This window comes from Parus major, chromosome 12, assembly GCF_001522545.3.
Source record: "Parus major isolate Abel chromosome 12, Parus_major1.1, whole genome shotgun sequence".
In the NCBI taxonomy this organism is placed as follows: domain Eukaryota; kingdom Metazoa; phylum Chordata; class Aves; order Passeriformes; family Paridae; genus Parus; species Parus major.
This window is the reverse complement of record NC_031781.1, coordinates 17,699,104-17,771,192: the sequence shown is the minus strand read 5'-3', so window position 1 is coordinate 17,771,192 and position 72,089 is coordinate 17,699,104. Positions and strand designations below refer to the sequence as shown.

The following is a 72,089-nucleotide window of genomic DNA, read 5'->3' as shown; positions in this document are numbered from 1 at the left end:
TATCTCAGGCATTGTCTGAAGGAGTCAGGAGGAGCAGCAGGTGTGTTTTGCCAATCCCAACTGTAACTTGTTACCTGATTCCCTGAATGTTCTCCCTCAAGACACACCCAGCATTTCAAACCCACCAGAGTCTGGTGGCAGGCTCAGAAGATTCCCAATCCTCCTCTAAATGCCATTTAAGACACATGAAATACTCAGGACAAAAGAACAGATTGGCCAGATTTTCTGTGGAGGAAATGAATTTGCTTGTGTTTGCCAGCACATATCCCATCAGCAGAGCTCGTTAATAAAGATGCTGTAATTTTCTGAATAGGTAGATATGCCAAAATGGGAATGTATTTGAATATCAAGAACCAGAATTTGATATGGACTGAAAGAAAAAAAAATAGGATAAGATTCTGGGAACCTGTTTTGGTCATGGACAAATTAAGCGGCTAAAATAATTTATATGATGTCATCTAAATTTTTAAATTATGACCTGCTGCAACATTTTGCAGTATTTTCCTTAACTTTTGAATTTTTAGAGTGTTTAAGCTGTACCAGATGAGTTGCAGCTTGAGAAGCACCGAGCTGCTTTAGGAGCTTGGAGTTCATAGGAAAAGGTTTGAGGGAAAAACACAGATGAGAGAGAGGGTGATGCACATCCTGCTAATGGTTTATTAAACACAGATCAGAGTGATCTGATTATAAACACACCTCATCAACACTTAGCTTTGAAATGCTGAAAGTTGGATGGGTCTTGACCAGAGAGAAACTCCAGACCTGCCAGAAAATGCTCATCTATCCCTTCCTAATGAGAGTCCAGGAGAAATCCATGTGATCAAAGGATATCAAATTTAAAATGAGTTAAAGGAACTTCCACTTTTTGCAGTTTGAAGCAATCCCAGGAATTCAGGCTTTGAAGAACCTGGAGTGAAATGTTGGGACTTTTTTTTTTCCCCTAATCTGATTTTTTTTAAGGCTGGATAATTTTATGACTGCTAATAACATTTGTAACTATGCAAGCTAAGACAATAACAACGGTAATCAAATCTCATGTTTCAGGGCATAAATTGATTGCTTGGAGGGGTTATGGAGAATTTTCTGGTTTTCCCACCACTGAGTCCCTGATTTCACAACTGACTAAGTGCATTACAAGGGGGGGGTTGCTACTGCAGCCAGTCAATTGATCTAATCTGTAATAACAAATCTGACACCAAAATACAGCGAGCTGCCTGTCTGCTGTGCAAACATGAAGAGATTTAGGCTCAAATTCAGGGAAATATTTGGTTCTTATTTTCCAGTTGGTTTCCTACAGTCCCTTTGAAAGAAAGCAGCAAGATCTAGGTTGAAAACAAATGAATCCAAAAAAACCAAACAACCCCACAAGACTTAAGAGCACGAACGTAACGGTGCATCTGAAAGATCATTTAGGCAAGGGGGTTCATCCACGGGTTCAGATCCAAAGATCAGGATGGAAAACAATTCCCAGAGTGGGATGAGTCAGGTATCCTATGGCCAGCCACATATTTCCATAAGTTTCCATCAAAAAAGGAGGTCGTGGTCTCTTTTCCTTGAAAAACAGGCACAGCAGGAGATGAGAGAGCTCAGCCTGGAGATGGGGATTTAGGTTTAATTCCCAGCTGGACCAGAAAGCTCCTCATAAGTTTGTACTCTGCTTCAGGACAGACAGACTGACCCCTGGAGAGCATTTCCTCCAGCAGAAAATAATTGAAGATTCCCTGGACCCAAGCTGTGGCAAAACTGGGTCTCACTTTTGTAACAGAATTTATGGAAGGAGGGTTTGAGCTCTAGTGATGCCACCACAGAGTATTCCTGATTTTCCATAGTATCCCAGAATGGTTTGGGTTGGAAGGGACTTAGAGCTCATCCAGTCCATGGCAGGGACACCTTCCACTGTCCAAGGGAGCTCCAAGCCCAGTGTCCAGCCTTGGGCACTGCCAGGGATCCAGGGGCAGCCCCAGCTGCTCTGGGAATTCTGTGCCAGCCCTGCCCACCCTCACAGGGAAGGATGGGAGAGCAGCCCCTGCTCTGCCATGCAGAGGAACAAGGACATTTCTAAGGAAAAGTGAGTGCACCTCACAAAAACAGCTGTGAGGAAATGCATCTTCGGTCTGTGAGGACTGGCACAAAGCCCAGGAGGAGGAAGCTGCAATATTTAGAGAAATGGAATCGTGACTCACGTCAGGACAATGGCATCGATCTCATTCGTTTGTGGAAGAGATTAAAAGGGCCCAGGAATAAAGATTTCCTATTTCTGAACAAAAGCTGCTACTCACTGGACAAAACCTCAGCAAGGAGGTCCTGCAGTTGTTCTGATCCCTGCCCAGTGTGGAGGTGGGATGTGGAGAATGGAGCCTTTGCCTGGATAATCCATGAGCACTGTCGTGTTTTTCCAGTGACCTATTGCTCACCAACTGCTGAATAAAACGCTTTGTGGATATTTTTTATTTCTTCCTGTCAAGGTCAACTGACATTAATTCCACAAAAATCTCTACTGCAAAAGATCTATGCTGATAGAAGACAAAAAAAAAATAAAATCAAGGATTGTAAAGGAATGTTTTGTGCATGTTTTTCGGCTGAGAATCAAACCTGTTTGGAGAGCAATAACAACAAACATTTACAGAATTATTGCAGCTAGCCTTGAAACCGGTCACAGCTCTGAACATGAACAGCTAAATCAGAATTACCAGGCACCCCCTCCCAAACTGTGCAGACACGTGGACAGGATGATTGCCTTGGGCTTCATTTGGTTTTCATGAGAGAGGAGGAAATGGCCCTGATCTCCTAAGACAGGCACAAGCACTGGGCTTGGCTAATGCTGTCATTTGTATTCTCCCATCTTTTACGTCCATGGAGCTGATTTTATTACAGTAACCTGCATTAAAATCCACATCAAACCCCCCAAAACAACAGATGGGTGTTTGCTGAGCCCGCTGGTGCTGCCTGTGCTCCTTTACCAATTTAATGTGGCTGGTGGCTCGCAGGGTCACCTGCATCAGCAATTTCTGCCCAGACAATTTGCCTCTGAATACTACAAGCTATGATACACATTTTCCAATTACAACTCAGACTGCTTTTAAATTCCACCAGACAGACAAAGTTATAGAAGTCTAGAGGGCTCAGGAAACAACAGCATACAAATAATTCACTATTAAAGCAATTTTTTTTTTTTGGCTATGAGCAGTTATACAAAATTATTATGCAAGCAGGGAAGTGACAGCTTGACCAACAATGTGAGGCTTCTTTAAAAATATTGGTAATTCTCATGTAACAGAGCACATAAATGATTTATCCCTCTTCAGTGTCCTTCAGACAAGACATTCAGTGAGGAAAAAAAAAATAGTAATGGGAATATCAAATGGAATAATTGGGAAAACACTGTTAAAAAAACAAACCCTTCAACCTTTAATGCATATATATAAATTCATGTTATGGGAAGCCAAGAAATTTTATTAAAAATAAGAATCACTCAGTAAATACTGAAAGTGTTGTCACTAAGGCAAGATGATGAGTGTGGGTCAAAAATTATATTCTTGGACTTAAAATGCTGGGGATTATCCAAATATTAAGAATTATATTTGTAAAGGATGATAATATATAATATATATTATATTAGATATTAGATATAATATATAATATATTATATATTATATTATATATTATATATAATATATACCATATTATATATAATATATAATATATACCATATTATATATGATAATATAATAATTTCAATACACTGTGCAGGCAGTCTAGCTTTTCTTTTTCAGTATTTAAATAAAAAAGATAAATACTTCTAAAACTTTCAGATCAAACCTAAGAGTAAATGAGGTGGTGAGTTTTACCCCTTGGTCAGCTGTCTGGGAGAAGCAGGAGATTTTTCCAGAGTATCCAGAAAATGAGATGGGATGGAGCAAGGTTTAAAAGCCACGGGTTTGATCTTATCAGTTTCAGGGCTACAAAATCCACAACTAAATGAGCAAAGCATATGAAATAGGTATAAAAAGTCTCTATTGATTTTGTATTTTGTAACTTTGTTTCAAAGCAGAGAGTTTAATTAACTCTTCAGCAAAATCTTCTTACTTGTGGTAAATCATTTGTGATGGCTGTTGTGACACCAAGACCAGATATTTTTCTTTAAAACACTTTTCAGCTTGAGAAAAAAGATTGAATTGGGGATGTGGAATATGAGAAGCTCCTGTCAGTTGATCACAAAAGTTGATGCCCAGCAGTGGCAAAAGCCCAACTCAGCACAAAATCTGGGCCAAGAGGAGCCTGGAATGAGCCAAGGATGCACAAAGGTGACCTCAAAAGAAACCCATTAATCCAAGTCCTGTCAGCAAAAGGAAACTGGTTTTGAGACTTTTCTAACCCTGAGGTGGCTGCAGCTGATGCAAACTCCACATTTTGTTCCTGCTGCATAGTCTGGCTCTGGGATGGAGCAGGAAAAATCCTGTTACAACAGCCACGTCCTGCTTGAGGGCTTCCAGAAGTTCCTCAAGGAGCTAATGTGCTCCCTCAGAAACCAACAGCAAAAGCAGATCAATGTCACCCCACAAATCCATCCTTGTCTGGGTAATTCCAGCAGGGAGGGGAGGCAAAACCAGGGAAAAAACCCTGTCAAGTCCACCTGTGTTTAGATTCCTGCTAAGGTACACACTGATTTAAGGATTTAGAGCTACCATGAAGTCCAAACTGAGCTGACTTCCAGCTCCTTGAAGTGAATCTGGCTCTGACATTTTCCATCAGGTGGAATTTCATCCTGGATCCTTTTCTAAGTGTCTCTATCAACTATAACAGCTATAACAGCCCCCAGATTTTAGCTTTGGTGAATCTGCTCCCTCAGTCCTTCTGCCACCTGCCTTTTTTGCTGGGTTCACAGGAATTCCTCGGGCAGGGGCTCTGTGGAACACACTAAAGCAGTGAAATGCCCAATGGAAATGACATTTTAAAAGTGCCCTGCCTCCTTTGGGAGCTAAATTCACGTGTAACACAAACAGGTAACGATTAAAAAATGGCAGACCCAATAATCTACATTTGGCTATAAATTTCTCTGCCTGCTGACAGAACCAAGCCTTTCCAAGGTCCATGGCACAGCCCTGCAGATAATCCACACTTGAGGAGTCGCTCACATCCCTTAGAGAACCAGCAGAGAAAGAAATCCCCATGCCAACCTCCAACCCCTGGGCAGGAATGCGAGGCAGGCATCATTTTCCCAGGATGACAGTAATCACCACTGTACCAAAGGAACTTTTCTAAAAGGAATTGTTTCCAGACACAGATATTCAATTCTCTGTAAAGCTCTGAACACTCAGACAGTTGATGTTTCTCTTACCTTTGCTAAAATGAGTTTCCTTCCCTGTGCCATCTAAAATACACTGAAAGCTTTACACATTCTCTTGGTGGGGAGAGCAGATTTCTTTCAAATCATAAATAAAACAAAAAACCCTTTCAAATCTGACTTTCTTCTGACTTTTCTATCTGACTACATCTCATTCCAATCTACATAGCTGCAGCATTCATTTGTTAATTATCTCCTAATTTGTAAGGGACCGAGGGACTGTATTTTCTCCTTTTGCAATAGTCAATCATAAAATGTTATATATTTCTTGAAAATCAATTTGTTCTCCACCCTTATTGCCAAGAGATTGAACTGACTGAAAATAAAGAGAAGGAAGTTAAATAATGCAGCTGCAGCAAAAGTAAGGCCAAAACCCCCTGACACAGAGAAAGGAAATCCTTGTAAGCCACACTGTCTCTCCAAAGTTGGAGTAATCAGGGATGAAAAGACAAAATAAGACCTCAAAATAAGCAGGTCCCTCTGGTCAGAACTGTTTCACTCGTACAAATTTTAATCCCACATGAAGATGCCTTTCTGCAGGCCCAGCAGCTGAAACACAACAGGGCCCTTAGGTGGAAAATTAGAATATAAAGGCTATCAACTGCCAATTAATCTTGTGAGGTCAATGGGAAACAGTCTGAGTTGCTGTTTCCAGATGGGCAGAGGGACACATTGGAATTTAATTTCTCCTGTCACCGCTGCTCCCTGGCACAGCTCCGAGCTCTCAAAACGAAGCATTGAAACACCAGTGAGCTGGCAAAATTTGGGGGGGTTTCAGCTTCTTCTTTCAGCCAGACTGGAGATGTAAATCCACCCCAAATCCATTATTTTTCCCCACTGTGCCACCCTTGGGTGACACTTTGGCATGGCCTGAAAAGGTGACACCACGTGTCCAAAGGTGACGTGCTGATGGCACAAGCAATTCACAAGAGAATGGCTTGCTGTGTAATGTTATTTGAATTTCAATTAAATATTAGCAGTGCTGGTTGAAAAGCTCTAAACAGTTAGAAATATACTCCAGTTTCCAAGCAGGTTATGTATTTAAAGAGAAGACAGTATTGACTTACCTGAAATATAAATATTAAAATACTTTTAATATTCCACGTTAAAATGTAAAATGGGATAGGGAGTTGTGTTTATCACAACAGACAGAGAATAAAATTTCAAATATAAAATAAACAAAATCATGTCTTCAAATTAAAAAAACAAAAATTCCTAAAACATTCAAAGCAATTGCTGGAGGTGTGAATGCTGCCAGTGATTCATACACTGGGGAAGAAAAAAAAGACAAAAAAATCAGTGAGAAATACTTAAACTTCAGTGTTTTGACTCATGTTTTCTCATTAAAAGATGTTATTTGACCTTAAAACACTGAGCAAGCTGCAGCAGATTTATGGTTGTGGATCTTCAGAGAGGGTTTTGAGGGCTGTGACAAACCCAGTGCTGACAAAGCCTCTTTTAAACCTGGCCTAGATGTGGTCACAGACCACTCAGCCAAGGCTGGGTTTAAATAAATTTTATAAATTTATAAATGTTATAAATTGCTGCAATAAAGCCAAGATGACTCCTGGGCGTACCTGTGATGGTTCCTAGCATATTAATTGGCCAGTGTAACTCAAAATTAAGTAGTTTTAGATAGAAACTATGTTTTCTCTTTAAAATACGTTGTGTATTAACCCATTAGAAACTGATCATGACAACGTTAGAGGTGAAATACAATACTTCCCCTATGGTTTCATGGCAAGTATTTATTTATTCAAGAGAAATAATTATCTTTGTCCTAAGCATTAGTTCCCTTCATGACCAGGGAACCTTTGCTTATGTGTCTCCCAGAAAATCTATTTTTAGTCCACCAAAGAAAATGAGGTAATTAGGTGGAAAAGTGGGAAGCCAGAGATTTCCACTCGCTCTGTGGGGTGACTGCAAAGTCAGTGGGATAAGTTGTGCAAGGCCATGGAAAAATTACAAGTTCAGCATGCAAAAGGCAAGGGAAAGTAAAATATGGCTTAAAGTGTGATGGAGAGGATAAGGAAGCTTAAGGGTGTTTACGCTGATGAGGTTATTGGCTTGGAGTGTGACCCAAGGAGAGGATAAATGGATTGCTCCCACTCCAGGGCTCTGCCTGGGCTGGGAATGACAATCAATTACAGGGATTTAATTGGCAGCTGCCTTTTCACCTGTGCTGAGTAAGTGCTCTCACTTGTGCCTCTGGAGTTATGGATGCTAGAAAGGGCAAAGACAAGCTGGAATTAATGAAAAAAGACGTTTGAGCAAGAGAGGAGCGTGTTCTGAGTGCTGGGATAAATCAGGAGCGATGCTGGTGAGCAGGGGAGTGCCACCCCTGTGAATCTGGGATACATTGATCAGAATGAGACCCCTGCTCATTAAGGGAACAAGTCACTTCTGAACCAGGAGAAAAACACCAAACCAAATTAAAGCTGCTGGAGAGGCAGCTTTGCTTTCCAATTTGCACAGGATTTGTTTTGCTTGCAGAATAATTTATTATAATTTCTGTTGCAGTAATGACCACAAGTTCAGCATTGTGTGGGCTGTGTGCTCTCCCCTGACACAAGATCCAAAAATACAGAAATCATGCAGGGGCTGGTGCAAACAACAGCAGAGGAATGGAGAATGTTGGCAGTACAAGTGTGTGTTTTATAGACTAAAGGGTTTTTTTTTTCACCATGCTGTGATTCTGTGATGCTCATGGCACTCAGAACGTCCCACTGGCCAGGGAGGTTTGTCCTTGGGGCCCCCAGACACCTTCTGGGTGCTCCTTAAACACAGCTCAGGGTGCCCAGGGAGCAGGGGGTGCCTGGAGAGTCTGGAGAGGGAGATTGAGTCCATTATTGCCTTTGGGAAGAGCAGGGAAAGGATGCACAGCAGAAGGATAATGGATAAAAATTAACTGGTAGAGCTGAAAGGCATCAGCCCCTCGTGTGAGGGTCAGAGCTGAGCTGCTCGTTCCAGTTCCCACCAGAATTTAAGTTTCCTCCGAGGGAGGTGGGAGGAGAAGGGAATTCCCTGGGGTCTCCTCCCAGCCTGGGGGGCTACAGGAGGCCTGATGCCCCTCTGGAGCCACTCCAACCAGCTCTGCATGCAGTTACTGAGTACTTCTCAGGTTTTTCCTCCTCTGTTGTTATGGAAACAGGCTGTCCAAGGGCTGCTGAGCTCCTGAATCCTGGATGTGCAAGGAGGGCAGGTAGACAGGGAATCCCTCTGTGCAGCTTCAAAGCTGCATAAAGATGAGGATGTTATTTTGGAGATAGATTAAATAAGAACAGAGAGGCAAAAGCACCATCACAGGGGTGTTCTTAGGATGGCCATACCCATGGGAAAGCCTGCTGGAGTGAATTTCTGTATCCACCTGTAGCCATGTGCAGCATCACCCTGCTGAAGGGATGGCAGAGGTTTTGCCTGAGGGGACACCTCATTACACCCAATTTTACCTGGTGCACATTTTGTTAGGACATTCCTCATGTTTCTCCCATTCATTTCATTTTCTGAAATTTCATTTCATTCATTTCCTGAAGTTGCAGCATCAAAGACCTGAAGATGCAAACCCATGCCAGGATGACAGTGGTGATTTGGAGAAGGACACCTGAGGAAATTCAACAACTCTCAGTGCTCTAAGGCTGGAGATGATAATTCCAAGCATGTTATTTCATCTGGGATAACATGCATCCTCCAAACCTCTGCTTCCAGTTCCCTCCTTGGCAGATCAGACTGGTTTTTATGGAGCTCCAGCCCTGTGTGGAGTCAGTCTGATGTTCTGAGCCCCTGAGCCAAGGCAGTTTTCTCAGAGGGACTCAATGACTTCTTTCAGAGCTTGCAAGAGGCAGCTGGCAGACACATGGACTCGTGTGAGCAGGCCAGGAAAATGTGTCTGATTGCAAAAAAGGCAAAAGAGATGATTAATCTCTCCAAGGGCTTTCTATCCCACCTTCTCTGCAGTCCATCCATGGAGCAGCTCCTCCTCTCTGCTTCTCCCCCAGGCAGCCTTGCTTCACTTGCTGCTCCCTCCCTCTTTATTCAGCTGCACAGTTTGCCTCAGACTGTTCAAAGGCTGTAAATCAGATTGCAAGGTTTAAGCAGAGAACAAAACCATCCCAAGCCAATTCACACAGTCTCTGCAGGAGGAAAGAGGAAAGGCAAATTCCCGATGCTGTTTCCCTAATGAAGCCAGAGGGGTTTTCTGCACTTTGCTCCTCACAAGGAGCTCCTCATCTCTCTGCAAAGCTGCTGGTCAGTGCTCTGGGTAATGCCAGCCTGGAATGGCAGCCTCCAGAGGAGTATTTGTCCACTCAGGAATAGCTGCAGGAGAATGGAACTCGCTCGGGATGCTGCAAGCTGTGGTGGGTAAAACCCCAGCATTTCCAAAGCAGATCCTGAGGTATTGCTGGACGTGGGAATGAAGGAAGAGAAACGCTTGGATTGTAGGAAATTCCAGCCCCATTCCAGCCCTGGGAGAGAGTCAGGGCTTGTGGTGCCCTCTCCTGGTGCCAGAGCTCCTCCATAGCAGGGGGACACCAGCGTGGTCTGGCTGCTGGTGTTGGGCTGACAGCAGGTGCTGATGCTCATTGATGTGTCTGAGAAAACTCTGAGTTCAATCAGTTCAATCAGTTCAATCACACACTGGGACAGAGGGGACGTGACCAATCCATGAGATGTGTCACCATGCCAGGGCTGAGGCAGTGAGTGATGCTGCAGTGACCCACGAGCTCATCATTTCTTCTGCAAGCACCACAGCCACACCTTCTGGTCTGTGAGGTGATCCCGTGTTTCTGGCTGACACCAATCCTTTGGATGTCAAGCTGGATTCTTCAAGGCTGGTTTTGTGCTGCTCTGCACTGCCTGAGGTTGATAAAACCAAAACCAAATTTCTTATACATAGGTCTGGTGGAAAGAGTGGAAGAGCAGACCAGGCTCTGGGGGCAAAGTCACTGTGAGAGATTCCCAAATAAATCAAAGCACATTAATCAGGCCTTCAGGACAGATATCTGTGTCAGAGTTGTCCTGGGAACATAAAACCCAGAGAAAACCTCTCTTTGCAAAGATTGTCCTTCCCTACAGGATACACGAGCTCTTTCCTCGAGCAGGGTTCTCACAAAGGTTTGGTGTGATCAGTTAAGAACCTGAGCATAACTCCTGAGCTCAGATGAAAAACATTGGGTCACTATGGCACAGTGACAGCACAAAGATGGCTTTTTATTACTGAATACTGCTTCAGACCTCAAATTTCAGTGCAGAAAAGGTGAAGTCTGGAATTCTACTGTCTGTCCCTCCACATAAAAATTAAATCATTAATTAAATGGTATTTTTCCACCAGTATTTGCTCCTGAAGGTTACATCACTTCAAGTTACCCTCAAGTTAACTGAGAGGCAGTTCTATTCTAAGTGCACTTCTCAGAGCTGGCAGCAGCTTGGAGAAAAGATTTTCATGCAGGAGCAAGATTGCACTAATTGCAGAAATAGGTGCTTCAGCTGCTGCTGGTTTGGAATATTGGCATGAATTAAAACAAATGAAGCTGACATTAAATAGATATTTAGAAAAAGTACCAGTGGCTGGGGAAGCAGAGCTGTGCACAAGATGAAGGAGGTGTTTTATGATGTGCAGTGATCTCATGGCTGTTTGTGTCACTGAGTGCACAAAGTGACCTGAGTCTTTCCAAGAATCTGCCCATAAGACATGGGATAAACGTCCTGCTGTCCCTCTGCAGCACATGCCATGGACAATCAGCCAGCCCCTGGGTCAGCAAGACACCTGGAAGAGAGCAGAGACAGAGAATCCCAGAGGAATTTGGGTTGGAAGGACTTTAAAGATTATTCAACCCCACCTCCCACCCCTGCCATGGCAGGGACACCTCCCGCTGTCCCAGGCTGCTCCAAGCCCTGTCCAGCCTGGCCTTGGGCACCCCCAGGGATCCAGGGACAGCCACAGCTGCTCTGGGCACCTGTGCCAGGGTCTGCCCACCCTCACAGGGAACAATTCCTCCTAGCCTCAAACCAAAATCCCTCCCCTTTTAGTTTAAAACCATTCCCTGCCATCCATCACTGCCTGGCCCTGTCAAAAATCACTCTCCAGGCCTCATCCCCCACCATGGCTCGTGCTGCTTCCTCCAGTTCTCCCCACTCTTCCTCCAGTTCCCCCCACTCTTCCTCCAGTTCTCCTGGGATTCCACGAGGAGTTCTCACCACCTTGAACGAGTTCCATGCATCCACTGGAGCTTTTTCCTCCTTCAGGGCAGCACCTCGCTCTCCAGCACATCCACCCTCCCAGGCAGCACTCAGGAGATGCAGGGACAGTTCCCAGCCTACAAAAAGCTCTTTGGATGCAGGAAAGAAACAAATTGGCAAAGCAGGAATCCAAGATGATGCAGAGTGTTATTCCCCTCCACAGGGCTCTGAAAGGCCATGACTACTGAGCATTATCTCCAACAAATACATGGTTTTGCCTTTATCACTCAGACTTAACCCAAAACGAGTGCACAGACCGGTGTGGCATGTAAACTCCTTTTTCTCTTTAGGGTAAATTCAGTTGTGAGCATTTTCCAGAAAATGCTGATAAAATAAAAGTGTCCTCAGGGGGCCCCATCCCCTTCCTTCAGCTGCTCATTACACATCTTGCTCTAACAGTTCATCTGACTGAATTTTGAATCCCAGGTGCTGATGAGGAATGAAAGAATTTTGCCAAAACCCAACTGTTTTAAAATCAGTGCCCAGAAATTTTTCATCACAAATGTGCAACATTTGTGACACTCAGAGAGGTAAAGGCAGAACTGGATCCAAGTAGGTTGAAAGGCATTACATGAAAAGATTCAGAGGATAAATTGTTAATTGGGTGGGGGAGAGGGGTTTTCTCAGCATTCTTGCTTATAATCTTCCATTAACATAGCAGAATAATCTCAAAATAGGGATTATTATAATGTATGAAGGCCTAATTGAAAGAAGGTGCTGTGGTTAACTCAGGAACTGTTTAATTTCAAATGCTTTTATCATCCCCTGATGTGAATCCACATTAAAACATGGAGGAAAAATACGTGGTGTATTCAGGAACAAACAAAGGTATTGTCAGACATAAGAAGCTTATGTAAATGTGGGATGGCAGAGCTCCTTTTGCCATAAACCTTTCAAATACCTCAATAAATCATGAAGAACAACAACAAAAAGAAATCTCTCTTTTAAGGAGGTTTGCCATGAGATTTCACCTGTCCAGGACTAAGGACAGCACTGTTCAGGGTAAAAAAAAATAAATAAAATTTGCTAGAATTTTCCTAGACAGCAAATTGCAAATAAAATATCAACTTTTGTGTGCCTCCATTACAGATCCTCTGACAATTTGCTGATTTTCAAAGCAGGGTGACATCATGCAGGGAGGGATTCACCTGCACAAGTGTTTGACATCCTTTCAGTCCCCCTTTACAAGCCAGTATTTTACTTTTGCTTTTAAAGGCACAGAGACCTTAAAAAAGATGAATTTAAAGGTGTTTGTACCCCAGTGGCTAAAAGCCTTTGAATGTAACACAGTGGGAAAAATGCAGGACCAGAAACCCTGGACATTTCCATTCTACCCAGTACAGCACTTATGCTGTGATATAATCCCAGGAAAATCCTTCACCTCCTTCTTTCTCTTGCTGTTCTCACCTTTTAATTTTCCTTTTAGACCAGAAGTACTTTGGAGAAGGAACCTTGTGCTCCTAAACATGAACAGAATCCTTTAGTTCCCGGTATTCTGCTCCCAGTTGCTCTTGGAAGACCAACAATTCTAATTACATGGAGGCAGGATGCATGTGGATGCAACATTACTTTGTTCAGCCTAATCAGCTCAATTCCATCACTGGAATCTCTCTCAATTATAGGAGAATCCATGTGTGCCACTGAGACAGCAGGAATCAATCCTAATTAATCCCCACTGCCTGCACCATTCTCCTGTGCAAACAGAGAGGGGACGTGAGGTGTTCCCAGCATGGGTGGGGATTGTGAATTCCTTCTACTGGGAATGTCTTACTGCCCCGTCAGGAAAAGCTTGTGCTGTGCCAAGCAGGAATACCAGCACTGTTTATGGCAGCAAGAGCAATAAAATGGGTGTTTGAAACAGAAAAACAATTGGAAGAATCATCAGAGGCCCTCCTAGAGAAAGCAGGGTATGACCCACCTCCCTTCTGTGCAACAGATCCATGGATTCCTCCTTGCCTAAGAAAACAAAGAAAAAAATTGAGTTCCCTGTGTTTTATGCCAAGTGAGAACTTCATGAAACCATTTTTTCTTCCTGACACAAGGGGCTAAATGTTGTGTTTTTAGTAAATCACATCACAGATTGGTACCACAGTTCCCCAAGGGTGAGCAGTGGGTTTCCCCACACCTCCCGAGGGATGGAGCAGGAGGGAGCTGTCACCACAGGGTGGAAGGGGCAAGATCGGGTCACCAACACTGCCCCACACCTTGCAGGACCTGCTGGCCCACTCTGCAGCCACCTCCAGGCTGCCCAGGGAGGAACAGGGAGTTGGTTTGATCCCAAGAGCATCGAGGATGTGCACAGACAATTTTACAGTGCTGGAAGTGCCTCCTGAGCATCCCTGGCGATCAAGCTTCAAGTCTGTGTGTACTCTTACAAAATGAGGGAGTGAATGAGTTGCAGTTGTTCCCTCTAGTCATATTTATTTGGATATTAAGCTCCTGAACGTGCTACTTCCTGCACTGAAGCCACTATGAGCTACAGAAGACACGGAGCACTGGTAAAAGGGCCAAGGAGAGGGGTCAGCCCAGCTCTGACCCCAGCACAAAAACCTGCTCTCATTTTTATCCTCCCAGCTCCCAGTGTCTCATCTGCTACAAACACACACAGCAATTAGAAAGCTGCTGCTTCTCACAGAATGATTTTTTGTCCACAGCATTTACACAAATCAGAAATGACTGAAATTATTCAGCAGAGTTGAAAAGTCAGGAGAAGAGGGCAATGAACCAGAATGGCACCCAAAGCCCTCCTGCAGTTCAGCATCCTCCCTTTTTTTGGTGCAAAGACAGAATACTGCTTGTTCCTGACAGGAATTGCACTTCCAGGAGTCATGCCCATATATCAAATAATACAGAAGGAAATATAAAACAAAATTGGAGGAGACAATCAGCAAGATTTTGTTGCAAACTTACGGTTGAGATCAAAAGGTCAATTCAGATTTCCAGCTCTCCTTGTCCTAAGGATAAACTGAATGATGCCACACCTCTCCAGGGCCAGATCTGGAAAATATACAAATCCTTTGTTATAATTTGACCTTGCAAAGATCTTTCACAATGGGGATTATGGTGTTGGCAGAAGATTATTCTGCACCTGTTTCCCTAACATTTGTCCCTCACAGAGGAAGTGAAAATACTGATGACATCAACCCTCAGCAGTGCCTTGTCACTCCTGTGGAGACAGAGCTGGGATGAAAAGAGAAAGAAGGGAAAAGGTGATGAAGAAATAAAACCAGAGGCAAAAACTGGAAAGCTTTTTTCCCCCATCCACCACTTCTATCAACAAAGCAAAACAAAAGATGCACAGGAAAAAATCAATACAAGGCAGTGGAAAGAAAAGCTCGATGGAAATGTACACAGGGAGATGCAGGAACGCCCTGGCATTTATTCCAAAGTCATATAAAAACTGCATCTCTCTTTAAAATATTGGGAAAGCCTGGATGAAACAGGTCTGATATAAAGGATTGCTGAGATGGAAGTGACTGACAATATCCAGGGGGAAAAGAGACAGATGAAATCCAGGCTGCTGCAGCTGGATGCTCTGACTGAAGTTAGAGGTTTCTTAGCGGGAGAGAAACGTAATAACTTTGGAAAGAAAACTGAATAAAGCTGGAAAATGCTCTCTGTGGAATGAGTGAGAGGCTGGTGTCACGAGCACTGACTACAAAGCTGGAAGCCAGCTTGGAATCCCAGGTTTCAAGTGGGGTGAAGCTCTTCCTTTTCTCCCAGTTAACTTCCAACCAACCATAAATGGGATTAAAAGACCTAATAAAATTATTACTATTTTCTGTGTTTATTACCTGTATTTTCATACCAGGCTGTTCCTGGTACTGCAATATTGAGTTCCTTCATCCCTTGGCAGCTGATGGGAAGTGGGAACTTCTAAAATCTAATTTTGCAGGGCTGTTATAAAAATTTCATTCTGTCTCTCATAAATACTGTCTTTGATTTGGATCACATCTGTAACTCTCCAAAGAAAGGGCTCTCCTACGAAAAGGATTGGGTTTTATTGACTCAACAACACAGTGTGCCACAAGCAAATCTCCAGCTGAAAAATCTGAAATGGACATATTTCTTTTAAATAACCCTGAATCTTTTAATCCCATCCCAATAACAGCAACATGAAAAGAAATAAATCTAAGTTTTGCACCTATGTGATGCCAATATCTCCTTGATTTCAGCTAGACCATAAACACATCAGTGACCCAAATCCCTGTTTCCATAAAGACAGGTTGAGATTTAATGTACAAAAAAAAACCATTTAAAAAAATATTCCCCAGGTTTTTATCTTCATTCATTCTGATGCACATATTTAAGAGGTTTCCAGTTTTTCAGTTTTCTTAGCCAAGCAGAAATATTTATTATACTTGTAAAGTTTATATTAGCCTGTAGCAAAGCAATTTATCATTACTATACATGGGTGACTTTGCTGATTATTAAAATACTGTTAAAGTGAAAACTGTTCAGCTCACCACTCTTCCCTAATTTATTCCTGTTGTTTGACTTCTGTTGGAATAATTCTGAAAAATAATACATCAGAGTCAGAAATTGAGACAGGGGATGGATAGACAGGAAGGTGAGGAGTGCCTGGTTGGTGGAACTGAGATGTTCTGAGAGGTTTTGGGGCTGGATGGAAATGAAAAATGGGAGAAGGAGGCTCAGGGGGAATTTCTGGCTCTGCACAAGTCCCTGACAGGAGGGGACAGCCAGGGGGATTGGGATCTGCTCCAGAGAACAGGGACAGGAGGAGAGGGAACGGCCTCAGGCTGGGCCAGGGGAGGCTCAGGGGGGGCAGAGCAGGAATTTCCCCATGGAAAGGGTAATCAGGCCTTGGAAGTGCCCAGGGAGGTTTGGGGTCCCCATCCCTGGAGTGCCCAAGGAAGGGCTGGAGGTGACACCCAGTCCTCAACGTGGGGATTGGGCACAGCTCGAGCTCGATGCTTCTGGAGGGATTTTCCAACCTCAGTGATTCTGGGATTCTGTGAAAAGTTATCCAGGGATGAGGAAAGCATCATCCCTCCTCTGGTCTGGGAATCTTGTAAAATTAAAACATGACAAAATCCAAATGCTGGTAAGCAGATAAGAGCACTGAGCTTATTATCCTGGTCTTTTCATTCCCCAGCAGTTACATTTTCCTCTATCGTTTGCTGTCTTTGTAGCGATAACTCACATCATTTTAGAGTTGCTCAAAATGAGATTTTCAACAAAACACTTATTTCTCAATCTGAATTAACCACGTTTTAGGTAATACTTCCACATCCTGTCTTTTTCCTGAAGTTGAACCTCAGGTCAAGTTGTAGACTGCTCTTCTCTGACAACAATTGCCCCAATCAGAGTGGTCGCTTTACTCCTTAATGAGCTGATTTTTGTTCTGTTTCTTCCTCTGCCTTATCTTAAAATGCAGAAGATGGTAATTTACTTTAGTGCACAGCAAATCCCCTCCAGTAAGAAATACATTCTTCTGAAGCCAGAGTGGCCAATAGCAAATAAAGTTCAGTTCTTTGGGTGATGTCAAAACAATGCCTGATGGAAACAAAGGCAGCTGCTTTGATTTATATTGCCTTCTCCCAGCACTACAAGCCAGCGTTCTGCTTGCCCTTTTCTCTGCAGTTGCACATTAAGCTGAATGCTTTAGAGATTTTCCCCAACAACTCCCAGATCTCTTTCCTAATCAGTATTCGGCACATCTTTCCTTCAGCAGATGCGCGATTTCCCCCCTTTGTTCCAAGATTCATTGTTCTCCATTAACTGCAGTTGCCATTTATTAGTCCAGATGCGGGAATGATCCAACGACCCCGTGCGAGTCGGGGTGTTCACAGCCACCCACCCACCCGGCTGAGCTCCACGGGCCCTGGGATCATCAGATATTTAAATGTATGCACCCAAAGCGGGGGCTGTTCACGTCAGATTTATGATCTTCCCCAGATGTGCATATGACGGCAAAATGGGATTTTCAGCTGAAAGGGAGCCATCTTCAAAGATGTTTTTTGAAGATTTGCTCTTCCCCAGCTTTGAGAACACAAAAATCCACAGGAGCAGATCCTCAGCTGGTGAGAAAACTTGTTAGGATTAACGTTGCTCGGGTTGATTTACACCAGGTAAGGGTGTGATCAATTAAATCTGTGCTGTGAACTATATAATTTTTTAATGAAAATTTAAATGTAGTCATGCTAGGCCACAGCTCTCATTTTGGAGGGAAAAAGAAGACAAAAAATTAAGTATGGAAACACTGGGAGAATCCATTCTGGAAATGCAGACAAATTGGTAGGAAATGGAGTGTGTCATGTTTAAATATTCAAACTACTGATAATATAAACAGGTGGCAACCATATAAGATAGAGTACATTAACTTGGAATTCTGTGGACACTTGGATGATAGGAAAATAGGATTTCACATCGTATTAGCCCGCTGGTCCATGAAATCCTATATCCTTCTTTCAACACTGGCTAGTAGTTAATTCCTCAGCGGAAGACAATCCCGCCTCATAACGCGCCTCAGAAACCCAAAATGCCTCAAGACACAAGAAGCAGGACAGCAAAGTGCAAGACAGAGGTTGAAAAAATTTGGGAAAAGCCAAAAACGAGAGCTTGTGGTTTAATTAAAGAGTAAAGACTTGAGCCAAGCTCGGCTGGGCGTTGGGTGGCTGGAAGTGAGCGGTGCTTTCCCCCCTCGGGTTATAACCCAGCTCCCCATCAACCCTGCCTCAAATTTATGATCCCAGTGGCCTTTGCAAATAAAGATGTTTCCACTTCATAAAGCCAAGGGTATTACTGGCAGTCACTCTTCCTTTTCTCCAAGGGGGGTAGCGAGGGTGGCAACCCAGTGACCCTTGCTTTGTGACAGTGCCTCAAAGCAGAGCTGGGAGTCACTGTTAGGGACAGCTTCAGATAAAATCTGACAGATAATGCCAAACACACTGAATATTTTCTTGGCTACCACAGAAATAACTCTGGGCTTAAGTTAAATATTCTGGCTGCATCCCTGGAAGTCTCCAAGGCCAGGTTGGATGGGGCTTGGAGCAACCTGGGATAGGGGAAGGTGTCCCTGTCCATGGCAGGGGGTGGAATGGGTGATCTTTAGCTTCCCTTCCTACCCAAACCATTCTGGGCTCCTGTGATTTATTGCCTGAAGCTTGGAGCATCGTCAGAGGACTTCAAAAGGAACTGCTAATCCTTCAGCAGGGCTCCTGCACCGTGTCCCCACCCTGCCCCACACGCGGTTTGGGGTTTGTACCCTTGTTGGGAGTAAGCAAACCCCCACAGCAACCAGGGGAAGCATCTCAAGAGCCAACACAAATCAATCTTTGTACCTGAACTCAAATAACGCCATTTCCCACTAGATCTGGGCATGGATCCTGTAGCACAGCATGGGCACTTCTTTCCTTTGTTCCCAAATGATTTTTTTCCCTAGAACACACAAACAAAATATCAATTTTCAGTGAAATGGTTTCAGAACTGTACACTATTCTAAAAGCTGAACTCAGGCAGGAGCTAATGATGCAGTGGATTTACTAAGCCAGGTCTAAGCACACAAGAGTGATGAGAAAAAATATCCTGTCCGATACTTTTTTAATAGACTTTGGATAACAACAGTACACAGAAAAGCATCATTTAATATCTTAAATGATCCATCTTGTCATGCTATGGCTTCATCTCACATGATCTATTGCTTTACAGCATGCTATTATGTATATAGAAAAAACAGCTGGTAATGAATTACCACAGCTCTATTTACTCCTCAATATCTTCTTCCTTTCCCATTTAACCCATGCCAGTGTAAGTCCATTTCCAAAAACATGGGTCTTAATCTTTGTGAGCCCTTTATAAGCGCAGAAATTTGGGATATCTCTCCCAGATAGCAAATACTCGGTGTATGACCACTAGACCTCAAGTCTTACTAATAAACACCAGAATTATAAAGAATTTTGATCCATTTTTGAAGATGATGGGCAACTCAAATCCTACAGGTAGAGGAACAAAATACCTTAGAGAAGCTGTCTTAATTCCCTCATGTGTTTTGGAAACCTTCCTGATAAAGAGCTCAAGCCTGGATCCCACTCTTGCTCTTGGTGCTACTCCTGTGCCATGATGCCAAGAGCAGATGGGTTTTCCAAGGTGGATATTCCTCCTTCCCATGGCCTGAAATTGCAGAGCAAATCCTGGGAATGACAGGAGATCTGGAGATGTTCTAAAAATGAAGATCCCATACAAATTCCAGAGTAGGGCAGGCACCAAACGCTCCCTCATTTATGGAGCACCAATTCATGTGCAGATCCCAGCACAGCTCCAGATCAAGGCTGTAATCTCCTGCCTGAATTTGACAGGAATTCCTAAACAGCTTCCTCTCTCCCCTTATAAATGACATCTTTTGATATGTGTTATCACATTTTTCCATTCAAATTCCATTGAAACTATAGAGCAGCATAACAAAACACCGAATTACTCCTGCTAGATTCAGCAACTGGAATTAAAGAGGGTTGTTTTTCTTTTTCTTTTTGAACATAATTGTAATATTTCATATTCCTTCTACAAAGAGCAGGATTTAATGGCTGTTATGGATTTTTCACCCCCTTAGAGAATTTCTGAAAAATTCAATTATTTTTGGAGACTGCTTGAGTTTCTATCTCCCAGTGATGATGAATTACCCATTGTAGTGGCCGACTTAAAAACAATACACAAAAATCAATTGTTTGACAAAAGGAAAGGCACAGAGAACCTGGGATTGGCACACACTGCCTTTGCCTTGAGTTTAAAAATGCACTAATTTCAATCATTTTGCCTTTTTAAACCTCTTTCTCCAGCAGCATCTGATTACGTTGCAGCTTTTTTGCTCTCCCATATAGAGTGACTTTGCCAAGAAGATGATTTGCCATCAAGAAATTATAATTAACTTAATGAACTTTGTCTTTTAAACAGTTGGAGATTTGAGAGCTAAGAGTAATGATTATTCACAAGTAGCAGAGTTTGGTTTCAAACATCCATATTCAGTGCCAGATATCAGCAATTTGCATCTCAACATTTTCATGTTCAGACCTGCTGACTGACTTAGGAATAATGTTATGCACCAAATAATAGCTTTAGAAATAACAATAAATAACACTGGAAATGGAATCGAAGCAATGCCTCTTATAATGAAGAGTTTTAGTGCTCAAATCTGATGATAAAAGAACAACATTGCACCAGACCACAGCAAGAGTCCTTCTGTGGAGCCCTGAGATCCTGTTGGAAGCCAACTTTTCATTCTGTCCATGAATCTACAGACAAATTATATCTCCTGCTTTGGACTGAACAGCATAAATTGTCAAGAAAAAAATATAGTTAGCCTGGAGCTATCAGTACAAATTGCTGGGGTGCTGAGTGCTGGGGCTGTGAGAACCAGCTGATTTTCCTTCTCTAGAAGCATTTTGTATTAATCACATGCTAAAGAAATCCAAAGTGTTGCATAAAGTGTGAATGTTTTCAGTGCTGGGATTTCCCACTGCACACACTCAGCCTGCTCTCATCCCCACACCATCAGATTTTTGGGGTTGCCTGGGTTTGGCCATAAATTTCTCAGCAAATTTGAAGAAAAATGTGACTTTTCACAGGGAGGTAAGGAAGAGTAAGAAATACCTGCAATGTTCTCCCTGTCTGAGGAAGGCTCAGCATCTTCTCCAGAAGAGACCCAGATTTGTCCCTAAAATTCATTATAGGGAATTCTGGCTGTGAACAGGACCCTCTACAATAGCCCCAGTGGAAAAGGAAAGGTTTAAGTGGGATCAGATGGGATATTGGGAACAAATTCTTCCCTGTGAGGGTGGGCGGGCCTTGGCCCGGATTTCCCGGGGCGGTTGGGGTTTCCCTTGGTTCCTTGGCGTTGCCCAGGGCCGGGTTGGCCGGGTTTTGGGGCGCCTGGGACAGTGGGAGGTGTCCCTGCCATGGCTGGGGATGGATGGGGATGATCTTTGAGGTCTCTTCCAACACAAACCATTAACTCATTCTATGATTTATCATCCACCTTCTTGAAGCAGTGACCAGTGTACATTTTTCCCATTGGCACAACCCTTTTAGGCCCCTTTAGGTGATCTATCCTGGCCTAAAAAAGCAGCAAATGAAACCCACCAGCACAGCCCATGAACTTCCAGAGTGGTTGAGACAGGGATGACCCTCACACCTGCCTTGGGATCACCTCCACAGCAAGGAAAATAAAATATTGGGGAAGAGCGAGTGATACATCTCTGAGAAGCAAGGTGTCCATGGAGGGCATTGAAATTACATGGCCAACTTGCCAATTTTAGTGGTGACCTCCGCTCTGAAACTTTGAAAAGATTGTTTCCTAAAAAAATAAGTCTCCTGACAAACATTCATGCTGGGCATCTCTCAGCCTTGCATGGCTTAGGTGAAGAGATTTGTCAAAAAATGTATGTGCTTTTTAAATTTTATTTTAGAGCATCTCCATTTATTATTTTTCTCTTTGGAGGGGTTTTTTCTAATTATTGCCAAGATATTTCCTGTCTAGGAATATTGTTCCTGTTCTGAATGTCACTGCATGGATCTCCTGCCAGAGATACAATTACATTACCACAGAAAAGCAAGGAAGTTAAATCTCAAAGCTCTTCCTCACTTGAGTAAGCTCAGAGTCAAAGCACTGGGATCCTCATTACTCATCCCTGAAAGGAATTTTCTGATAATTCTCCTGAGTATCTTCACTGAGGACTCTCCATGACCCTGTCCTGATGGAGGGGCTTTGCAAAAACCCTGTGGATGTGGGGTCCTGCTTCCCTTCCTGCAGAGAGGAACCAAAGGGACCACGCTGCTCTCCAGCCCTTTATAAAGGAGTCTTCCCCAGTGCTTTCCACTCTGCTGAGTTACAAAAGGGAAATGCTGAGCAATTCCTAAGGTAGGGAGAAAAGTTTTCTCCCTGTAGCAGCTGCAGGGTTTGGATCACACCATAAATTGTAGATTAAATTGTGGGCATGAAGGCATGAAATTCTGGTAATGCTATTAACTCATCATTTTTATGTAAGGGCTGTCTGAAATACAAAACCTTGCTAAAAACACCTTCCTAGCATGGATATGGCTCATCCCAACTCCATTGCAGGCAGATTCAGCTGCCCAAATGAAGTTCTACCAAAGAATAACTGCATTTACATCATGGCTTTTCCCAGTACAAACATGTGGCACCCCCAAACTCCAAATTCCTCAGCACTTCTGCCATTTGCAGAATTAAATGTTATGTCAAGTCCTTCAAGAGCACAACTGCATTAAGTTCCTGCTTTTGGAGCAGTTTGAACTGCTGGAACTGATGGTAAAACATAAATTGTTCTCATGTAAAAATGTACAGGGTAATGGTGAGGGAATTCTGCATCAATCCCTGTTTAATCAACAGCAGAGCTCACCTCCAGCACAACAGGAGCAAGGGAAAGGCATTCTTATGGGTGGGAAAGGCAAGGAAAAAGAAACAGAGCTAGAAACCAGCAAATATTCTCAATAAAAAGCCCCTCTCCCCAAATAAAAGCAGCACCACATGTGAATAAATTTGTCTCAGCAGCAGAGAGTGAAGAGCTGAGGGTCCCACAGGGCATGCAGAGATGGCAGCAGGTTCATTAAACCCAGGGCTGGCTGGAGTGTGGCCACAGCCCAGCTCCAAACCACCTACAGCCTCAACCTGGGCTCAGGCAACATCGACTTTGTTGCAATCAAATCAAATTTTGTTTGCAAAAACAAAAATCGAATTTTGTGTGCAAAAACCCCTGACAACGAACAAAATTACCATTTGTGAGCTAAAGCACCATCCTCTGTCCCACTCCACAACACATGCAGACACATTATTTGGGGGGAATAAAGACAAATCCTGTCACTGCAAAGTGCAGGCAGCTGACAGCGTTTCCTGACCAGTTCCAGAGGGACAGGAATCAGTAACAGCAGCTGGAAAAGCTCTCCCTGCCCTCCCTCACCTGCCCTGCCAGCAGCACTGCCCAGCCACTCCTGGGCTCAGTCACTCTGCATATTTCAACTTGAATTTCATCTTTAATTTACATTAAATTCCACCTGCAAATGCCGTGGCTCAGTCACTTTCTGTGAGGCTTTCTAAAAACCAGGACAGCTTTGATGATCAGCTCTGGGCTGGAGCTGTTATTAAGTGCCCATGCTTCTTGCCTTTTCCTGAAGCAAAATCACTGAGAAAATTCTCAGTACAGATATAATTTATGAGGGCAAGCAGATGTAGGGACATCCAGAGACAGGCTCAGCCCCTCCACGTGCTGAAATAGGAAAGATCAAGAGTTATTCTGCTCAGGAGGTGGAGGACAGTGTTGTCACCATTCAGCATCGTCCCCTGCATTGCCAGGGGCAGGCACATTTCCATACAGCTGGAAACAGTAATTAAGGTTATCTTTTGGGGAATTCCTTCAGGGAGCCTCACTATCCCCTGTTAGGCACTGCCTCAGCAGGGACATGCAAACAGAGCAGCTCTTAAAGCAGTGAGGTAAAACAGCACCTCACTACCCCAAAATAACAGAGATGAGAGAGAAGAAATGAAGGGAAAGTGAGAAGAAACACAAAAATCTTGTTCTTTTAGCACCTATTTACTGTGTGTACCATATTTACAATGGATACCAGCTTTATGGTGCGTGTGAATGCCCCAGCATCTACCTGATGTTATCCTTGAAGTTTGCACTAAGTGAACCAGAGCTTAATTCTGAAAATAAAAACAAAATAGACCTTGGTGAGCTCAGGGATTGCCCTGCAAACAGCACCCACCTGAGAGAGGTGATGGCTTGGGACACTCCAAGTGTCACTTCAGTCTGCAGCCCTCCACGTTTCTTTTTGTTTCTCACGGAGGTTTTGATTCCTCCTTCATTTCCAGTTTCTCATTAAACTCCAATTTGGAAAATATTTCACTCCAGTGAAATTGCACCCCAGTGGAAGTGGAAATATTTCACTCCAGTGAAAATTTCCTGCAGTTTTTGGAAATCTGGAATTTCCACAGGCTTTGTGCACACAACCAACCTCAGGAAGCGCCTGCAGAGATTCACAGTTTGCTACAGGAATTTTGCACAAGCGCTGCTCACGGTGATGAACTGGAAATTCCATGTGTTCCTCATCAGAATCACACTTAATTGCAGCTAATTCCAGGGCTATCAGAGGAAGTGTTTGCACATTGCCTTATCACAGCCCCACTGGCAGCCACTGGCGCTTAGTTTCCCATTTATTTCATATCCAGTTCAAAGCTGCATGCCTTGGAATTCTCCACGGACCATTTCCAGCCATCTTCACAGATCTGGTGCCCATGTTCAGTTTCATTGAAGTCCCTGGGAAAATTTCCATAGATTTTAATTGAACAGGCTGTTCAGATTTGAATTTTTTTTTCTCTCCCCTCTGGCAATGAAACATTCCAACCACAAAATTCAAGACCATGGGAGCGTGGGTCTCCTGTTCTGTGGTGAAACTGAAAATCACCCCGGATTTTGTGAGATTTGCAAATAGGAAACATTTGGTGTGTTTTCCTCCTGAAACACACACCAGTTGTGTAGTGGGTCTGAGTGTGAAACTGCTGTGAATTATGCATTGGGATTTGCTAGAACAGGGATGGGAAAACAAAACTTATTTTGCATTTTATGTTAACATTGACAATTAAGTTTGTCTGTTGCTTTTTCTTCCTAAGAAAAAAAAATTACCATAATTTCCACATAATTACTAAAACAGTGGATCAGCCCATATTTGAAACAGGATTTCAGGCAGGGTAGATTTATTCCTATCCTGCCTATTACTGTTTTCACAGAATCAGGGAATCACTAAGGTTGGAAAAGACCTCCAAGATCAAGTCCAGCCACTGAATGAATGCACACCAGATTATTTGGGCCCCTAGATCTGTTTCTTCTGTGAAATAGAACCATTAAAGATGAAGAAGGGACATTGGCCATGATCCTCATCCTTTTTGAACTGTTGGGAAGACAAGGACAGGATGTGGAGGCAGCCAGAGAAGACCTGTTGGGTGACAGTCAGCGATGGATGCTCAGTGATTCCCAAATAATTGTGCCCCAATTCCAGGCATCTCCCAGGGCTGGCACATCCCTCCTGGGGTTCCTTCCCTCTTGGGCTCCTGATCCTGGTCAGATTCTAGGAATATTTTGTTTGCAGCACTAAAGATCTGTTTCCCCCCAGTTGCTGTGGCTGAGCCCGTCCAGGGGGGTTGTTATGAGTTCAGGAGCATTGGCCAGCAGTGAGATGCCTCCCATGGTATTGAAAAGAAATCTACAACAAAAGAAGTCCAGAAAGTTCAAGCCTACCTCAGGTTCACTGGTTTCTGCTCTATTCTTTCATGGTATTCATCTCCTCACCATGCAAGGCTGCAGAATTCAAACACATTTTCTCCAGGCTTTTTTTTTGCTGTACAAAACAATTCAATTAAATTAAAAAAAAAAAAGAAAAAGAAAAATATCCCCAAAACCCAACAAAACCCCACCAAAAATCCAAAAGAAACAAAAAAACCCACTACCAACCAGAAAAAAAAACAACGAACCTCCAAAATATTAAATGCTTTCCCTCCAAAAAAAACCCAAACAAAACCATCAAATATAAACCCAAAGCCAAACTATCTCTTTTACATTTTTAACACAGAGGTTCCCCACACCAACAGCCAAGTGAAACCCAATAATTGCCTGAGTTCCTCACAAAAATGAAGTCCTGACAGCATCAAATTTCAAAATTTTTACCCCTGGCAGAGCAAAAAGTAATCCCTCCTCCATGCCTGGCCAGGGCAAATAGGCATTGCTTAATGATTGGTATTCCCCTCCAGCCAAGAGAGTGTTAATTGAATGGATTCCATTACCATAGGAATAGCAAAAAACCAGATTAAAAACCAAGCCAGCTGTAAACTGAGCCAATGATTTTAATGGGAAGAAAATAAAAGCTGGCAATTGTGTGGTGAAGTGCATCAAAATGTTAATTTCTTGCAGTCAGATCCTTCTGAGCTAGTGGAGAGGGTGATGGAGATAAGGTCTGATAAAGCCCAGCAGAAGTTCTGGGCCCTGGTAATTGTGCAGTGGAACAAATGGGGAAAATGAGGAATATCTGCAGCAGTGTGGAATTAGTGCTGAAGTTCCAAAGGAGCACGTTTTGCTTTTGGTTTTACATCTGTGTAGGTCTGTGTACGTCTGTTTCAACTTGAAAATTGAAATGGATGTACACAGAATAAAATTCTATGTACTTGATTTATTGATTCTTCAGTGCAGCCAAGCAGGGCCCATCTGAGAACCAAACCTGACTGGTGCTGCTGGTTCCTCCCCAAAACACAGTGCCCAGGACCAAAATTAGCTGCACATTACAGCAACACACCTCAAAATACATTCACAGGGGAGCAGCAGAATGATCCTTCCCATTCCTTTTAGAAAATCCATGTTTTCTGTGATCCACATTTTAGTCAACAGTCACCTGAGGCAGAAGAAACAGTGGAAAATCCAGATTTAATTGCAAGTTATTCCAAAAATCCTCACCTTATGATATCCAGGCCATCCCATCCAGGTGTTTTATGAAGGGCTCAGCACAGCTGCAGCCTGATCCTGACTGTGTTTTTAGGAACTGGATAGTTTAGGATTTATTTAGGATAAATATCCTTCTCACTGGCAATGTGAAATAAGACATAGAAAGAGGATGATTAAAGAAAATCCCATTGCACTCCTGATGGAATCATGGTTCTTACAGCCTCCCTAAATGTTAAGGGATGGAGTATTGATTTTAGCCAGACAAATCCCGAAATTACAGGAGGCTCTCCAAGTCACACAGAGCACCCTGATGAGATCCTCTCAGCTCTTGTGCCTTACTCATAACCACAGAACGTCCTCAAAACTGCCCTGACGGGAGCATGAAGGAATGAGAGTCTGGGGAATTTTAAAATGTCAGAAATATGCAAATATTACGGATTAGTATTCCACAGAGAGCCATAATTTCCAGTGTTTGCACTCATTTTAGCATTCCTTTTAAATTAAAGGCACAATAGGTAAGCTGGCAGCATGCAGATGGTTTAAAGGGCTTGAAACATCCTTATTCATAATTTTGATTCTTTTCCTAACAGAACCTATTCCGAACCCATTTTTTTGTGCTCCTTCAGAGGTAACAGGATTGGGTCTAGAAGCGAAATTCAGCAGGAAACCAGCAGGTGATTTGACTTAATGGGTTTGCATATTTTAAACACAAATAATCCCAGTTAATAACATCCCTTCAGACACATTAACACACCTTGGTGCTCAGGCACCGGGCTGTGTGGGGATGATGGCAAGGGAACAAACCTGCAATCCCCAGGGAACAGGCACAGGAGGAATGTGCCACTTAGGAGAGCCCTGGAGCGCATCTGAAGAGCATCACTGCGCTCCAGTAAATGCAGCTGGGGGCAGATGAAGGATGTCACACTTGCACTGCACTGCCAGAGGAGCTCTAGAAGGAGAGATGCAGGAAGGGAATCAGGGATTTGGCAAAATGGGTTAAAAACATCCCCAGGGTGAGGGAGGGGTGGGTTTAGAGCCAGCCAGCAGCAAACACTGAGCACTGACTGCACTCTGACCTGCAAGGGTCTCCCTCTCCTGGGGAATTTTGGGTTCAGGTTCATCTTTAGAAGTTGACTGAAATTGCTGGGGATTGGTGTGGAGGGGGGAAGATCCCCGTTCCCTTTGCCCCTCTGCCTGAGGAGGAGCTGACACACATCAGAGCAGCCTCACGGGTCAGGCTGGGTGTAAACCACAAACCTGGGCTGGAGCTGGATACCCTCACACCCCTCTGGGTGTGCTGAGCTGTGGTTTATCCTCTCCCCCTGACTTTGACCCTTCTCCTGGCCTCAGGACTCACACCTTTGCTGTGACAACCTCCTTGCTCTGACCGAGCCGTGGACAGACACCACTACAGGAATAAAAGGATTTTGGGAGCTCCTCTTCATCCCTCAGCTCTCAGGGTATGGACTCTGTGCTTCCCAGAGGCTCGGGGGTCTCCTCCTCTCCCACCAGTGCCCAGACACAGCTGCTTTGTTGGCTCCTCGAATGAAGAGCCGGGAGCTGAGCCTTGTTGAGCTGGCCCCAGAGAGAACCTGTTGCCCAGCCCAGCTCAGGTGGAGCCCATATGGCATCTGCAGCTCCTTTGGGGCCGCTCCAGCACGGGCTGAGCTCCAGCAGCCAGCCAGCTGGGAATTTAGATGTCAAAGAGAAGATGAAAGACATCTATTTCTCCCTCTTAAAGATGTTTGTCCCTTCCCTGTTGCTTCAAGGACTCAGCCCTGGTGTGCCCAGCAGCGCATTCCTGGTGGAGCCTCACCAGCTAATGGATTTCCCCTTGCTGAGCAGGGGGAAAACACAGGAAAACAACCCAAAGAAACAAAAGCTTATCCTATTAGCTGCTTGTCAATTATCCTTGATGGGTGACTGTGCCAGTGGCCAGGGGGAGATGCTGGCAGGTGTAATTACTGGCTCCTTTTTGCAGGGTTATAACCCCTGACTTGCAAGGCCTGTCTTCAGGTACAAAAGAAAGAGAAATCACTGAATAAATTATGATGAGCGTCTGCCCTGCATAAATAAGGACGATTTCAACTGAAACCGGATAATTTTAATTGCAAAAGCATTTTATTCTCAGTCCTTCACCCATCATGTTGGGTGATGTGAGCAAATATCCTCACAAAGAGTGATCTCTTGTTAAAAAATGCAGGCACCAGGACAGAATGTTACAAGGGAAAATATTTATGTGGAAAACTATTGCATGTCTGGTTGACAAGAATCTACTTGTGCTTATTACAAAAAGCTACAGCGCAGTTTAAAGCTGACAATCCATTACTAGAAATCCATCTTTTGCTTAGGATGATAAAGCAAGATTGAATTATAGATTTCACAGCTGCAATTCTGACATTCTGCATTTAAACCCACACCTTCTGCTTTTCCAAAGCTTTTTTAATCCATTCATTTGAAATAAATGGTCACGCTCAAAAAATTGCTTCAATTCGTTTTTTGTTACAGGAAATGTAGCAACACAATCCCCAAAATTCCTCACAGACCTTGTTAAAAAAAAAAAGCTTTCTCATCAAAACCTAATTTTTAACATTTATTCAGCTTTTTATGTTTAATTTGATTTGTGAACAAGCACTTTCCTAAGTGCATGGCTGCTCTCCTTATTTAATTCAAATTTGCAGAGAGGGCTCAGATGTAGTTCCACGTTGGGCAGGATTCTGATTTCAGACCACTGCCATTCAAACATGACAATTTAGTCACACGTGAAATCCATCTAATCCACGGATCTCAATGCCAGTGAATAGGGCAAGTTTGTTACCCACGTTCTTCCACTAAATTAAACCTCTCTGTCTTGTGTGAAGCCATTTAAAATTGTGATTCCCGTTCACTGCACCTTGCTCCTGCTGTGCCCCAGAGCTGAGCAGCCGCAATTCCCGACCAGCTCCCCCAAACTGGTGGAATCCCAGCTCTGCTGGGGTCACTTTGGTAATTCAGTGACAAATAAAAGCAGCTAAATCAGCCAAACCTCACATCCCTCCTCCTCCTCCAGCTCCATCCAAACAGATGTGTGTGGGGGACAGGGAAAGACTTCCCGACTCAGCCCCCGAAATCTGACAAAAAAGTTCAACATTCAAGCTGCAGCAAATGTTAATGAGGCCGGCGGCTTTTGTGCGAGCTGAATGCCGGCACTCAGGCTGTTTGTGGGCACTGATGCATCCAGTGTTAATTGTGAGCACTGAGGGCACCTCGAATGAACCCCAGCCTCCCTCCCTCCTCATCCCCCTGCAGGCTCCAGGACACAACAAGAAGTTCATCTGCCAGCATCTCCTCCTAAGCCAGGCTCCTTCAGAAATTGTTAGAGGAAAGGACAGGCAGTGCTGGAGGAAATTTAAGGATTTTAGTGGTTTTTTTTTTCTTTATCACCCCAAGCTGCCATCGCTGCTCTGCTCTCAGCTCTTCTCACCTGAGGGGAAACCTGCCCAGCTCTGTCCCCTTCTGTGGGGGTTCTGTGTGAGTGAGAAGCTGTAGCTAATTTATTATTCCTATGATCAACATATACTTTACAGGATTTTACAGAAATATTCTGTATCTCAGACTTTTGCCCCGCTCTTCCTCTTGCCTGCTCACACAGGGGCAGAGATCGTGTGCCATCCTTCCACCAGTGTAATTCTATATGCTAGCAAACCTCTGCTTCAGCCCTCCACAGAAATATTTAAGCACCACAATTCAGGGATTCATTAAAGATTTCAGCTTAAACAACCAGCCCCAATTAAAGTCCACAGTTTCATTTGCAGAGTGTAAGAATAAGTCCTGCCACATCCATTTGCTGTGTGAGGCAATAACTCTCTCAGTGGATGCTCTGCATGAGTGTAGGAAAACACCTGGCTCATCCCCTTGGAAGCCCACACGACCATCTGCAGGACATGAGAAAATATTAAAAAGTAAAACAGCCCCCAGGGAAAAGCCATGCATCAGCAGACAGAGCCACAGCCCCGCTGCAGGTTAAACCCCATGAAAATAAAGCACTGCTGGTGTCCCTGGGCACGGCAATTTCCTTCACTGCTTGCCTGTGAGGATTCCTGCTTTGGGCTCAGAGCAGGGGGATGAGAACAGGTGCCAGGAGCAGCACAAACCCCGAGTGCAGCCCTGGCTGGGCAGAGATGCTGAGCTCACACGTGGGGAGGGAATGGGAGCACAGAGCTGAGCTCAGGTGGTGTGGAGCTGAACAGCACCAGGGGGACAATGCCAGCTCAGCCCCCGTCCTCAGCTAACACAGAGAGCTCATGGATGCACCAAGCAGAAGGCTGAGACCTCGGGGATCCATAACAAATATTTACCCTGAGAACAAACTCCCAAACCCAAATCTGTGCAATCTGGACCTGCAGAGTTCAGAAGCTTCAGCTGCAGAAGAGCGAGGACAGGAAGGGTCACTCCTGCCAGGCACAATGGGGCTCAAGAGCCCCGTGGATCTGCCACAGAACTGGCCAGGGTTGTCACACCTATTTCATCTTTATAACATTCCAAACCCCATCACATTCAGCCTGTAGTTTGTTGTTTTTTTCTTTAAGAGAGGGTGGCTAAACTCCATCACCCTGAAATGGTAGAAATAAACATTTTCTCAGTCAAATTCTTTCTTTCTAACTGGAGCCAACCTCAGGAGCTCTCATTGCTCTGTTGTGAGCACACACACAAATACCCTCGGCTCCTGTTCCAAAAGCACTGCAAAACGCTGTTTAAAGGAAAAAATCCCTAAGAATTGTGATTTTTTTATTTTTTATTTTTTGGCAGCTGTTTTAATAACAGCTTGTTTGCTTTTAATCCCCATGTCTAGAAATGTTTAAAGTCAGGTTGGACAGAGCTTGGAGCAGCCTGGGATAAGGGAAGGTGTCTCTGCCCATGGCAGGGGGGTTGGATGAGAAGATCCTTTCCAATCCAAACTGATCAAAGATTCTATGACTAATCAACACAGAACCAAAAATAACAATGAAAGATTGTAGCAATTTCATTACTGTTTTGATAAAAGTCTCAAGTTTCTCCCTAACTGGGGAGAAAAATCCCAAGAACAAAAAGTCACCTAGCTCCACGTTCAATAAACTTCCAAACTTTTTGAAAATTGAAGTGGAATCTATTTTGCCCCAAAGTGGAACTTTATCATAAAGGACCCAAACTCTGACTTAAAGTTTTCTTTTGTTAGAAAGCCCACTAAAGATTAGGGGAGGAAGGTTACATTTGTATTAAAAAGAGGATTTTTAATAGGCAGCAAGATGAGTAGACAGCATTTTTACCTCCTGATCATTCAGATGGAGTGAAAGATCTTATCCTGCTGCTATAGATGGAGTTGGTTTAAATCCTTAGCAGCCAGATTTTATTTCTAAGGTATTTTTCCTCATTGGCCATTCTGTCCTACACATTTGTACTCTGGGAGACACTCCTAGGCAGCAGCACTACTTTAAAAACTGATGTTAAAGCTTCTCATTGAAGTGTCACAATTACAAGCCCTAAACCTTGCCTTTTCATGCAGGCTGATTTAGCAGCCTCTGTACTTTGAGAAACCCAAATTCCATTACCAAAGAGCCCCTGCCAATGACATGATATTACACAGCATGAAATCGCTCCGACACCTCATCTTCCAAGGGTCTTACACGACAAAAAGAATCAGAAAATCTACACTCTCATCATATCTTGAATTTTTTCCAATTTCCAAGCCTAAACAAGACAAGAGGCTGTTTTCTGAGCCCTGCATGCATCAGCATCATTCAGTATAGGGAGCAATTTTCTGTTTGAAAAGAAACCACACTGGGATTCTAAATTAATATTAAAACCAACCCTCACACTCTTGTTGTCTCCCCAAAGAAACAGAGTTCTGAGCTGGGAAAGGAAAGGAGGTGGATTCAGCAGATGCAGACATTCCCCTGAATATTGCTCTCAGAAAACCAGAATAACAACAAAGCCCTGAGGTATTATCTGCTTTCTACCTGAAAGAATTGGAAAGTGGCTCAATCTGCATTCTCCTCACAACATTTTCTTCTGATTTGCAGAGACACAAGACCATCACAGCAGGACTCACAGGCAGCAGTGTCAAAGACTCACAGGTGACACTGTCAGAGCTCCAGATCTGGCTCTACAGTACCCCAGAGAGGGAACACTTATCATTTGTCTAATAAAATATAGAGAGAGAAGGGAAATCTAGTCATGGAAAAGTGAACCACAGGCAAAAGCAGATTTTACTTCCTTCAGCACACACAGCCAGGATGTTAAACTCAGTACCTGCACTTCAGCCCAGGCAGAGCAGGGATTTCAGGAGGGAAAAAAAGGTCAGAAAAACACCCACTTGTTCCAGGGTGATGTGATCAGCTGTCTCTGTCCATGTGGCTTTGGTCAAGCTGGATCCTTCTCTCACCCAGGAGCTCAAGTCCTGGAGCCAGCGACCCCCAGGCTGAGTTTAGGAGAGGTTTATCCTTCCCACACAAGGAAATGCAGCTCTCCACCATCACTAGAAAACATGAGAAGCAGAACAAGTTAAATCTGAGCCTGTCAAGTTTCACAATTGAATTTTTTACCGAAGGAAGGGACCTCAAAAACAGCCTGGAAAGGGCCAGACCTTCGTGTCCTCTTCATCACCATCTGCAGGAGCTCTGCTGACGTTGGGACAGCTCAGAAGCAGCTGGTGACACGTTCAGCAGAACTAAACATGAACTAAAATTCCCTGAGACAATCCTCAGAGCTGAACAACCACAGTGCCAAGACTGGAAGGAAGGAAATCTCAGATCGTGGAGTGGAAATGAACTGATGTAGAGAAAGCTGAGGCAAATGGGTCACAGGTCACTTCCATTCAACACTTTGAGCTTTTTAACTCTGAGCCAAAACTCATAACAGGATGTATTTCATATGGATTTTCATGGAAAAAATGGCAATATCCACAGAAACTGTACTGGGAAATAGTTCTGAAGGTTATTCTTCAATTTTCTTTTGCATTATTACAACCCACACCAAGTAGATGAATAAACCAAGAGTGTAAATAATAAAAGTAACCCACCAAAAATAAAACACTAGAGGCAGTTTGTTGCTTGGTTACAATTTTATGGTGCACACACCCAGGGTTAGCAGTGATATTGTCTGACTCAGCTCTTGGGAGAAGATCTAAATCCCAGTAATTCCCCAATAACTCCAGCCCACACCAGCCTGCAGTGAAGCATTTGCAATATAGGAACAGCCATGTAATGAATGCCAGGCTGGAGCCTTGACTCTCCCAGTAAATAAATACATCCCAGTAAATAAATACTGGGCTGATAAATAAATAACTGTGTCCCTCTCAGGCTGGAGTGAGGGCAGGGCCAAGGACACCCCCTGCCCTCACCCCTTCCCCAACAAATTTGTGATTTAAAACATCCCAGGTGCTTCCCTGGCACCTTTTTTCTTTTGCAGCAGCAGCAGCACAAAGGAATAACTGGTATTTAATGAAGAATAACACAAAAGAGGAGAAATTCCATCGGCAGATTGCAGCTCCAGCCTTTAATCTTCATTAAGGATTCAAACACAAGCATCCAAGGCAAGATTCAAGTGGGATGATGAAATTCCTTTTGTTTAATGGATAACAATCAAGGAACACATAATCCCTTATCGAAGTGATTCTGCAACTCCTCTGTCCCTTTTATGTGCATTATACACCCTAATGGGTTTTACAGCAATTTAGGCCACAAGACAAAGCATCTGGAAAAGACTAATTTACAACAATGTTGCTCTAAGAGTAACAAATCCCACCCACAACACTGAAATATTGGGAGCTGTAGGCATTTCATCTCCCAGTCCTGTAAATACTCTTCAGAAAAAGAATTTCTAGACAACAAGGAAACCTCCCCAGCTCTGTTGCATTTCTTCGTGGCATCATTTCCCTTTTAATTGCTATCTTTTTGAACAGCAGGCTGATTTCACTCATTAATGAGATTATCTCCCATTAATGGAGATATTTCCCATGTCCTTCCTCGATGTCCTTGCAGGATATTAATGCCACACAAAGTGTTCAGCCCTTAAATGGGATTTTGAATTAAGAGCGATTTCAAGGGTAAAAAAATACCATAAACAATACAGAATAAGTCATTGAGAAGGTAAATACAAACAGCTTATAGATTTCAGGGAGGAAAATCATGATCTCTGTGTGTGTGTGTGCAGGCAAGGCAAGCAAGGAAATGAGGAATGTATGGAAAAACTGGGATCAGGGTTCCCTTTTCCCTTTAAGTGCATGCCAAGCTGTGAGGCTGAGGTGCATTTGTGTTGGGAGATCTCTGCTGATCACAGCTCTGTTCTGTCAAGTAAAACCCTGTAAACACAGCTCCAAGCAATGCCTCTCCCCACAGCGTTATTCAGATCCTCTTGAATTTAAAGGATGTCTTTCCAGGCTTTCCTGAGCCATTTTCAGGAGCACTCTCAAGTTCTCCAGGACTGCACGTAGCTTAGGAACCTTGCTGCTATCCACACTCAGTCATTAACTTTACCTCACAGCCTCTCACTGCTCCTGGAAGCTTTTTTGAATAAATCCTTGCTGGAGCAAAGCAGATCTTATGGGAGGTGGAATAATTTTCTCTAAGAAAAGCGCTGTTGAGAGAAAATCCACCAAAAACCCATTCAGCAGCTGAAATGGTTAATTGCCTGCTGAGACTAGGACTCTTTTTACCCCTGACAAGCATCTCACAGTAACTTTTGTAGGAGCTGATTATCCACATTTGGGTTCTCACAGGGAAAGGCAAAGACTCATTGGGTGAATTGTTAATATTCTCTTTGCACCTGCAGTCTCCTACTGACAGACAAATTTTCCAACCTCTTCACCATTCTCCGAGTCTTCTCTGTACTCCCTGAAATTTCTAAATTGCATGAATTGTGTGAATGCTACCCTGCTCATAAATCCTGGGATGTGTGTGACCTTTTGGTCACCCACTTTCATGGGATCTATTTTTCTATTGACTATTAAAGAGAAGTTTTCATGCAATTTTTCAACTGTTTTGCAGGCCTTAACCAACTGCATATTACTCCCATTGATCTAAAAAGACCTGACAGGAAATAAAAATGAAAATTCAAAGCACTGTTTAAAGGATATTAAATATCCTGAATGGATTCAGATGTTGCCCAGTCTCTTGCCTGAAAACCACCTAAATCTGAAGAAACCAACCCAAAAGCAGGAATGCCAAATGAAAGGAAGAGCTCAGGTTCTCCTGCATGGTTTAGGGTTAGACACCAAAAAAGTGTGGATCCCACAGATTCCATAATTCCATCCAAGTCTTTCATAGCTGCTCTACTGGAATTGCATCTCTGATTGTACCACAATTTCTCCCTCCACCTTCTCCCCTGCCTGCAAAGGATTTAGCAAGGTGAAGGTTGAACAAATTTATAATTTTTTTGCTGTGTTATGGAGAGCTGAGGGCTGCAGTGGGGATTGCAGGGATTTCCATCCCATCATCAGGGAGCAGGAGCTGGGATCTCATTCCCTTTGATTTCCCTGGTTCCAACACCCAAACCAGGACTCTGCAGGGCCAGACTTCATCCCTCTGCGTTATTTGCTGCTGGCAGGGTTTTCAGGGCTAATTTCAGTTAGAGGCTGGGTTTTATTTTTCTTTTTTTATGGCTGTGTGACCAAGCACTCTCCCCACTCTCTGCTCAATAGATTTATGCTGTGTGGAGCTACATCTGTTTCAATGCCTTAAACTGCTCCAATCTGAGCACTATTGACATTTTCATTATGTGTGAGTTGACAGTACATGGCTGTATTAAGGGATTTCCAACCCTGGCTGGGAGGGGTGTGATCTTTCCTTGCAGAGATTTCTCCCAGATAATGCCTTTCAGAAGGACAAAATGATAATGCAAAAAAAAAACCAACAAAAAATATAAAATTGGGATGTTTTAGTCAGCGTAAGAGGAGAAAATCACAGCAACCTTGTGAAATAAGTGCTGGCTGGAGAGCAAGGTACGTGGCATTAATATATATCAGTATCTATATTCCAGAAGGAGAAAGCCAAAGACTATAATTAGCTCTGAAGCTAAAGTATGAGCAGCATAATAATAACTATTAGTCTAAAAAGGAATATAATGAATAAAAGCTCAATTCACAAAGGAACACAGTGTTAATATTGAAATTTGGACATGGGGAAATGGTAAGCTGTAAAAGAGGAGCATTTAATGACTCTTTGTGTCTGGGCAATTTATTCAGGATAGATTTAAAAAAAAAAAATAGGAACAATTATCATTTACAAGAACAAGGAGTGTTTTAAACATGTTTGGTCATCGTTTACCAAATCAAGCATTGCCTTTGATGAGTCTCCGGTGTGCACGTGCACAACCTGTGCTGCACAAACACACACACAAAATATACATATTAAATATTCACATTAAACCTGACATTTCCCCCACAGCAGTTAAAAAATGAGTGGAGAAAAATGCTGGAAAAGAGAAAAACCAAACTTCACAGGAGATCTCCCTAGTTGTTCTCCAGATCTGACCTTGAATGCTCCTCCCATGATTGTCACTAAGTGCTTCCTCCTGTTATTGACCAATTATTTACACATTTCTATTCAAACCTAAGGCTTGAGAAAAGGGGGAAAGGGAGGGAAGATAATGTGGCTTTAAAAGCTCCCTCTTGTTCTGGATCCAGACAAAGATAAGTTGGTTAAACAGCACAAACTAAAAAAGACAAAGAGTGATGCCTGTGTTGATATTACCCCAACAATCCCAGGTTTGTTAGGAGAAGCCAAGATCAAAGCATGGGCATTTCTCAGTCCAAGCCAACATCCCAGATCATACTGTGATATTTCCAGTTTAAACAGTTGTTTCCTATAAGATTTACAGCATAATCAGTCGATCCTTTTTAACAAAAAACTGGTGAGCATTCAGCTCCTTCCTGCTGAGTTTGCAGTGGAAGAGAGTGAGACAGAAGGAGAATTGCTCTGAGCCCTGAGCTGACAAACCACTCACATTCTTGTCCTCTGGCTCCATCACCTCTCCTTTGATTCCATCAGTGCCTCACCACTCAAGACATTAAAACATTTCTGGTGCTGCACTAAAAGCTCTTGACCTGACCCACGTGTCTGTTCTTCTTCCTCCACACTCTCCCTTCAACTTTTCCCATTCCTTTCCCTGCTTCTGCATTAATATTTACACAAATTTCCCTGTATCATGTAATGATATGTAATTCTCTGTCATCCTGTCACCTGCACTTAAAATAATCTGCTGGTTTTCACTCCCAATTATGCTATCTCACCAGACAAATATCTCCTTATAAAATATGAAATAAATAAAAAACTCTCTTTCATAAATGGATGCTCCTCACCGGTGATAACAATGAGCTTTTATGATTTACATGGCAGCTTGCTAGAAACTTCATGAATATTTTTTCCCTCACATCTCACATGAAATATATATAATTAATACTTTTCAAAATGGTTCAAACCCAATCCATGCAGGAAGGTTGTAGAGTCGTAGCAGCACAGAATGGTTTGAGTTGGAAAGGACCTTTAGGATCATCCAATTCCACCCTCTGCCATGGCAGGGACACCTCCCACTGTCCCAGGCTGCTCCAAGCCTGCCCTTGGACATTTCCAGGGATCCAGGGACAGCCCCAGCTGCTCTGGGAATCTGTACCAGGCCCTCCCCACCCTCCCAGGGAAGAATTTCTTCCCAGTATCTAATTTAAATCTCCAAGTTTTAACTTGTCTGCAAACCAAGAGAGCTTTTCTAAAGGTTCTGACGTTTTCATTTCCATCAGGTTGAAAGCAAGCGTAAATTTCTACCTGTTTGTTAAAATAAGTCACTTTAAAGCCAGAGTCAGATGAGTTCCACACCCAATCAAGACTGGCTGACCCAGGCTGACCCTACAAAAGCAATTTTGTGGAACCTGTAGAAGTGGAGTGGGCAGAATTACAGGGAACAAGGATCGCCTGTTTTCTATACAACATTCTGCCAGCACTTCAATAACACAGAATTCAACAGCATCGACCGACCAAATCTGGTTTTACATCAGAAAAGAGCCCAGAAACTTGGGATTTTCTCCCAAGAGCTGTGTCATTTGAGGCTAAATCTTCCACATATAACACAAAACAACACCATGAATTTGAATTTGCGGCATATTTGGAGAGTCTCTCAAGAGTTCACACCACCGTGACGTGCAAGATTGACAAGGGGGACTAAAAGTGAGTGTAGCTGTAGACAAGGCAATTAACATCTCTGTTCTGTGCTCTTGATCCAGCTGATCCCTCTGCTAACAAACCTTCCAAAGCCAGCCCAGAAAACGTTTGATAATCGTGCAAGATGAAACAGAAAACAGCCAAATAATCAATTAAACAGAGTCTTGCAAGGCCTGCTTTGAGGATCAAGAAAGAGCAGGGAGATCAAATGAAGAAAGAAATTATAATTTACAGTCAGGGAAACTCTGTTAGATGTTTATTTGAAGTCCAAACTGATAACATAATCCCACAAAACAGGGACTTCAGCATCCTGGAGGGATGAGAATGAGCCTCTCTTGCTGGAGAAAAACTTCCAGTGCAGGACTGGGTGTGACCCTCAGCCACAGCAGGGCCTGGGTTCAGTCAGCTGGGAAACTGAAAAAAAAGAGCTTTTACAGGGGAAAAATGGAACACAGCAGCACTTTGACTTGTGAGAGCTGCAGCAAATCGTGATGGGGTAAAACAAGGTGATGGGAGTAACAGAGAAGGAGAAGAATTAAAGTGTCCTTGTCTTACCTCATCCTGTAAACTCAGGAAAATCTGATGGAAACCAGCTACAAAGAACATAAAACCTGGAAATAAATATTATTCTATTTCACTTCATCTCTAGGTGTTTTGTGTGTTGGAGTACCCTGCTTTTTTTCCTAAATAGATGTTTTTTCCTGTAGCTAGACTAATTAAATTAACGAGTCATTATAACATTTCAATCAACATACACAAAAATCCCCAAAACAAAACACACACCAAAAAAAAAAAAACCCCAAAGCAAAAAGCCCCAAAACCAACCAAAAAGCCCACCAAATCCAAAACCTCTGCCATCATTCCTGTTGGCTGGTCATATATTTCAAGTAATAAACACAAGCATGAGATTTGATAAAGAATGAAAAGAAAAACACCCAAATCCTTTTGCTGTCCTTCCCTTTTCTGCTTGATTCCTGAAATATTTAAATCCTATTTTTTCATTCAGCTGGGACTTGTAACAGTCATTACCCTGTAGGAAGCAATTCACCAGACAAAGCATTAAACAGAGTTAACAGCAGCCCCACTGGGTCTTTTTGGTCAATAATCTTTCAAAATTTCAAATTGCCACATTTGGAGACTTCAGGTGAGCTGTGAAAGTGCTGTCTTTATCCACAGAAATATTTTTATATAAAGAAAGAATAGTGAGGAATTTATGGAGTAAAACTGATACATTCAATATCCCACACTATTATGTCCCCAAAAATGTCCAATCTGAAATGCTGCTGCTGCTTTATTTCTTCTTTATAAAACATTTAAATATTAACTCTTTGATATTGACTATTGAAATATTGAATCTCTACTGCAAATTTCAGACAGGCATAAAACAAAAGTAATTCTATTTAATTACAGGGTCAGCAACTCCTTACAAAAACATCAGGTCCAAAGAGTAAAATATAAATTAATTTATTCAGTGTATTTCAGTGTTTTATCTTTATTTTTTTTAATTATTATATTTTCCTCACCTTCCCTCAGGCAAATGTAAGACCACCAGAACACTTGTCCTGGCAGGATTTCAGCCACCTCCCCAGCTGGTTCCTTGGAAAAAAAACATCTGCTGTCCCAAAACAGGACTAGGGGTTTGTGCAAGGCCAGGAATGGAGGCTGGTGAATGATGGTGATGTGGAGCACAGGAAAACTGATGTCACTGCATCACACTGATGCTCAAAAGTCTGAAATCCTGCATGAATTGGTGCAAAATACCTGAATATAGAGATAAGCAAAGGCCAGGAATGCTTTGATGAGAAAACATTCACCAAGTTTGGCAATCCAGCCTTAGAGAGAAAAGTTTCCCTCTATCTAGAGAGTAGATATTCCTGTTTGTAAATACATCCAGTGAGGAGAAAAGGATTTGTAAGTTAAAAAAGAGGAAAAAAAAAGAAAAAATTAACCAGGAATATATTTATTCTGAAATTAGATGACAGCCTCTTTGCCATTATTGGGGAAAGGTTACAGAACAGGGTCCCAAGAGGACAAAAAAATCCCAATTAGTTTTCAAATAGCACTTGAGCACCTGATGGAAGGTTTTCCATGGCAGGGATATCTCCTACAGCAGAGCACTGAACTCATGACCCAGCAGATCCCATTCACTCCTCGGAGTTTCTCCCCATTAATTTTTGTGTACCACCAAAACCTGACCCTTCCTCGTGCTTTCAACACTTTAGGTTCCATTTAATGCCCAAAACTCACGGTTTGGGGAGCTTAATATTTATTTTAATGTTTTAGAGCCGTTTATATTAGACTGTTTGAAAGCACCCAAATGAAACGTGACACTCTGCTGCAGCTCCTGACTGCACACATCCTGCTCTGGCCCTTGATCTGAACGTCATTTAATGAGTGTCCCTGGAGGGATTAGCATGTCAATGTGTGGATATTGATTTCCTAATCCAGTCCATCAAAGCTGTTATGATCTGGTGACAGCACAAGAAGCAGGAGTTCAAGGTTCTTCACACAGCTCCCACAGTATGTTCTCAAGCCTCTTGATGTGAGAATTAGCTCACTCCTGAAGTCCAATTAATCTGATGAGACTGTCAACAAAGATGTCATTTCTCATCACATTTTTGGGGATGTGGACACCTGTCTAAAATAGAGGATGAGATCATCAGCTCATTAACATTTTCCAGCAGATGGCAAAAAGCTGCATTTCGTATCATTTTTGGGCTGCTCCACGTTTTGTAGCCAGACCTCTGAGCTGTGGGATAACAAAGTCAGCTTTTTCAATCAGAGTAGCTGGCAGGCACACACGCCTAATCCTAACAGGATCCTGGAGTCAGGATTACAGCACAGACAGGAAGAGTTTGGAATCACAATCCAGACAGTTCAACAAAGAAATCAATAAACTGGAGAAGAAAATAGAACCGAGGTAGGGAAAGATCAGCTAAACAAAGGCTTTTTCTGAGCAAATTCAAATTTCATCCAATATTCCTTCCTGGAATATCTGGATGTGTTTCAGTTTCCTGTAGGGTCATGATCCCATCCTTTTGAGGTGACCAAGAGCTCTGCCTGGTGTTACAGAGGACACTTCCCTGCCAGCCAGGTCCTGGCTGTCCCAGGAGGAGGTGGGAGCTCCCCAGTCCCCAGCAGGAGCCACCCTGGCAGTCCTGGACTGCTGCTGCTCCTCAGCTGCACTGCTGGGGTCTCAGCCCCATCCCCACCACGCTCACAGCAAAGCTGTTTAACCAAAAATCAGGTTCTAACAAGTTTCCAGCTGAGCTCAATATAGTAGAAAGAGAACCTGTAAGTGCTGCAGGAATAGCCAGTGGTGGAGTTTTCTCAGCATCTAGATAAACTGTTGTCAAATAAAAGGAATATCTTTGAAGGCTTGATGAGGAGCTCCCCTTGCTTTTTGAACCACACAACTCTCACTACACAGCCCCCACACCGCTTTGGCTGCTCAGATGTGTCACAGCACAAATTGGCATCCTTCCTATTTTTGATATTGTCTAATTCCCTGGGTCATTAGTTATGTAATCATAATCATTTTTCTGCTGGGCTGATTGGTGTGATCCATCTCGTCTCCTTCTCTCATCTCACCTCTTTAGTAGTGTTGGAGCATGGATGGGAACATCCAAGTCCCTCAGGGCACCATCTGCTACTACCCTGAGCAGGGAGGGCTAAATGAATGACATACTGAACAGTACTTCCTACTCATTAGTTACTGATTCCTCGTGGTGCTGGGGCTTTCCCATTCATTCCATTACACACTCTTTCTCTCATTTGTTCATTTCTGTCCCCTTTCCTTTCTGCTCCCACCTAAAGGCTTCACAAAGTAGGGTGGAAAGCCTAAAGTGGTAATAATATGAGCATGGGAACAAAGGAGAGCGTAGGAGATCAGTGTTCAAACTATGAACAGGAAAAAAAAAACAACATGAAAAATACTCCCAGGCATCAGAAAGTAACGGGGATTGAACATAAAAGTGAATTTATCCACGGGCTGTGAATCACCTGCCCGTGGGTAAACGCTCATGCCGTTAACACAACAGATGAATCTTTTATATGTAAATAACACCAGCTCAAAAAGCTCTCAAGGATTAAAACCCACGAATTAAAATCCACGAAACAATTAGGAGGTGCCTTCTGAAGTGCTGATTAACGTGTGTGCACCTCCCATGGTGTACCTGCTCTGCTCCAGCAGGCACTGCCCGAGGATAAAGGAGCCCAGCATTTGCATTTCCCCCGCTTTATGTTCATCTCCCTAAAACAGATTGCTTCTTTTTATTGTTCTGTGTAGCACCATAAATGTAGATGGCCTTTGAAAGCCAAATATCACTCTTGCTAAGTAATTGTCAATTAAATTCGGTATTAATTATTCTTAATAGCCCAATCTCATCCACTCTTTTCCATGTGTTTCATTTTTGCACGGCTCTAATGTCAGAGCAGATGAATTCCAGTTTGGAGGTTTACTTAAGCCCTGTATTTAATGAAATCACTGTATTGTTGGGTGAATATGTAAAGCTCTGGAATGAAATAGCGAGAACTGGCTACAAAATCTCCCAGCCACTGCAGGCACATCCAACTCTTGAAAGTAAACATCAAATGATGACAGAAAATGCCATAACTTAATAATCAATCCAGGCTGTAATTATATTGCCAGTCAAAGCCTTTGTTTTTTTAATATATAGTGTTGGAAGACACGGCTTCCTATTCCCATTAAGACAGAAAAATGTCAAGAATTCCATTTCTATCTAAATTTCCACTCTCCACCATGGGACAACATGCCTGGAAGGATGGAGAAGTGGTGCAGGGTTCCCTGAAGCTGTGTCCCATGTCCTTCCAGCACGGCAGGACCAAGGGTAACCAAACCTCCAGGAGATCACTCCATCATTCCATGGGCTGCTGGACAGTCCCTCTGTCCATGCCTGAGGGCAAGAGACTCATCTGGCACCTCTGCTCTGATGGGAACAGGCTGCAGACCCCTCTGAGAGCAGCGACAAATGAAGCCTCAGGTTTCTCCCTTCAAGGTGGAACCTGGTGCAGCTCAGGTTCATTGGAATGAATTGGAAAGCATTGGCTGTTTCCAATGGGTCAGATCGACCCTGGCCTCCAGGATGGACATGCTGGCATTCCTCTCCAGCCTTGCTGCCAGTCCTTCTGCACAGGAGGCAGCTCTCAGCAGATTTCCAGCCCTGCCTGAGCAGTTCTGTGCTGACAAAGAGCTGGTGCCTCATTAGGCAGGAGGCAGAGAGAGGTGGAAAGGGAAAAACAAAGGTGATAGCTCACCTCTGCCCCCAGTCCTGACCAGCTGCTGCTGAGGGTTTGAGCGGGCACAGCATTTGTTTCTGCTGCTCCTTTTGGTCTCCAAATGGCATTTTTAAAGTGTTGTGGCTCAGAGTTGGCCCTTGTTACAGCACAGAAGGACCTCGTGCACAAACAGGGGGTCAGAGATACCCCCAGTCAGTCTGGCACTTCCTCAGCAGAATGAAAGGCGACATTAGGCAGTGCTGAGATCCATGAAATCCCAGGGAATAGTGGCAGCTCCCTGAAATGGGGCTGTATTTTTCACATAACAGTCTCATAGCAAACAGCAAAACAGGACATCGGGTAAAATTCATAACAAACAGATCTAAAAGGATCCTCAGTTCAGTGACTGTAAGAGGCATTCTTCAAATGCCTTACAGCCATTCATTCTTCCTTATATCCATGTGAATGTTCCCCCTCGGCCTTTTGTTTTCATTTTAGCTTTCTAAGCCTCTGTGCCATTCCAGAAGCTGTTCTCCTCCCTCCCCATCCCTTCCCATTCTACCTCTGCAAGACCCTTTCTCCTGTGTGATTTGGCATTTGTGCTCTGCTCTTTCTAAATTCTGTTTTGCTTCTTAAACCTTTTTATATTTTCCCCCCTGGACCGATTCTCCTTTTCCATTACGCCAGACATTTTTTTTTGTTGTTGTTTGTTTTTTTTCCTATCCCCCACCCTTAAAAAGAGCATTTTTTCCTGGCCAAACTCAGGCCTTGCCATGTTCTCATTTACAAATGTCACTGCAGCAGGGCTGAAATCCTGCTCGGGCTCTGGGAGCTGTGCTGGCACAGAACAAAGGCATCGCAGTGCCTCGCACACCACAGCGTTGTTTTCCCTCATTCCTCCTCCAGGAACAGCTTGCAGTGACATTTTAGCAAAAGTCACGCTCTTTTTACAGCTCCTCCCCCTGCTCACAGCAGGAATTCCCAGTCCATTTGGGAGAAGCCATCAAAGACTGACCCAAAGCAGCAGAAAAGGGCATGGAGCCCCTCATTCCTGCCTGGCCACCTTGATTTCAGTCCACACCAAGATCTGAGATGATTCTTCCCCATCATCAAATGATTAATTGTGATTTGTAATCTTCAGTTCAGCACATTAACTCCAGCAGGGAGATCTTTGTGGGGACCCCAGGTGGGTCTGAGATAACCTTGACATCACCAGGACCGACGCCCTAAGTGCTCATTTCTAGCATAAATTGTATAAAATCTTATTCAGCTAAAGGTTATGCAAAGAAATCCATGATTTAACTTGTAGGACATCACCAAATAAACCCATTTTGAGGCCTCACTGCCAGACCCCTTCTCAAGCCCAACCTCCCTCCTCGGTGCCCTCCAAACCTCCTGGTCAACCTCAGCAGCTTTGGACTCACAAATCCGAGAGATTTCGTGCAGGCATTGCCTCTTTGGCTTATTTGTATTTACATTTCTATTTCTCCATTCAGAATGGAACACAGAAACAGAAAATTAAGTCTCGTAGGTTAATAATCAAGCCTAATTTAATTAGTGGGTGCTTTGAGAAGCCGCTGCAGCCACTCAGCGTTCGCTTTGCCATCGGAGGAGCTCCAAGAGCACGTTCCCTGCCGAGGGGCTGGGGAGCAGCAGCCCCTCTCCCCCCTGTGTGACAGCCAGGGACAGCCCAGTGCCACCACTGAGGGTCACTCCCACACAAAGGGACACTGAGGAGCCTGGCAGTGCTGCCTGGAGACACCAGGGCCATCAGGAACTCCTCGGCTGAGCAGCGAGAGCCTCCAGCCCTGGCTCCCACGGGGGATTGGGGCAGTGGGAAAAGCTGCACTGGCACCTTGGTTACCCCATAAAAACAAACAATTTCCCCCTAAAATCCCAGCAGAATTACGTAACAGTTGTCTCATCTCAAAAGGAATTCCAGCAGTGACTCTGTGGCTTGTGGGGGGAAAAAAAATCTCCCTTGGCCTCAGAAATTCCTGACTCCAAAACACAGCAAGGGGCAGAATCGCAGTGATTTGGGCTCTAAGAGATTTTAAAGCTTATCTAAACCCAACCCCTGCCATGGCAGGGACACCTTCCACAGGACCAGGTTGCTCCAATCCCACCCAATTCATGGAGCAGGGAAGGTTGTTGGAGCCAGGAAAAACCCTGGAAGGGTGATCAGGTGTGGTTCTGCAGCAATGGGAGCAACCCAAGCTCCTTCTGACCCCCACAAGCTGCAACTGCAGCCACCAGCCCTATTTCATCTCATTTGTTATTAAAACAACACCAGAAATCAGAGCCTGCTGGTATCAACCTCTGTCATTCCTCTGAGTCCCCTCAAAAGTCTTTCCAAGGTGGAGATTAGCAGAAAGAAAACAGGAAAATTAAGCAGGCAGGCAATTTTTCCAAGCATGAATGCAGAAATCAGGCAGGAAGGAGGATTTTCTATCTCCAGCACAGGCAGGTTCTCCCTGGGGAAGAGCCAACCCTGCTGCCAGCTCTGCTCTGCAGATAAAAGTGATTTCCAGCAGGAAGAAATCTTGTCTGGGGCTTTGGGTTTAAATTACTATTTCTGGGCTAAAACTGATTGGCCTGTGGTTCTACTGCAAGGTTCCTCACTTCAAGGGACCCTGCCAAAGAAGAATATTAAGAAAATGTTAGAGCACTCCCAAATTCTTACCTGAGCAGCCAGAGAACTGGTTTTGTTGCATTTGCAGGAGAGGTGATGTGGGATCCCCAGGGAAGCCTTTCCTGGAAACTGCTTCAGTGGGACAGGATGCATTTATTCCATTCCTGATTTTATATAAACATAGAATTTTTAATGCTGGAAAAGACCTCTGAGACCATCAAGTTCAACCATTAACCCAGCACTGCCCTGTCCACCACTAAACCATGTTCCCATGGTTTTCTTGAATGCCTTTCCATGCCTTTTTTGAACCTTAGCAGGGATTGTGATTCCATGGCTTCCCCTGGGCAGCCTGGGTATGGTTATATAACCCTGCACCTCTGCTTTGTGTGCAGAGAAACCGGTAAACATATTTGGTAACCCCCTAAAACTAACACTTAAATAAGAAAATAAGTTCTCTGAAATACTCAGAGAATATTCTGAATATTCAAAAAGCCAGATTTGCCTCAGTTAAACTGACAGCATTGCTCCTACAGGAACTTCAAGGTCGTGGATACAATAATTTCCGACTCCACACTCAAGGTAATGTTTTGATTGCTTTAGTTTATACAATGACACAACAGTCAACAGTGGTTAAATGACCATAATTAAATGTCCTACGTATCAAGGAGCTGAAATGATTTATCAGCCAAAAGCCACTAAGTGCTTGATCACTTCACCAGATCATTAATCTGCCTCCCAGGAACGTGCCTGGCACTTCCATAGTCAATTATATTAATTTTAAGTGACTGGAAGTCAGTATATATACACAAGATCAGATCAATATCGGACATAATTCAGTTTATATATTCCATCAGATATTTAGTGGGGGTTTAAAAAGACAATTTTCTTTCTATTAAGGCAAATTAATAAATAATTTATTGTGCATAAAGCTCAGCTAACGACCAGTGCGAAAGGGGAAATGCTTTCTATTGACAGCTGCCAAGCTCTCCTGACATTTAGTGCTTTAAAATGGTGAGAGATAAACTGGGTTTGGCTTCAGTTCTGCTGTGGTTCCTGAACACATGGGATTGGAGAGATGCTGCCTTGCAGAAGTGCCTTTGCCTTCATTTTTGGCTGGAGTTTTTGCCAGTGTGGCTACAAATGTCTACTGGAGCATTTTTTGGATAAAAAATACAGTCCTAAAAATACCCACATACACTTGGAGGATTTCAAAACCATTCTGAGTGTTAAGCATGTGGGAACACATCCTCAGAAACAGCAGCCTGCAATCTAAATTGAGAAGCAAAACAAGTATGAGTTCTCCTAGTTATGATTTTCCTGTAAAAACTCCTTGTTTTACCGACCCTCTGGGATGACTTGAGCTTCCAAGAAGCTTTGTCTTGTCAGCTCCTCTCGCTCAGCTCAGAAAAAACATTGCAGAAAGTTGGGCACATGCAGGTCTAGAGCTTCCAAATCTCTTTTATCCTGTCAAATCCCACATGCCTGGTGGCTGTGTAGCAGCTCAGATGGTGAGAAGCAGGCAGATGTTCGGGAAGCTTTAGTGGGAAAACCAGATCAGGGAGGAATCAGAGCGAGTGCCTGAGCTCCACCCCGGGACATCTCCTAACGAGGTTTTCAATGCTGTGTGTTGGATAAGTCCTCCTTCAGCCCAGGGTCTTGAATTTCCCATTTCATTACACTCTGGCCATGTGAGAAGGTGATTTATCTTCACTTCCACCTCTCCACTCTTGCTGGAAATAGCAAAGAACTCAGCCTTGGCCTGAGTCAGCCTGAGATTTCCCTCCTCACGTAGCTCAAGAATTCCTACTCTGCTTCCAACGGCTCCTTTTACTGCCTGGAGCTCCCTAAGAGCTCTTTTTGACTGGGAACATTTCTTCTTTCATGACCTGAGCAGAGAGCAGGAGCTGCTCTCCAAAGAGCTGCCTGGCCACAGCCCCTTCCCTCTCTCCTCCTCCAACAGCAAACTACAGCCAAACAGGCAGAACGAGATCAGGAGGGTGTTTTTGGGACAGTCTTGGTTCATCTTCCTGTTATTGCTCCAGGGAAACACAGAGGTCTCATCCCACCCCTGGAGGCAATGCCTTCTAATCCTGCTTGGCTCACTCCTTCCTACTTGTGGGAAGGAAACTGGTACAAGTGAGCCAGATATCCCAACCTCATTAGAGAGCTTTGTAGCCTCTCAACAAACACAACTGCACCACAAAGAGCATTTTTAAATAAGCCAGAAGAGAAACACAAAATAAATTGTGAATATCAGCAATACTTGGGTATGTTATTTGCATACAAATTCTAGCAATGTGTTACTTATATATTCTTTAAATGCTCAGCTTCATGGTAATCCTCAAGAGCCTTCAATGCCTGGGGAACACTGCCTTTTGACTCCTGGCAAAGAACAGAAATTAATTACCTGTTTAGTATTCTGGGTTTGCCTTAGCAAAATGAGCAGCCAGCTTCGCAGAGGGCCAAAATTCAAACAGAAACCCAATTCATGCACAAGAGATCAGCCCTAAAAGCTTGGATAGGGCCCATTCTGTCACCAGGGCCTCTGTCAGCCACGGGGTGATCCCTGCACAATGCAGAGCAAAGGAGAGCTCTTTGCTGGGGTGCTCTGTGTGGGGAAGGGCTCTGGAACCTCTCACACAGCTGATGCCTTTTGGGGCTACCTAAAAACAGAGGCCAGGCAGAATTAAAGGAATAAAAAGCAGTTCTGTTCATTGAAGGCCTGCAGGGACATTTAGGGCAGACAAAGCCCCCCAGGGGCTGCACCCAAAAATGGATCACAGGTTTTACACTTTTATAAGTTTGGTCCATTTGCATTTTGGGGGTTGATTTTCCAATTCCAGCTGCAGGAAATGAAGTCATTTAGCCCAAGTTTGCTGCCCCAAGTCCCTTTTGTTTCCATCTCTGGGGCCTGAGGCAGTGAGGTGTCCTTGATTGCCAGGCCTGGAGAGGAATTGCTGTGTCTGCCCAAAGTGGGGAAGCAGCAGCTGGCACTGGGTGTGGAGTTTGGAGTTCTGCACTAAAGAACTGCAGGGTTACACAGAGATAGAAAATAGAAAATCTGAAATCCTGAGGCATCATAGCACATCCTCCTATTATTACACACCCAACTTCCCGAGTTCTTCCCAAAAAGGGTCCCGAGTGCCAAAGAGCAGCTGCTGGCAGTTCTGTAATGACCTGCATGGAAACCACGCTGCTGTGGGATAGAGCAGGAAAATCCCAGGAGAAACATCAGGCTGATGATGCTATCACACCACATCCAGGGACTGTTCCTAATTCTGTGTAACACTCCCTCCACCCCTGTGTTTTGATAAATGCTCATTTAATAAATGCTGATTTCTTTATGGAGGGATTTCACTGTCCTACATACAAGACACAAGGAATTTTTGCAATATTTTCCTCACATCCCAGTTTTGCACAGGCCCAAGAAAACAGCCTGAGCCTCTGGTAGCCGTGGAGACTTCCTGGCTGGAAGTTGCTCAACTTTAACTGGTTGTTCCCAACTTCCAGAGGGAAGCCAGATACAGAAACTGCTCTGAAACTTCACCCCTCAGGCCTTGCTCAAACAGCTGAGGAAGAGAAAAGACATCAAAAACCAGAAAAACCCAAAGCTCCACCTGGTTCCACTCCTTCCTCTGTCCCAGGCTGCTCCAAGCCCCATCCAACCTGGCCTTGGACACTTCCAATGTCCTTCTCTGAATGCAGACATTGAAGGAAATAAAGCCAAATCAAACACCAGCAATGAAAAAAAACCCAAAAAACCAAAACAACAACAGAAACCAACAAAAAAACACACCCCAAAAAACGACCAAACCCAAAGAGAAATCAGCAACACGTAAAAAGATGGTTCTGTGAATTAGAAAATAGGGGTGACTTGCTGAGGATAATTTGCTCACAGTATTTTAGGCAACTGGAAAAGGTGGAATTAAAATGTCAGATTAGAAGAGTTATTAAAACAAGTAACTGCAAATGTGGGAACTCATGTTGGTTTCCATAAATGCTTTTTCCGATTCTTGGTTCAAAGCTAGAAATACTGGGGGATGAGCAATCAGGCAATTCAGAAAAAAGCAGTAGAAAAGTGGATTTGGAAACTCAAATAATCCTTTTAGTTTGTACTTAAAAATCACTTTTAATGGAAATAAAATGTAAAATACGTAATATATTAGTAGTAGCATTTAATTACCCACCTTAATCAACTTGAATAATTAAATAATCCAGTTCCTATTTAAATGCAGCACTCTGTGTGCTGAAATATGTAATGGAATTAAAGAGAAAGGCTGTTTGAATCTCAGAGCTGAAAAATTAATCCTGAGCCCTACATTAGTAGCTGCTGCGACTGCAATTCCAATGTATTGATTAATTAGATTTCTATGCAGTGAAATTACTGTGAATTTTCACATCATGCCAGGATGCAGGAAAAATGGGAAGCAATTGTCATCTTCATTTCCCTGATCTTTATTAGGAAATGTTACTCTGAGCTAGTTCATTGCTGCTACCGCTGGAATTTGTTGCTGGGGGATGTAAAACACAATATAATGAGAGGATTATAGCAATTGTAAATATTCCTTTAAATTATCCACCATTACTCATCAGAACCTGCTTCAAACCTTTGGAGTTTGCAGACCTAAAGCCACAACCTGCAGAAGGTACAACAAATATGTTAAAAATATCTGATTATTGAAGGTATTAAACATTGCCAGGGTGTATTTAACAGCAGGACGGCCGAGTTGCCAGCAGCAATTATTAAACCAATTTAACACACTCTTTATCTGCTACTTGGAGTAGGAAAGTCTTTTGGGTATCTACTTTTTGGGTGTCCTTGTCCAGGCTGGCAGGGCCCTTTCTCCAGCAGCTCCCAGAGCTCTGCCCAAAGTTGCCAAATTTCATCATCAGGCAATTGCTGGTGTAACGAGAGCTGTGAGCAAAGCTGGGAGACCCCTACCTCTAATTAGGGCAACAGAAGTCAAATCTGGGCAAAATCCTCAGGAAAGCTAAAGCAAATTTCATTAGTGTATTACAGAATTCCTTTTCTAGCTTGTTATTTTTAGCAGCTCCAGCCCACATGGAAGAGATAGGCACAAACCCCTAAATAAGATTTTTTCCATAAGGCACTTTCCCCAGTCAATGTCCTTGCCTTCCTTTATTGATTATTAGCTATAGCAGGCAGGAAAACCAGCTTTGGGCAAGTGGAGAGAGTTGAGGGACTGAGGAGTTGCTGCATTCCAGTAACAAGGGAAATCTGCTTCTGGGGGATTACAGACTATGGGGGAAATGAACTCCAAACTTTGAAGATTTTTCATGCCAAACAAGGGGGATCTCTGGGATATGGAGAGATGCCAAGGGCACAAACCATCAAATTAAACTTTTTCTTTCTCCTCATATTCTCACCTTCATCTTCTTGCTGAACCTTTCCCCAGGAAAATCACGGTTGTCTGTCTCTCTCTCCCGCACCCACCAACCGAGGTTTCCCCACTGTCACAAAGAGAAATCTCCAAACAAATTACAGCAGGCCCTGTTGTGCAATATTCCTCTGGCCAGCTCAGATGTTTGGCTTTTATTTCTCATTATTTCCAGTTAAAAACCATAGCAGAGCTCACTCAAAGAAATGTGGTTTGAAAAGGACGAGCCTTTCCCTGATTTCTCTACCTTTGTGTTTCACCAGTTCTGTCCCTTGGCGCCCGTGTTTGATGTTCTGCTGTACAAAACCTACAAACCCAGCACACAAAGCATTTGCTCTCAGAGCTAACAGAAAATGACTCAGCACTTGGAATTGTTCTTTTCCCTGACCTCTGGCTCTCTTCCTGAATAAAATGACACATCCTCCATCAGTATGAAGTGACCCCACGTGACTGAACCCATCACAGCTCTGGCATTTCCAAGCTGTAACCACAGGATTTCTGCTCTGAAGAGGACCCACTGTTCTCTGCACTCTGGTTGAGCAAGTTTTCTGGTTCATGACCTTACAGTTCCAACATCTTTTGTACATTCATCCATCTGTGATGTCCCAGCTGTGAGGGACATCAAAGTTTTGTGGGTTTTAGGATCGCACAAACTTGAGACCTCAAAAGCACTGCAGCTCTAACTCAGATCTAGAACACTTTGGATCATTTAAGGACATTAAATGTTTTATGTCACTAAGATGATTAAGTGTAAATAAGCTTCCTGCTCCCCTTTCTTTCCTAAAAAGAGAAACCACATCCTTTTTTTTGATTACAGTTGATTTGAAAGCAAAAGGAATAACACAGGAAGGAAAACAGCAACACATTTCTAGGGTCAGGATTTTAGTACTTTCTGAATGTTGTACAGAGTATCTGTCCTTTTAGAATGCACTCATCTCAAGGGTGTCAGTCCTGTAAAACAGGCTCTTGTGATAAAGTTTAGATTCCATTTTGGTAGCAGCCAAATGTTGGACTTGTAACAAAAGGGAGAAAGGTCCACGTAAGAAAACACTGGGTTTGTGACTCCAGCTTTGCTTCAAAGCAAACCACCCTAAGGATCCTGAGCCAGGCTCAGAGGCAGGTGTGGAGATTTGCTGTGGCTTTTGGCTTGAACAGGCAAGAATTTCACAGCCTTTTATCTGCTAAGGACCTTGTGTTTCCTGACGATAGCACAGAGGGAAGAACTCTTGGATCACGAGGAATTGCTCAGGACTCCCCTTTGAAGGAGGATGGCAGAGGATGCCAGGGCAGTTCTCTCCCTGGGAAAGCCCCTGATGAAAACAGAGGGGTTTAATTTAAACAAGAGAGCTTATGGCACATGGAACCAGAGATAAGAGAAGCTCCAAATGCTTCAGTACCAATTTTTTAGCTGGAAAAAGGACATGGACTGATGGCAAACCTCAAAGTGGGCTTGCTTGGAGCCCTGCTCAGTGCTGAGAGCACAGCAGGGCTCAGGACAAAGCTCAGCCTTGTTCCCCAGAAATTATTTACCTGCAAAAAAATACCTGTACAGGCAATTCCAACGAGATTAATTGCTTCATCCAAATAATTATTGATGAGTCCAGGCAAAGTCTTGCCTCAATATTTATGGGAGCTGTCTCAGCACTGTGATACTACAGTGTCCTACATGATCATCTGTCCTGTCCTTCAGAAACCTCTCCTGGATTTCCTGGGAGGCTTCCAGAGCTGGAGGTGGCTGGAGAGCTCCACACTCACCACAAAATGTTGCTACAACAACTTACACACAGCTCCAGCCACACGATGAGAATCAGACCTTTGTCCTGACAACTTCCATCTCTCTTTCCTCTTGGCTGGACTCAGTGATCCTGGATGTATTTTCCAACATCAAGGGTTCTGTGATTCCAAGGTTCTTGGGTAGAAGGGCAAACACAGACCACCAGCACATTGCTGGTGGTTTTTGCACTTGTTATCCAGAGCGTTTGCACTTGTATTGAGACTAAAATGTTTGTATTTAACTGTTTCTGTTTGTATTTTTTCACAAATACTTACATTTAACTGTTTGCATTCCTAAATGTTTATATTTGAGTGTCTGTATTTGCAGGGGCAGGGCTGGAGCTCCAGTGGTGTTTGGGATCAGCCCTCCCTGGCACAGAGCACCAAAACCAGGCTGCCTCTCCCACCTCACCTTTCCTTGACACATTCCCAAACCCTGAAAATCCTCTTTTTTACCAGATTGTTGGTTTTTTCCCCCCTCAGAGAATACTGTGCTCAGAGCTGCTCCCTGCCCTGCTGCAGGAATGTCTGGAAGGCATCACCATGACTCGAGAGCATCCAGTCCCTGAGCAGACATAAATAAATACCTGTTATTTGGAATTAAAACTTCCTTCACTCCCCAAAGTGCCATATTCCAGCGCTATTTATACACAACATTTATTTTACCTTTCTGCTGAGGATTGTTTATCAGCAACAAACCCTGTGGTGATGCACGAGAAACCCTCGTGTGGAATATTGTCTTGTGAAGGAGGGAAACACAGAACACGGCTGACACGGATGGCAAAAAATGAGAATTGCTGAAATGCAATTGCTGAGTGCCCTCTGGTGATGCCAGGAGGAAACAGCTGCATCCTGCTGGGATGCTGAAGAACTGCTGAATGTTTTATAAAATCCCCATTTTTTTCATGAATCTTATCGTCTGTGGGTGCTTAATTCCTGTATTTATCGAGAATTTTCGATTATGTTATTTAGAAAAAGCCCGGTAGAGCCATTCAGGCAGCTCAAATTGAATGGAAGGCACAGCTTCCACCTATTATTGGACTTGGGAAATCAAATATCATATATATAAAATATATAATAAAAATCATATATCAAATATCCTCCCTTCTTTTACCAGTCCTTCCCGAGCCCAGCAAACAAATATTAAATTTTCCCTATTACTCTCATTGTTTATAGAGCATCCAGAGGTCCCTTTGCATTAAAAAGTAAAAAAGGAACCCCCCAACACATCTGTGGGTGAATTGAAAACAGGAGCAAAGCAGGTAAATTAAAATAACACCAGAAAACAGGGTGAGGGTGTGAAATAGGAGGATGTTTTATGAAATAACAGCACACTGGATATTGTTTGTACAAGTGTGCCAACCCCTCCATATTTACAACTGAAGGATTAATCCATATATTTGGGGTTATCCTCTCAACACTGAGGATTTTTTGTGAAGAGATTTTCCCCAACATTGAGGAATATTCTGAAGATTTCATTCTATTTTGGCAACGTTGTATTTTTATACCAGCCCAGGTTTCATGGCAAGGCTGGGGTTTGTTAGAAGGTTTGGAAATGCAGAGACTGCAGCATCAGAATAATTCCATCACTTCACATTTTGGGGGGGAAGAGCCACAAGATCTGGAACCTCTTTGGAGCAAATTCTGGTTCCAAAGGTGTGTCCAGAAGGATGAGAGGGTCAGGTCTGTGATGGGGATGTTCAGGAGCATCCTGTGAGCAGAATTCTGAAATTCTGGCAGCTGCACTGATTCCAGTGCCATTGTTTTGGGACTATAATTCCCAAGTTTCTTTAGGTCACTGATTTCATTTGATTGCTGCCCAAGCTGTAACTTGTACAAATCCAGCACTGTAGGACAGATATTTTCTGGTTTTCCACATTTCTGAGTTATTTCTTAGGCCCCCAAGGTTTAAAATTGCTCTAATGGCAATATTGCTATTCCATCTGAGGAACCTGCAGAGGCTGCCAGGGGAGTTTCTGGGGGTGAGAAACAGGTAGTGGAACTCTTGACTTTATTTTAATCCACTTTTTACATTAATGGTAATTTCCTTTTTTTCCTGAAACCACACAAACTTTGCTATGGTAATAAAGGTGCAGGAAAAAAAAAAAAAAAAAGAGATAAAAAAAAGGATATTTTTCTCTCCCAAATTATTATTCCACTTCACTCACTGAAGTCCCAAACTCTGCTCCCCTGGGACTGAGGGGGCTCCCTGGGATTTGCAGGGCTCGGCTGGCAGCTGATTCACCACAAAGCAAAGCAGGATAAAACTCCTCATTTCCAGTCCCAGGCAGCCTCTGCTTGCCCAGCAGTGAGGAATATTCATTGGAAATGTTCCTTCTCCCTGGGATGAGCCCAGATTTCCATCCCAAGGAATGTCAGTGGCAGCACTGCACTCTCTGAGTCAGCATAAAGTGACAAATCACCAGCAGGAGCTGATGGCAGCTCTGAACAATCATTTTATTAGAGGGATTGCTTTTGTAAATTTAAAGAGTTTGCTTTGCTGATGACAAGGAGATGCTTGAATTACTGATTTTTTTTTAAATATTTATAAGGAGATATTTATAACCTGTGGCAGTTTGTCACTAACATTTCCATGTATGAGAAAGTTGTAATAAACTTCATTACAGCGAATATTTGCTTTTCCTTTTTGCTGCTACGCTAACAAAAAAAAGGCTTTTAATAATAAATAGCATTTCCTAGAGTGAAAGGCATGGAAATCGTGTCAGTCTTTGAAGAGCCCTTCCCATCCCTGCTCAGCAAAAGTAGAATTTGGGTGGAAAGTTGTGTAGTGAAGAGTTATTTACAGATTTTCTTCTGATTTTTGTTTTCTTTAAACTTTAAGAAGAGCTGTTAGCAAGTCAGAAGAGTCTTGTTTATCATCCTGACTACTCGTTTGGGTTAATTTAGTGCTGATTATACCTGGGCTGTGCTGTCCTTTATTGCTGCTTAATTCAGCTTGACCTTCACCCTTCAACCAAACTTCACTGTAGTGAAAGGAAAAGCAAGAATGATCTGAAATATCTATTTTCTGCTTATCTGACTGCTTTGCCATCTCTGTTGCTGCCCAAAGCTTCTCTAAATACCAACAACAGGATTTTGATCACAACAAAGGGAGATTTTGATCACATCATCAGGGAGAAAATGATGGAGAATGAAAGAAGGGCAGAATGAGATGAGAAAATTGGGGAAATCCTTCCCTGTGAGGGTGGAGAGGCCCTGGCACAGCTGGGGCTGCCCCTGGATCCCTGGAAGTGCCCAAGGCCAGCCTTGGAGCAGCCTGGGACAGTGGAAGTTGTCCCTACCCATGGTCCCTTCCAATCCAAACCACTCTGGGATCTGAGCATTAATAAATCAGGAATAGAAAAAAAAACAAACAAAGCCCAAACACACCCAAAAAAAAAACCAGTTAAAGACTCTGTGCTTCATATTCACAGCAGGCAGAATTTAATCATCTCATCAAAGCTTAAATAGGCACAACTTCTTCCCCTTATCCAATCCTATCCTAAATGCACCAAGATTCCCCATGAAATTTAACTGGAAATAAAGGTTTGCATTCTCTTAGTAAGAATTTCTTCTGAGATTATTTGAGGGGAAACTTAGCTTGAGAATTTCCATCATATCTCAACTACAACCAAACTTAGAGCAACACAGAAATTATTAATAAGGTATTCAAAAGTTCATTGTTTTTTTGGAAAGGAATAGCACATCTTCAAAAATGTTTTCAGGAGCCATTTCTATATCCACAATATAACACTGAGTGTGTGAGCAGGAAACTCCCCTCTGCAGAATATATTCAGTGGCTGAGGTAGAGCTGAAGCCTGAGATGGAGAAAATATTTAAAATTCAACTAGTTTGGCAGCGTTGAAACAAATATAACTATTGAGCTGCACAACAGTGGCAGCAGAGAAAATAAAAATGTGTAAACAGCCTTGTTCTGGACAAAATGCAGCCAATTATGAAAAAGCTGCTGCTCTCTTTAAAGAATTCCACAGAAAAGGCTTCACATCCCAATAAAGGCCCATACTCAGTTGTAGAGGTGCTCTCCCAGCCCAGCAAAGATGTCAGCTTCCCTTTCCACCAGGGAATAAAACATTCAGGAATGTCTTACAGACGATAAGAATTTTGTACAATTCTGGGATTCAAAGTGGTTTTCAGTATCAGGTTAGCTAAAGAATCAATAAAGAGCCTGTGAGATGAACATAAAGCAAAACTCAATCAAATTTCACTTTCAAACATTTTTCTATCTAAAGCAAGCTGTTAAAATATAGCTGAAAATCAATGCTCTCAAGAAGAAATTGAAACAAATCAAATTGTTTTACATCTCACAATAGAGGCAGGAAGAGCAGCATTGCTGGGATCTGGTCAGAAACTTGTGGCAAGAGCTGGAGGGAGGCAAAGGAACAGATCCTTGGTGCTGGGAATAATCCATATTGGAGTAACTTCAGCCAATGACAGCAGAAGAAATCTACTCTTACCTGGTTCAGAAGCTGCAGCTCAAAGGACAAGGAGCAGTTCCTCACACAGACACTGGAGCAGGGATCCACAGCTCCCAAATTCCAGCCACAGGGAGACAAAACACTCTCTGCTGCCCTGAGCTCATGGGAAAATGGAGAGAGACTCCTTTGAGGGCAATTGAAATGTAAATCTGAGACAGGTGTTGTGAGTTTTTCCCGAAACACAATCCCTCCCATCCCACCAAGAAAGGATGATTTGCTGTAATGGCTCTTTGGGAGTTTCTGCTGGAGCAGGAGGTGATTCCTGTTCTCATCCTGCTCCTTGGGCATTCCCAGGTGGAACAGATGAGCAGGGCCAGGGTTTCACTCCAGGGAAAGCAGAGGGGAGCGAGGGGCTGGCACCACAGGGATGGACCAAAGGAAATGGGATTTTGCATGGATACCCCCAGCTCCAAAGGAGTTGGGATGAACCCCTTTCCAAACAGCAGAAATGAGGCTTTTCCCCATCTCATCACTGGGACCCACTCAGTGCTGAAAGCCCAGGGAGGAATCTGGGGGAGGACACTGACCCCACCTTGTCCAGCAGGGAAAGGAGGTGACAATCCCACAGCCCCTGCTGGGGTGGGGCTCGAAAAGTGCCCAGCACTGGATTCTGATCCTCTCCATGGGACTCATCCCAAGGCTCGTGATGTAATTCAGCAACTCCAGCTGAACCAAGGAGCACAGGAATACAGATATTAATGGGGATTTTAAAAACTGGATTGTTAAAAACTGGATTTTTTGAAAAAAAATCAAATTCTCACAATCAAATTTTAATGGGGATTTTAAAAACTGGATTGTTAAAAACTGGATTTTTTTTAAAAAAAACTAAATCAATTCTCACAATCAATTTTTCCTAAAAGTGCCCTCAGTACTAAGTGAATACATTTGTCTTATTTTCACACTTCTTGAGACCACAGCCATTACCAACCAATCAGTTCTGGGTTTAAATACTACAGGAAGTCAGATTTTTTTGATTTTTTTTCTCAAGTTGCATAAATGTGAGTCATAAAAAAACCCACAAACCTTTGACAGCTTTACTGCAAAGAAAAATTTACATCCCACGGTCACAGGTCTGTGCATTGCCCAATGCCTATTAAGAGAACTCATCAAAAATACAGATATAAACCACACACACCTTACTTCTGTCTCAGAACGTTGCACGATTTTTATCTCCTCTCCATAAATAATGGCAGCATCAGCACATTTGTTGGGGCACAATAACAAATCCCATCCTCTTGGTAATTGTAAACACACTGGAGCTTGTTATTGACCTTGTGTAAAAAATACTGACACAGGAAAATAGGGGGGAAAAGAGAAATAAAGTTCCCCCCCCCACCCCACACACACCCCTGTTCCATCCAAAGCTAAAATACAGCTGAATTTATAATGCAACGTGGGAGGAATGAACTGTCATCAAAAATGAGCTGCAAAATAAAGCATGGAGCAAATCTAAAATCCAATTTTAATGGAGTAAGGTGTATCCATCCACATAATGACAATTTACGTGCATATTTCACTTGATTTAATCAGCCTTCATTTGAAATCTTAAAATACCGGTCACTGTAATGAAACAGAATTTATTACCAATCTGTACAAGCAGCACTGCTGATTTTCCTAAGTAATCCATTTAGATCCTTGTGGACATGAGAATGGCTAAATTCATTTGGCACTCAGCTCTGGCTGCCTGATTTCCTACCTCCTTTATGCCCCTTGGAAATGCCTGACGTTAATGCAGCCCTGCCAGCACTAAATAAATTATTCATCTGATTGGGCACAAGTGTGTCTCCTGAAAGATTCCTCCACTTGAATGAGTGTTGGGAAATCCCATTTTTCTCCACTGATTATGTGTCTGTAAGGTTTTGATGGGAAGGACCCTTTGCCACGTTATCAGTTCTCAGGGCCCATCAAGGACTGTGCTTGTGTTCTCCCACCAAACTTTGTGTTTGGGGGATAAATGGAGGGCTTGGATCAAAACAGGACACAGAAAACTTTCCCTGGTGGGAGAGGAGCACTCTGGAGTTGATCACAACTCTTTCTTCTTGGTGCTCATAACACTCCAGAGGGATTTCCCAGGCCTGCTGCTCCTGCAGAGGGAAATCCATTTAGGAAATATCTGTATCAGAGCCTATTCATCCATTGAGGGCATTGTTCTGTGGAGTTTGCTGTTATGAGGCAGACAAATAAATAAATATTGTGGCAGCAGAACCAGTTCTTTTTCTACCTTAATGACTCTGTGATCCTCTGTACACAAACACACACCTACTGTTTTATCTCCTTTTTCCAATGCAAAAGCAGGCAGTTTTAGTAAAAACTAGATATCTGGACTTTTAAAAGGACAATTCTTAGCCAATCCAGAACAGTCTTTTTTTTGAAAAAAATCAAGTTTTGTATGCAAAACCTCATTACAGAATTGTTGTGAAGAAACTGGAACCTGGCAGTGCAAAATAAAACCAGAACATCTCCAAATAAGAACCAACACTCTTGAAGGGATCACCCTGCAGAAATGCTTGTGCCAAACTGCTTTTATAAAGATTATAACTCATTTGCCTGCAGTTTTTTTCCTGTACAACTGCTTCTATCAAGAAGAGCACCAGGCAACACTCAAGTCTTGACTTTGAATCGTGGGAGGCTGCAAAGAACTTTAAGGGAGAATTTTTAGTTGTACCAGACGACTCCTCTCCCTTTCTGTCCTGAAAATACCAGTGCTGCTGATCTCATTCCATGTCCCAGTACAGCCATATGTGAAATGTTCAAATATTTCTGTAAAAATCCTGTTTTCCAGCCAGAAAACAATTAGTGATCATATTAGCTTTAACGCTGTTCTTTTTTATAGACTGCTAGAAAGTCTATTTATGTGCTCAGCATCTTGTAAAATTGCTAATAAGTGGCAATTAGAGTTATTAATACTTCCCTCCTAAGTGAGAAAGCAGATCCTTCTCATTAGACAAAGTAGTTTGTCAGAGAAAATTGGGGCAATAACAAAACAATTTCCTGTTCTAATAGGGCAATTTCAAAGGATTTGTCTCCAGAGAATCCAGGGCCCTCTTGGATAAAACAGCACCCACTGCCCAGGTGATGCCAAACCTGCAGAGCTCCAGGGATCTGGGTTTTGGCTCTGGGTTTTGGGTCACCTTGCTCCCTCTGCTCTCCTCTTCTACAGCAACCACGATATTTGGATGGGTTATACATTTATTTTTATTATTATCACTCCATGTTGAACTGGCTGGTGTATTTTGTATTCCCCAGTATTTCACTGGGAAGGGGATAAATCCAAAATTGCCCAGCATCAAAGGGTTTAAATGAAAACATTCACATTCTTTCTAATCAGTGGCTGAGCCTCTCTGGGCTAGTTCTGAGTGATCATTAATGAGCACTCCGAGCCAGAATGATGAATTTTTAATGTACAGGTAGACCAAACTCTACAAATAAAAACCCTCCTGAGGCAGAGGAATAGGTGTGAACACATCCTTGAGGCTGCAAACTCCCGAACTGGAGCTAAATCAAGTAATAAACATGGACAACAAGGTTTAATCAATTTATCCCCAGGGTCTTTATCCCAAACTTCTGTAACAGCCTCTTCCTGCTGTGGATGGATATTCCTGATAATTCTGAATCTCAGCCCCCAGCAAAACCCAAGTCCAGTGTCAGTGACTATCACTGAAAAATTCAATGCTATAAATTCATTTCCATACGTGGTTTTGCTCTGAAATTTTTAATACATCTTTAAGGATTAATCAACAACTTTAATTTTAAAACAACAGCTTGGTTTTAACAAAATATAAACTGCATTTTATTAAATTTATACCCAGGCTGGGCTGACTCATGAGACAGAGATACAGAATTCCTTATAGGAAGCCAGGAAAAGTTTGACAGCTCTGCCTTAAAATATTCTGGGGGTTTAATATTTATTTTTATGCTGAAACCACTGGAGAATAGAGTTTGGAGTGTGGGGTTCATCTCTCTTCAGCATGTACACTTCACCTTAAAATGATTCCCCTTCTGGGACATCATCATGGAAAGCCAGGATCACAAATGGGGCTGGGGCTTTCAGCTGGAGAATTGAATGATGTGATGGAACAAAAGGAAACCTGGATTTCTCCACACATCAGGAAACTCAGAGAACACAAGAAGAGAATACATTTGACAAGGATTTTCACAGATGTGTTTTTAAACGTAAAGTTTTGAAATTTTCCAGGAGATACCAGCTCCTATTTAGATAACCAGTTGAAAAGAAAGAGTTCAGCTTTACTTTTATGCAGCCATAAAACTCCTTGCACGAGATGCTCAATGAAGTATCAGGCAGTAAACTGGGGAAAACAGAACCATAAAGCTGAAAGGTAAACATGTGGAAATAATAAAGCTTTTAAAAGATACACATTAAAATGAAATTCTCTCTCTGTTTTTATCTGTCTAATAAGTGGATTTACTTTTTGTACAGAGCAAGATGTAAAAAGAACCCAAGATGCTCAAAGTCTTTGGACACTGGAAGAAAACATGATTTTACTCTCCAGTCTTAGGAAATGCTGCTAAGTAATCTATTAACAGCCTATTACATCAATTAACAGCCTATTAAATCAATTAAATTGATTAACAACTCTAAAACTGAAACCAGCAGTTTTAGTAGGAAGGATTTGATGTTTTCATGGCACTGCTCAAAATCTCCGGCAGAAATTCAAAGACAACTCCAGAGCTCTGTTTAGTTTAATTTTGGGACTCTTTCCCACTAATTGCTCAGCAGGAGGAGCAGTAATTACATGAGCTGCAATATATAGGGTGCAAAAAAAAAGCAATGCAAATTTGCCACACCAATAAAAAGGCTGAGAATGTAATATTTTGTACAAATTAATTAGAACCAGGCATTAAACTATGTAGTAATTTCTCTGTGGCATAACTTCCCAACAACTCCTGGAAATTAGTTAAGGTTTCCAATAACTACATATGAGAAACATAATTTTTTACAGCTTTGTTTTCATTAGTTTAAGTTTCTAGGCAGCCACAAATCCAACATAATTTTCCTTTATGTTAAACAAAGAGCAAAGAAAATTCCTAGACCTTCCCAATGAAAATGTGCTTCCAAGTGTAATACTCTGAGGTTATTTCCTGCTTTCCTCCTGCTTTTTTCCAGCCACACAACCCTGGGGTACCGTGACCTGCTCAGTCTCACACATCCCACTCCTCACTCTGAACCATTTGCTGTCCTCTCACCCTTCTCCCCTTTTTCTCCTTCAGCTTAAAATAAATCCCATTGTACATTCAGATTTCTAATCAGCATGGTGGAAATGTTTTACAATTACCCAATTTACAGGGCATTTTGTAATTTGAAAAGAAAATTACTCCATTTAGTTAAGTTTTAGTGCTGCCAAACCTGACCTGTAGCACTGATTGATTTCTATTTATTTCTGAGCCCAAGTCAAACCTCCAGCAGTGGAGCCACTTTTCTCTTTCCAAACCTCATTGCAGCTTCCAGCTCTGCCCTAAAGTTCAAAATGAGTTGTCTTGGTTTCATTTGTAGTTAAGGAATTATCTGATCCAAGTATGGAGCATCTTCACTTGTTGCTGTTTGGGAAAGCATTCTTATGACGTTTTATCAAATATTTATTAAAAATTAAACATCTTTATCAGAAAAGAAACTCAGGTACCAAAGATAAGAGAATGATGGAATGGTTTGGGTTGGAAAGGACCTTAAATCCCACCCAGTGTCTCCCAGCCATGGCAGGGACACCTCCCACTGTCCCAGGCTGCTCCAAACCCTGTCCAGCCTGGCCTTGGGCACTGCCAGGGATCCAGGGACAGCCCCAGCTGCTCTGGGAATTCTGTGCCAGGGCCTCCCCACCCTGCCAGGGAACAATTCCTTCCCAATATCCAATCTGAACCTATTTCCTTTTAGTGTGAAGCCATTCCCTGTGTCCTGTCCCTCCAGTCCTTGGGAATTGTCTCTCTCCAGGTTTCCTGGGGCTCCTTCAGGCCCTGCAAGGCCACCCTGAGCTCAGCCCAAAGCTTCTCCTGTCCAGGCTGAACAATGGCAGCTGTGCCAGCCTTTCCTGCCAGCAGAGCTGCTCCATCCCTCTGCTCCTCCTGGTGGATGTTCATGGAGTGTAAAATTCCTGAAGGAATTTTAGTGCTGAACACTTTTCCGACAGAGTCCAAGCAATCAACCTTTCACAAATAAAGCTTGATTTTAGTATTTCATTTTACTGAGTCCAAAATCCTACTTCTTTTGGTTTTTCCAACTGTTTCATAATTAAATGCTAATTCCACAGCTTTTGGAGATGACTTTTGACTCCGACATGAAATGTAAATTTAACAACCCCTACCAGCATGAGGCCAAATAGAAATGCATCAAAGACAGATGAGAGGAGGGGGAGGTGTTGATCACAAGCCTGGCATTTTTAATGTTGCACAGCTCCTTTTTCAGCAGAATTTTTATTTTCTAAAAATTTAGTGCTAAATCATAAAGCCTTTTTTTTTTTTTTTTTTTTTTTTTTTTTTTTTTAAATAGCTGATACATAATGTATGACTCCACATAAATCTAGTCCAAGTCTGGTTTAGGACATTCACAGCCACCACAGCAGAATAAATTTATAACAGAGACTGACTTTAACAGCTTCTTCTATGGGAGTTCAAAGCATTCTGTGTCTGCCTGCATTCTTCCAAAAGTTTGCAAGGCCTGGGAGATTTTAAACCTTTCTTTTCTTGAAAACAAGGAGCAGGAAAATGGGAAATGCTCTTGTGCTCATCCTTGGAGCTCTAACCAGTCATGCTCTGCATTCATGGATGCAGAATTATTTTAGGATGTTTTCCACCACTGGGCTTCCAAAATCACCATCAGCAGCAAGCACAGAACCATCAGGAGTGGAAGAGACCTTCAAGATCATCAAGTCCAACAGCACCACCATAATCACCCCCAAACCTGGTCCCCAAGAGCCACAATCAGAGCATTTCCAGAGATGGTGACTCCAGCACCTCCCTGGGCAACCAGTTCCAAATTCTGACCATCCTTTCAGCGAAAGATCTGTTTCTAGAACTCAATCTGAACTTCCCCTGCCACAACTTGAGGCCATTTCCTCTCATCTTTTCTTTGTGCCACAGCAGAAGAGACCGAACCCCACCTCAACCATATGCTTTGGAGTAAAAGAAAGGTTTTTGAGCCACTCTTTTAGTCCTTTTTTGCAGATCTTAGGGTGGAGAAAGCCCTTATGGCATCTTGAAGGTCAACCCAACCTCATGCCAGCATTTCCAAGGTGGCCAAGCTCTTCCTTCGTATCCCCTGCCAATCACTCCTGGGAGTTTATTTCCATGTTATTTTCTTATTCCTCACTGGATTAAAACATCACACAAAATCTCCAACAGCACAAGAATCTGGATTTATTCCCACATATCCCTGTGGGAAAAGCAGCAGCCCCACAGAGGCAGCAAGAGGCCGATTTTGGCAGGTGGAACCTGCATCATTTATAAGGAATAACTCAATTTGCATCCCAGCTGCTGAGCTGACTTGACATTTGTTCTGCCAGGGTCTCTTTTTGCTCCTCATGACAAGGCCACAGGTCCCATCAAGTGGCAGCAGTGTTATTTAACAGAGGGCAGGACCTTTTCAGAGTCAATCTATTAATAGACTCCACTGCCAGCTCCACAGCCACTCAAAGTCAATCAATTCCTTTAATGAATCCAGACCTGGAAAGGCAGAAGGCAATTATTTTTACTTTTAGATAATTTTAGAGACTTTCTTCGGATGCAGAAGATTAATCAGAATCAGTTTCTCAAGTTAACTTTTCACATTAAATAACTTAAATACACTAAAATTAAAAGCTCTTCCTATAGGACCCAGATCAGGGCTGGAAAAAGGAGATAACATCCTCCTGAGAAAACGGGTGGAAGGGCAGTGCTGAGGAAACTTTGTGTGAGGATTTGTGAATTTAGGTCTCAGAAATACACGGGAGAAATTGTCTACTCCACAGCCATGAGGGCCACAAGGCTCCAAATTCCTGAATTCAAACACAGCCTTGGGCTCAAGACACTGAACCTTGCTCTACATTTCCCCTCAGTCCTATGGAGTACTCTGAACTTGGCTTCTCACCCTTTTTGTCTGATGTCTGGGATGCCTGGAAAACAAATAATGAAAATATCACCGTGATCAAATCCCAATGAAGTCGGGTGTTAAAGGAAACCCTCAGTTTTTTGTGTGCTCTGGTTACCAACATGATGAATGGCAGAAACCAGAATAATTCAATCACTCTCTGAGAAGTTTCCCTTAACACACCCCTCCACATGTAAATGTATGGGTGGGAGGATATATTTTATATAAATCTCCTCGTCCAGCACAGCTCAGAAACTTCAGGAGAGCTTTCCATCAAACCCTGGGGTGGAGATGATTGACCTGGATTGATGATGAGCCGGTACAGGTGACATTCCGAGCTGTGTCATTCCACAGGGAGAATATCCAGGTGTTCCATCTGTCTGGGTGGGCAGGATAAACCCAGAGCACCCTCCAGCCTTTGGAGGCACATTTATCTCGGCCACACCGTTTAATTTCCAAGCTTGTCTCACCATTTTTCCATCAGCATCGCCCTATCGATTGCAACAGGTCCAAAATTGATTTTTGGCAGCAGAGAAGAGACTTGGGCTCTTGTTTTCTCCCCAGTTGGGCCCCATTCCATGGGATAAACTCCACGGGAAGCCCGTGGTCACTGCACCCCTGTGGTGGGAGCACCTTCCTGGCCCCAGGGAGAGGTCAGGACCCTCCCAAGGGTAACAACAGCTCCAGGGATTTCAGCATGGAGAGGAGAGATCCTGGTTTTGCCTGGGCAGCAGCCAGAGAAGCAGCTATTCCATAGCAATGGTACATTTTATTTCTAAATCAAGCCAGCTTTATTTCTAAAAATTAAGTTTTTGAAGCCTCTGTTTTCTGGGCAGCTCAGTCTTTGTTGAGATGTGCAGCTATGACAAAGTGTTTTATTCCTGGGACTTCACAGCACTACCTGCTCTTTGAAATATTCCGAGCTGGATATCTCTGTGTTTCCTGCTAAATTTAAACACCACCAGGACTTCCTTTTGGGCATATTTATTTCTCTGTTTCTTAATTTAGATAACGTGTCTGCCCTCCTCTTTGTCAAATTAGTTTCCAATTAAAGCAGCACTTCAGACTTCCCAAATGCAATCGTATGCTAATAAACCTGGGCCCTTCTGCAGCACTAATTAGAGAAAGTGTTTTTCTTCCAAAAATAATTCTGTATGTTCCTGAGTTCCTTCTGCAAAGCAATCTGATGAGAATTGCTGGGAGTTTGAAGAGCACAGTGAATATTTGAGAACAAAGCGAAGCAGATAACTGCATGGAAATTGTAGGAAAATATTGTAAAGAGATGGATTTGTTGGGAAGTTGGATTCAGATAAAACTCTGAAGTCTGTTTGCCTTCAAGAGAGTTTTTGAGATCTTTCTCTAAAACCTCACGGTGTGTCACTTCAGCAGGAGAGCAGAAGTCATCAGTTTGGAAAACAATTTTTAAAAATCCCCTCTATGGAAAATTATTAATCCTCAAAACCAAAGCTCCTGTAGGAAAAAAAAACAAAAACAAAACAGTTTCAACAAGTTCTGCAAATCTGAATATTTCCTAAGTTAGTAAAATTACCAAAATATCTTCTTTTGGCATTTGCAAAATTAAAATAAGATTTCCCATTTCAAAACAACCTTTCCCTTCAAAATCTGAGCTAATCAAGCAAATGAGAGATCCAAGATAGCAGCAAAATAATTAAATGCTTCAAAACTATCAAACCTATTTTTGTCAATCAAAGCAAGAAAATACCTCATCAGTTTGCTAAAGAAAAAAAATAAATAATAATGGGCTTTTTTCTGGTGTGGGCTTTGAATTAGGGGAATTATCAGAAGGATAATTTGACAATTTGCATGTGTTTTGCATGATTTGGTGATACAGTGCTGCTTGAAGGTTGCTCTGAACCTCAGAGTTTATGCAAGGAGCCAACCCAACTTTCAGGAATCATGGATTTTAAAATTTCCCTCCTGCAGCTTCTTTTCCAACATTCCAGCATTCATTTTGGCACCACTGTTAGCAAAGAAGAGGAGGATAACCTCAATCACAAAAATGCAGAGAAATGGAGAAACTTCCTTTCCTCGACATCAGGAGGGTGCTGGTCCAGCAGCTCGGGACACTCAGCAGGGAAGGGAAGAGAAAATCAGGAGATCATCTGAAATGCCTTTAAACTGCCAGAGGGACGGGTTAGGTGGGATATGGGGAGAAATTCTTCCCTGTGAGGGTGGGGAAGGGCTGGGATGGAATTCCCAGAGCAGCTGGGGCTGCCCCTGGATCCCTGGCAGTGCCCAAGGCCAGGCTGGACATTGGGGCTGGAGCACCTGGGATGGGGAAGGTGTCCCTGCCATGGCAGGGGTGGGAATGGGTGGGATTTAAAGCCCTTCCAACCCAAACCATTCCATGATTTTATGAAGATCAGTGCCTGGGAAAATGCACATTTGTGTTACACCTGCAGGGGTGAAACAGTGCAAGTTCATCAAGCTGCAGTGGTGATTCACCAGGAAAAGTTCCTCTTCCTCCTCCTCCTCCTCCTCCTCCTCTTCCTCCTCTTCCTCCTCCTCCTCTGCCACACCAGGCAAGCTCAGCCCTGAATTAATTCTCAGATGGAGCCCAGTAACGATGCAGGGTCATTAATTATCCACCCCTCAATGTCCCAGAGTAAGAATAACCTCACACGTGCCGACTACACCACACTTATCAAATCTCTCTTTCATTCAGCAGGGCAAGTTGTTCCTGAGCAATGTAATTAATAAAAACTTGATGAACTGGCTGTTTTTTTTAACTCTTCCCTCTTTGCCCTTCTGTGACTTTCCCTGCTGCATTCTCCCATCACTCCAGTACAATTTACTACAGACAAGGTTTCAAAACTCTTTCAGAGGGGAAGGAATGCAGGTAAACACCAGCTGGGACTTCTCACAGCTGCCTGCAGGTTCACCTCTGCATCTTCACACCCAATTATCTCGTGAAAATACAGCTGCCTTGGGTACCTGCAGCATCAAACAGCACAGAGAGCTACGAGGCTGCAGATAGCAGAGCAAGAGCTTCACTCCAGGAAAAGTCACCCAGCGTGGGGAGCATGGGGTAAAACCAGCTGCCACTCCTGATGGGATTTGCTCCACCTGAAAATGCAGGAGTGGTGTCCCAAGGCTTGTAAAAACAATGAGAGGAGCTGCAGAAATTCGTGTTCTGGCTCAAGGGAGGAGCACAGGGTAATCAGCTGAGATCCTGAATGACCCCACAGCATTTTACAGCCTGCAGTCAGTAAACTTCTGGCAGAACAAGGCACTGGTTTGGGCTGTGTTTCATTTTAATACAGTGAACTACACCCTGTTCAATATTTACAGATAAGTCTTTATGGTTATATCTATCTCTTTCCTCTGAATTTACCTTTTTTTATTGTCATTGCCATGTTCACTGTGCTGTTATAAGAAAATCAGGCTGCATTTCCATAATTATTCAAGACAGTGCCAGATTTTGCAGAAGAAAATACACGAGGGTGAAGTGATACTCTCAGAGATCCCAAATGATTAATGGAAACCTGAAGTAACTTGGAATTATGCAAATAATTCTGCATAATTCTATGTGGAAGAATTTTATTTATCACAAATGCTGGACATCCAGCACATTGCTCAGTGGAGCACTCCCTTCACTGTGTAAATTCTCCCTTCCATAAACCATTAGTGGTGCAAGAACAAAGTGAAAAACACAAGGATGGACAGAAAAATTTTGAGAGGAGATCCTTAGCATGGGAGAAACTTCCCCTTTCTTCTCTCCATTCTTTTCCTCCAGCAGAGAAACTGAAATCTCCTCTAAGTTTTCTACATTTTTGAAAACTAATTTAAGTAACTCACCAAGAATTTGACTGGATTTTTCTCAGCCATGACAAGAAGAATTAGAGTGGGAACAGCCTCAAGAAATGAGCTTTCCTGGCTCTGAGTGGAACGAGGGTTGGGAATGAACACAAGAGGGAGAACAAACCCCACATTTGCAGCATCACATCTCCACAGCAGCCTGATGTAATCCAGGAAGCCCAAAATAAAGATCAGCCTTCAGATGGTTTAAACCAAAATGCTCAGAGCCAAAGAGAGGAATTTTAGTTCTTTGCCTCCACTTCCTAAGAGATCCTGAAAATAGAAGGGATTGATCCTTATCCTCTCATAAACCTCAGCCAGCTAAAGCAGGGAGAAGGAATGGAGTGGTGTCTGAAATCCCAACATCCATTATTATTTAATGAAACACCTGGGCTGGAATAAACCAGCTATAAATGTGTTGACCTCAAAGGTCAGGGAGGTTTAGTTGATATAAATGAAATTTCACTCCCTTGTGTAACCTTTAACTTCCAGACCTTTAATTTTGTTGTGATCTTTCACCCTATTTTAGGTAAATCCCCTCCCAATTTTAAAGAAAAACAAAGATATGAACTCAGGAAGTGAAGGCTTCAATATTTTAGGTACCTACAACTGAAATAAGGCATGGGAAAAATAAAAATAGCCTAATTTGACAATGGCAAAATGTGTGACATTATTTAAGCAGCTCATTATGTGGAGCTTTCGAGTTGTTCTCTGAGCTCAGCTGAAGTTTTTTTGCTGCCTTCCTGCCCTTGTTAAGTCTTTCTGGTTAAAAACTAAAGAGCTGCCTGTCTAATCAGGGATTAATAAGGCTGTTCTCAGCTTATTTGGGAACTCTACACTGCAGCAACATCAAGACAAAAAGGACTTAAGTTAAAAAACAAGTTAATAAAAAAGAAAAGATACACTGAGTTTGTTGGCTTTTTTTGAGGAGTGATGACTTATTTCTTTAATTTGAGCTTTACTCACTCAATCCACATTAAAAATATTTCCAAGTAGCAAACTTTAAAGGAAAGCATCACTGAACAAGGTTCAGAGCACCCTGAGGATTATTATGCAGCCCTTAATGTGCTTAGATTTTGAATTAACTCCTGTGTTTATCTGGGAGTGATTAAGGGAGGGAACTGTGGCTGCAGAAATGAGTGACAGCCAGAGCTTCACTCCTTGTTACCACTTCATGTTTGAAAAGAGATGGGAGCTTCTCACAAAGCCCAACCTCAAAGTTGTCTTTGATGAATTCCACCTGCTTTGGGCTCCTGGGGGAAAATCTTCCAAATCACAGCCCTGCTCTGTGACTTCTGATGGAGTCAGGGCTGGTTTGCCACTAATTTCCCAGAGTAAAAGACTAGAAAAGCATTAAAAACAAAATTTTTAGTGTTTTATACAACCTGCTTTGCCTTAGAGCTGTCGTAAGAGTTTGGGAACAAGGCACAATGTGGCGAAAAGCCTCCCAAG

The 72,089-nt window shown here is 43.0% G+C and overlaps 3 long non-coding RNA genes across 3 annotated transcripts; all 3 read right to left on the bottom strand.

Annotated features, from left to right (window-relative positions):
• Positions 1-11,363: 11,363 nt before the first annotated feature.
• On the bottom strand, positions 11,364-18,974 carry LOC107210098. The gene is made up of 4 exons (XR_004499238.1): positions 18,886-18,974; positions 14,492-14,578; positions 13,500-13,537; positions 11,364-11,670 (listed from the first exon to the last, which is right to left on the bottom strand). It is a non-coding gene; the product is annotated as an uncharacterized LOC107210098 (long non-coding RNA).
• A 5,353-nt stretch (positions 18,975-24,327) lies between these two features.
• LOC117245078 lies at positions 24,328-26,986 on the bottom strand. Its single transcript, XR_004499274.1, has 3 exons — positions 26,894-26,986; positions 25,846-25,945; positions 24,328-24,867 (listed from the first exon to the last, which is right to left on the bottom strand). It is a non-coding gene; the product is annotated as an uncharacterized LOC117245078 (long non-coding RNA).
• Positions 26,987-41,159: 14,173 nt separating this feature from the next.
• LOC117245083 lies at positions 41,160-58,845 on the bottom strand. The gene is made up of 3 exons (XR_004499284.1): positions 58,724-58,845; positions 47,128-47,240; positions 41,160-41,844 (listed from the first exon to the last, which is right to left on the bottom strand). It is a non-coding gene; the product is annotated as an uncharacterized LOC117245083 (long non-coding RNA).
• Positions 58,846-72,089: the final 13,244 nt, after the last annotated feature.